Below are 72089 nucleotides of genomic sequence, written 5' to 3' on the forward strand. Positions count from 1 at the left end.
AACATTATCTCCTGAATAGCATTAGGCTTCTGTAACTGAAGTCCGAAGAATGAAGGGCTGGATCAATCACATTTGGCCAACACTGAATGCAATTGGGATGCATTTCCTTACCTTTAATGAGTTTAAACTAAATAAGTTACACATTTCTCCAAGGAAGAGTATTTCCAAGTATTTTGAAAGTAGAATTAAATAGCCAAAGAAAATGTTTCATATTTTTGAAGTACTGTAACATTATATGCTAAATAGCATTGGGTTTGCTGTAACTTAATTTCGAAAATTAAAGGGCTGGAATAATTACATTTACTAGCACTGAAAGCACTAGAGACTCATTTGCATACCATTATACAATGTAAACTAAATAAATATGCCATTCACTCCACAACTGTGATGTATACTTTAAAGGATTATCTTATATTGCTCATCATTGCCAGCCAAAAAGCATAAAAAATTCATTATGACCTAAAGGAGGGTTTGTTATTAAATATGTGTTTGTATTGCGGTGGTGATAGCCAGCCATCTCAGGTAATGCAGGTATACTAACTATCAAAGCCCCCTGTCTGTCCATGCCTCCCGGAAGTGCTTGTATTTCTATGCTTCCAACAAAACTGTGGAGAGTCATCGAAATACCCCAAATAACAGAGGAGAGGGTGATCTACTATTCAGTCTATTATTCTACTAATCATCGAGTGTGCATAGGGCTGTGGTACTGAGGATTAGGAGTGATTTCAGGTTGGGTAGTATGATAAACTGCCTCTGTGTCCCTATTCCATTCCTTCTCAGGGGCTCCTTGATGTTCACTTCATAGCGATAGCACAGAAGCAAGGTAATCAGTGTAGAAAATGCGTGTCGTCCTATGTAAAACAGTACAACTAAACAACACTTCAGTTACAGCACACAGAATGCAAAGTCAACATCAATGGTAACTCACCAACATACAAATGTAATAAAATAAAGATATGGGAAAAAGAGGCCGTCCAAGAATTTTGTGTGCTTGAACGTCTCTGATTTGTATTACAATCCAATGAGTCAAGTCAACAGAAGATAGATTTGGAGGTGAAGGTGGATCTGGTGGAGACGGCTGCACATTGTAAGAAACCAAGCTGTAAGGTGGCATGAAGAGGTCCAACCTCTTTCTTGAAGCGTTCAAAGAGACGGAGGATTCTTTGGTACAAAATCATGTTCTTTGCTTATGAAGGGAATTTCAAAGGCCTCAGCCATGTAAAGACAGCACTTGATATGCATCTTTAGAAGCTACACGTCATAGAGATGACAGGACAGTTTTGGAGGAAACCTCCAACCAGGTAGGACCCTTCATTGGCGGCTGTTCAAAATTAGGCATTTTGATTCTGTCACCATATACATGGGGATGTTGGTGTTGATTCAAATATTGCAGAAGGGGAAGATGGTTTTAATAGACGTTTGCTGGTGCTGAAGCCCAAGTGGGACTCTCCTTGATGGTTTAATATTTTTACATACACCAACTTACTAGTATTTATAACATCATGGGGAGTCCTCCAAGCTTCGGACATTAACCTTTTCCACCATGCTCATAATTAGAGACTATCTGGAAACAAACTCATCAAAACATAATGGATATTTATGATTATCGATGAGTCAATGGCGAGAGGTTAAGATGGTCTTAAAAAGGTTTTATTTATCTAATAAGATTAAATCTATACAGTCCCACCCCATTCACCCTGAATGAAGGACAGATTATATGTAAACTCCTCCCCAACATTGACTTAAAGTTTTCAGTCAAAGTTCCTTAGTTTCTTTCTAGTTCGACATTGATAATTATCATCGATGAGTCAATGGCAAGAGGTTAAGATGGTTTTAAAAAGGTTTTATTTAGCTAATAAGATTAAATCTCATGTATTTTATTCAGTTTAGTTTAGTTTACAGAAATAAGAAAAGATTCATCATTAGCGGTGGTCGGTACAGGTAAGCACAGTAGTGCAGGGCGGGGGAGATGTCCACAGATGACAAAATAGGATTTATTTATTTATTTAATTTCCCCTAGTCTGTCACCTGTTGACATCCCCCCAACCCTGCCCCACCGCCACACTGTGCTTACCTGCACCCACCACCGCTTTTAATCATCAGTATCAAGACGTGTTTCATAAAGAATCCCAAATAAACTAGCTATAGGAGCTATTCTAAATAAGAACCCATGAAGAATTCTATTAGAAAAGAGGGACAATAAAGGATGAACTTTTCATGAAGAGTTGCTCTGTAAAACTCAGCCGACTTGCCCTACAACTGCAGTAGCAACTGTTAGAATAGCAATCTGTGGTGTAGTGATCCAGCGCAAAAATGCCAGGGATAAATACTCCACACAATTCAATAGGGCCCATACACATTTACCCAATCTTTCATCAATTTTTCCCCCCGGCAAACAGCTGGGGTCAAGTTTTATATTTCACTTAGACGCCAATTAGTTATTTTCTGTGGTTTTGAAATAATATATGTATAACCTAACTAATCTTTGACGGATCAACACTCTTTCTACTGGTTGATGGACTTGAGTTAGTTGATAGTGATATTAACACATTTTCTAACTAATTCATAGATCTTAGTAAAATAACCACAGACAGAGGGTAAAATTCATAAGTTTTATCTAAAACTTCAGTCATAAAGGTGAACGCTCTTCAAATACAGATTCACAGTGCAAACACCTTCATTTTCACATGGGAGTGAAAAATCATTTAGCAGATACAACTGACACAAACTCATTCAACAAATCAATGCAAAAGGAGTGAATAGATGAAGATACAAAAGGGTTCAGAAGCAAAAGTAAATTTGTATTATTTGAAATACAGAAAACCACCCCCAGGCCAAAGGACTTGTGGGGGTCCCCTGAGTTAGAATCAGGAGACAAAGACTAAAGTACAGAATCAGGACAGAACAGATACTTAGTAGACTTCTCGACAAACCCTGACGTACCAAGGCGCATTCCTATCTTACACTCTCTGCCTCCTCGATGTTCTTCCGGAATCTTCTAATCCAATCAGGCTGTCATTTTGATTTGAATCTTCCCAGTCTGCTCTCTCCGCTCGAATCTTCTTCTCCCGACTTGACTTCCCCGACCCAGTTTTTCTCTCTCTCAGCTCGACAACCTCTCAGCTTGACATCCTCCACCTCTACATCTAATTTCCATTCCAAAGTCACTCTAATTATAGTCTTAATTTCTACATGTCCCACCCTCAATAGATGAGAATATTAATAAAATACGATTGGACAGGGCTAGGGGAGTTCTCATCAGGCTATGCTGACATGTTAATTTTTATTAAGGTACCATTGTTTCGCAAACCCTTCCCCTTTAGCTCATTCAAACTACCTTTCACATACATATATTGTTGCAACTTTTAAAATTAATTTCAATGCAGGCTCCGAGGCATATACGTCTTCACTTTCGCACATCTTCTGTCCTTGATATTTGGCAGGTGTTCATTTTTCCGGTCATTAGGTCATATTCCAAGTCTGCACAACTCATAGTCATTATGCTCCATTTTCTCTCCCTGTTATATGCGAAAACAGGCCCAAATGCACACTATTGATAAAAGAATCATAAACAGATGCTATTTTCTCAAATATATAATTCTCACTGTTCACCACCCACTTTTACTCTATCCCATGTTATTATTATTCTGGGCAAAAGCATTAACTTAAGCAGCTCTTCCTTTTAATTCAGGCAAGCAGATGCTGGACATGCAGTTCTGCAAGACCACAGGTTAGTCCCTCTTGCGCATGCGTAAAGTTTTTCCCTCCCAAAAGCGAATTAGTCACGTCATCTCTACGTAATTCTAGTTTGCACATGCGCAAAGCATTTTTACAAATGAAAATGGTTTTAGTCGCGTTGCACATTTATTACACATTAATTAAAAATGCGTAAAGCGTTCTTCCCACGTGTCGGAGTTTGATGTATATTAGTTCTGACTTATCTATAGTTTTAAGGGATAATGAAGTTAATGAAGCAAGTTTTGTTTTTCTTGAATCCTTGCTCCATCAGTAGCATCGATCACAAATTGGCAAATCACCTCCAGAATATCTAAAGGAAATCAACTCTCCACAAAGAAGAGTTTCTGGTGGTGAGAAATCTAGCAGCAGAACCACTGGACAGGCAATGGGGTTAGAGGTGGGTGATAGCAATATGTCTCTGCATCTGCCACTGAATAGCTAGGAACACTTATTAATATAAGCTTTCAATACATGTATCAGTTGCTTGCAGATTCCTTCTCTCGTTGTCCAATCAAAAGAGCCCATAAGGTGGCATTGTCCGTCATACGATGCATCTTCTTCCGATTCCCAGTCTGCACTCTCTACGTCTGGACTGATACTGTTTTCCTAACTCACTTGTTACATGAAAGAAGGTTCCCAAGAAAACCCTTTTACTCAAGCTAAAGACACGCTATCAATTTCAAGGCAGAAAGGAAAGTCTCAGTCAGCAAAGATAAGCTATATCCACTTAATTTTAAAGCAACATTTATAAGTCTATGCCACCATTTGTTCTTCAAAGTTTCAATAGTGTATTATTCTATGTGGAAATGATCTAACATGGGGTTAGAGGAAAATAAATAAAAAGAATATTAAAGTCTTCTTATTTCCAAGATGACATCAATGTTATCTGTTGCACAGAATTTTTTACTATGAGCAAAGGTCTAAAGAAAGCGTCTGGACAAGCCATTGCACACACTAAGGTATAGTTGCTTGGTGCAGAATCTTTTGGAAAACCTGCAATTTTTAATGAAGCATCTCTAACAAAATGTTCCACTTTTTCATTCTAAAACGTGCATTTCATTTACATTTTAGCATGTTCTAAATTGCTTTTCTCGTATGCTAAGTATGTCAAACTTTTAGGTATGTGATCTTTTCTCTCACTGTATATCTTCAGTAATGTTTTGTTTAAAAAACAACTCCAACTTATTTTTTCTGCCTTTCTGTGGTTGGTACTCACTCTTGTTCCAGGAACTTAGCAGCTCCTGAGCAGGGGCGGCCCCTCCACTAGGGTGGAGGAGCGTCGCCTCACTGCTTAAAATGGTAATAACTTTCATTTCTTACCATTTTATGTTTGGTTGGGGCGGGCGGGCGGGGCTGCTCTGCGAGCAGGACAGCGGAGGAGTGGTGTGCCTGCCCACCTCCCAGTGTGCAAAGACTGTTTAGTCGGCCCCCTGGGGCCACCCAAACCAGTCATGCACACTCTGCCCTTCTCCATGCAGGCTTCAATGCAGCCTGAATGGAGAATACGGCCTCCCCATAATGCCCTGGCTGGACAGCGTCCCAACCAATCACAACACTGCTTGCAGCATTGTGATTGGCTGGGGGGGAGCTTGGCTGCCTGCTTCTGCTTCCTGTTCCTGTTAGAGGCAGTAGAACAGGAGCAGATAAGATGCAGGACCCGGCCGACGGAAAGGCAAGTTTAATTTGTTTTAATAATTAAATGAAACCCCTTGCGACCTCCCGGCATCACCCCTTGCCCCAATGCCAACCCACCCCAGCCACAGTGCCTTAAACCAGGCCCCTGCAGTAAACAGCCTGCTCAGCATAAGCAGGTCAATATACATTTCTTAAAATCTAATAGATGTGCTTGGGGTTAAGGGTCTCAATATTGGACTGGTGGACGGGACTCAGGAAGTGCTATTGGTCCACCTTGGGCACTGAAACCCACGGCATGCCGCTGCTCTGTGGGCAGGGTCAGACGCTGACTGTCTCAGTTATCACCCAGAAGCAGCAACCGCCAACATATCGTCCATCTCACCGCCAGATACATAGAACGGAGTACCCTCCTTCAGTCCACCAACTCGCCTGATCTTCTATCTGTTTGTATTAGCACGGCGGACCAAATCAGACTCGGTGCACCCGCCTTCAGTCTACCTACTCGCCCGATCTCCACTCTGCTTGTAGTAGCACGCCGGACCTGATTAGGACCCCGGTCACGGTCTGACCGTCCAGGCTACTTGCATTTTCCCGTGTACCCAGTCCACATACAAACCGATGAGACATACTGACTTGGCACACCAGCCTACGTTCTTGTTAATCCACGGCAAGTTCCCTTTCCACGCACCTCACGAGCCTAGGCTGGGGCACCGCCCTTCTCCGCTCATCACTCCACCCCAGGCCGGACGGACTCCTCACCGGTACTGAGGGGCCACACTCTCGATCCTCGATCAACGCAGCAACCCTGAAGAGTCACTAGCCAATGCGGTGTGACGAAACACGTGTTGGCTGATTGTTTGATTCCACAAGACTTTATTTTCATGTTAAAATTGCTTAAGAAACACACTGGTGTCGACCTCAGAATATCTCACCAATAGAGACTACCACTACTTCTTTTTTCGTATCCTCACCACGTGTGCCCAGGACTGTGCAAATCTAACTATTGTGGGTTCCTGACTCACAAAACGACGGGGGTTAAATGGGTAGTTCCCCCCACCTGGCAGCACCATTTTACATTAACTGCACACTAACCCTTAAACGCATAGTTGTATGAGCGCCATTCTTTCTGCACACTCCTAAAAACCCAGCATCCCTGTTACCTATTGCAAAGACTGTTTAGTCGACCCCCTGGGCCCCCCTAAGCCAGTCATGCAAACTCTGTCGGAGGCAGTATAAGCCACAGTGCCTAAAACCAGACCCCTGCAGTCAACAGCCTGCTCAGCATAAGCAAGTCAATATACATTTCTGAAAATCCAATAGATGTGCTTGGACTGGTGGAAGGGACTCAGGAAGTGTTATTGGTCCACCTTGGGTGCTGGCAAACCACTGTATGCCGTTGCTCAGTGGGCAGGGTTGGACACTGACTGTCTCAGTTATGCAACAAAGTCCTCGGCAGAGATCGTTAAGTCAGTGGGATAGTTTTGGGAATTTTTCATGTTACCAGTGCTAGTGCAAGAAAATCTTCATGTATCAGGCAGCGCGTTTTCTCTATAGCTTATGTTAAGGTTAATTTGAGGTGCCAGTTGGCAAAACAATGTTGACAACTAATATAGCATTGGTGGGTATTTCTAAACCTATATCTAAAAAGTTTGCTTAGAGCCCCTTGTTCGCTTTTAATTAAGCATGACATAGTTCCTCTTTCTAGCGCACTCATCTGAAAGAACAGATTACACTGTGGTTCAGCCCTGACGATAATCCCTAAAGTCACATGGGATTGGAAACGTGTCAGCATTTGCCTTTTTTCCTATGAGGAATAACTAATACAAAAGACTCTGGCGAGGGTTGTCATTACAAATATATCCTGTCCCATCCTGCCCCCAAGATGGACGTAACCCCCCCCTTTTTTTATAACAATTTTAGAATATTGGCATTTTCTTGTCCTAACCATTTTGTGCCTGCAGCCTGTTCTCGGGTCACATGACTAAATGTAGCTGGCAGTAGGTCCTTGTGTATTGCTCGCAGACATGAAGACAAAGAGAGGCTATGTGTTGGCAGTATGAGCCACTCTAAGTTAACCAGGGGGAAGAGCTGTCACCTACCACACTTGCACATCACAAAGGCTCTGCCTTAACACTCTCACAAAGCATTTGACACTGGTCTTATGACCCCTGACGTTCTGGGGCCAGGATAGGGAGAAAGGAGATTCCTGACACCTCAGTGGGGAGGGGTAGAAACTTCAAGAAGCGTATTCAGATTCAAAGTGGGCAACATGTATAAATGTTGGACCTCAGACCCCCAACTCTTCAGTACATGTCTGGTCCTGTAGACTCTTCCAGGAAGGAACGCTGTGTTGCTGGAAGGACTGCTACTCTGCTGGACTGCTGATCTGAAGGTCTGCTGCACAGCTTTGCTGATCTGCTTCCCTCCTTGCCTGGGTGAGAAGGACTGGACCTGCATCTCTAAACCCAGGACCCCAGAGTGACTCCTAGGGTCTAGTTGGCTGGCATCCTGATCAGAAGCCTCAGAGACATAGCAGGTTTTTAAATAGCCTTGAACCCAGCACCTGGGCTCTGCCATCTGTGAGTTCTGCACTCCCAGGTTGTGCCACACAAGTCCTGAACCCCCCGGAAATGGGTCTGACGGGGCTCTGCCAGCCCATCCGTGGATTTAGTAGAACCAATGCGTTTGTAAAGGGATTCCTGGTTGGCTGAAATATGCACCAATGCTGGTCAGGAACCACCACTCTAGTCAGGTCAGTCAGTCAGCTATATACACACTAAAAGATAGCCTGTGCTCCCCCTCTAGTATCTTGGCACAGAGCAGTCAGGCTTATCTAAAGAGGCAGTGTGTAAAGTATTGGTGCAACACACACACACAGTAACACAATGAATACACCACAAATAGACTCCACACAGGTTTGTAAAAATAGATTAATATATTATAAACAAAACAGGACCAAAAAAACAAAATTCCAATGCAGAGAAGTTAAGATATTGAATTTTAAAAGAATAATTGCAGTAAAGCGCTTGGAAGCAAGTAGTACTAAAAGGTAGTTTTAGGTCATGCTGGACCGGGGCAAAGTCAAAGTTTAGGCCGACCTTGTGGAAGTGCAGGCCAGCTAGAGGATCCATGCAGGCTCCCGTGAAAAAAAGTATCTTTCGTGGTCGCAAGCAACCACATGATTCGATCTTCTCCATGCAGTAAAGGTGATGCGTCAGTTCTGAAACAGGTGCTGGATGGAGTTGAGAAGTGTTGGATTCTGCCACGCAGTCAAGGGGATGCGGAGATCTCACCAAACTACAGCAGCTGTAATATGCTGTCCAATGCATCCATCTCAGGTGGCAAAGCGCTGGTTCTGATGTGTTGCTTCAATTTTACTCCTGCAACCAGGTTGACATGCCGGTTCTCTTACACACAGACAGGAGATGCTCTGAAATCAGTGTTGCAAGTATCTGGGCCACTTTCAGTGAGGCAGGCACAGGAGCAGGGGTAGAGATGTGATATCCCTGAGTCTCAAACAACAGGAGGCAAGCCAACCAGCCCTTGGAGATCAGTTGGGGTGAAGGCAGAGTTCAATTCCCCTTCAGGAGAGTCAGAGAGCAGCAGACAGCAGGGCAACAAACAGAAAAGTAGGCCTTCCAGATCAGCAGTCCAGTTGAGTCCTGTTAGCAGTATAGTAGTTCTTCTGGCAGAGCTTCAGTTACAAGGCCAGTACTGTCTGTGTCTGATTTTAGTGGGTCAGAGACCCAGTACTTACACCCAAAAGTGCCTTTGATGTGGGGGGTGACTTAAAACAAACCTGTGAGAAGAGCACATGTATCCCTTTCAACCCAGTCCTGTCCACCAGGCTATCTATGGGGGTATCAGTCCTTTATGTGGGAACAGGACACAACCTATTCAAGTGAAGTGTTGGTGACTCCCTTCCATCATGCCCAGGCAAGGCCATCAAAATGCAGATGTGTATGTAGATGGATACTAAGACACACCTATCCTTCCTGTGTTGTGGCTTTCTGAGAGAATGCACCAAGTTTAGCTGTCACCCACCCCAGGCGTCTTGAAGATAGGCTGTCAGGCACACAGGGAAGTTAGTGCAGAGAAATGTCCATTTTCTAAAAGTAAAATACAAAATATGCCCACACCAAAAAATGTGTATTTTTCTGATAAATAAGGTCCAGCCCACTCCATGTCCCAGGGCCTAACTCCTTAGCTTTACAAAACACTTTCTAAAAGTGGCATTTCTAAAACAGTATTCTTAATTCCAACTTCACCAGTAAGGAGTGTGAGAAGTTGGCCTGGCATATGCTGTCCACTATTCTAGTCGGCACCTTGCACCAGTCCAAACAACCCATATTGATGGTAGGTTTAAAGACAACCTATATAGAAAGCTATCCTAGTGGTAGCTGTGAAGAGCAGCCTTCAGGCTAAGTATTGAAGGAATGTAAAGCAGCTTGTTTTACCAGTCTATAATCTCATGAATGACCAAATGAAAGGAGAACCACCGAGTGGAACAGACTGCCACAGAGGCTGTGTCTTGAAACGTCAGAGTCCATCTTCAGGAGAGAACTTAAAACCATTCTGTTCCCCAAAGAATAAGTCAGGCACAGAGGAAATCACATACTCCATCAGCACCGAAATAGGAGCCATTTCAGGAGTGAATAGCGCGGGGACACACTAGCCAGTGTAACCATGCGCTTTATAAGCTTTATATAAATAAATAAATAAACCACACCAGGTATATATATGAACTATATGTATTTATTCTAAACACATCCCTCTAGTCTCTTTATGAGGCTAGAGGCAAAAGTACATTCAGTAAACTTATTTAGCACGCAGTAAATTATCACAATATATGATTAGCCCTAGGGGCGTCACAAACAATATACTAAGAAAGTGGTATAAGAACCACTATTGATATAGATACCAGGCCTAGAGCCTTTCAAACCGCTGGGGCCACCAGGAACCACCCAAGGTAATGACACAGGGGACCCACGGGGGACGTGTGCAGTGTCTAAACACAGCAACAAATCACCATTAACTTCTATGGGGAAAGTCGCGGTTGGAAAATTACAGATTAAGGACACTTAGAAGAGGACTTGGAGCTAACCCCTTTAGAACTAGGCAGTTCTAGAGTCAATACCCACGGGAGCACCGGAGTACTCGAGTTACCTCACCCAGGGAAGCCGGGTGCATAGATGTCTTTTGGTGTCAGGTTTCGTCGTCAATTTCAATGGCGAGCTGCTGAAAAGTGCTGCAGGCGACCAAGTGGAAAGTGTCCGGGTGGATCCATGGGTGGATCGGAGATCTGAAGAACCTGAAAGCAGAGGGGACAGAGTCTGGGTCACTAGCCAGTGACCAGGAAAGCGATGAGAAGATGCCAACCAATGTCGGGTGATTTCAGGTGAAGAAGGTGAAGCTCGACTCTTCAGCCACGAGGACCAGGAGACGTCAAGAATAACCAGGAGCTAAATTCGAATGTCCCACAAGGGATGTTGAGTGCTACGGTATCAGTTTCTGGATTGGACTCAATAAGCCTTAACAACAGAAACCCACGCAGAAAGCAAAGTTTGGCTTCGGTGCAGACCAGCAAGGTGTGAGGGACTCACACTTTGGAGGGGAGTCAAAGCACATCAGGAGCAACCAAGTAAGCCCAAGAAACAGAAGAGTTACCTTCGTGGGTACCCACCAGTCAACAAATCAAGGATTGTGAAGGAGCCTCAAGCAGAAATGCTAGAAGCAGGCCCACGGAACACTCGTGGAGTGTAGGCCCACAATCTTCAGTGCAAATGGTGCTCGGGGCTTGGACTATAAGTAGCCCACTGTACAACTTCGAGAAAGCTCGGGAAGTCAATGCACTCGCAAATGTGCATGTGTCCAGGAGTTCCGGTCCCACATCACTCGTGAGGGCTGCGGATCTCAGCTTTGCTGGGATCTCGTGTCGGCATATCAGAAGTCTGGAAGTCCATGTCCTGTGTCACAAATCCATCAGGATCTGGCGGGAGCCTTGAAAATGCAGACTGGCAAGATGCTTCTTTGGTGCCTGTTTGAACAGGGGAGTCACTCCTTGACCCCAAGGGAAATTCTTCCGTCTTCTAATCAAAATAGAATGTTGAAGTTCCAGGATATATGTTGCAGAGTTTTGTCCAGGGTAATCTAAAGTCCTAAGGACTTGGTTCCTATATTTATACTAAGTTTAGGGGTTGGACTTACTCTAGGGTTCCGCCTATGGGAGGACCCAGGGTGGGGGTGGTTACACCCCTTTCCCTTTGTCCAGTTTCGTGGCAGTGCAGGGACTCACTGCTCCTGCAACCGGTTTGAACTGGGATATGCACAGGGACACCAAGGGTGCCCCCAACACTGTCTGAAAAGCATTCTATGAATGCACCCACCCAGCCCCAATACACTAAAGCCTGTCTGGGAGGTGGTTACACCTCCCTGTGACTGGAAACCTATTGTCCAGGCCTCACCTGCCGGACTTTCATCCAGCAGCAGGAGGTCAGACTTGTGTCTGTGGCTGCAACATCCATTTTGTGATGCTGGGGCTCTTTTAAACTATTACCAGTTAAGTCAGTGTGTACATGTCTTCTCCCTCTAGAAGGGTGGAATTCTACCCCCACTGCCAGAACTGGCAGGGGGTAGGATTCCAAATGTTTGACACCAAACACGACATGTTTCCATGCAGCCATTCCAAAGTTAGCATTAACCGCAAGGTTATAATGCACTTAAGAGTATATGGTCTGGCTGCATCACAGAACAGCTACAGAGAAGTGATTCTGAAAAATGCAGAGGGGTTCTGCTCATGTATCCTCTCACACAAAACCAAGCACTCTGCCTTCAGGATTGATAAGGCCTGCCATAGGAGTGACTTATAGGTTTATATGTGTCAGTGATATTAGGTAGATATAGGTAACCGATATCTGAGTAAGGGGTGCATGCACCACCTTACCCAGGCTGCAGTAGCAGACCTGTGGTGCCATTTTAGAAGGCTTCCCAGGGATGGGATAATACATGCTTCAGCCCGTGGTAGGCCCCTGGGGTACCTATGCCCTTAGTACCTCAGGTACCATATACTAGGGACTCACAAGGGTAACCCAGTAACCAATCTGGAGTGTACCTAATGTACATGCAATCAATTTAGAGAGGAAGCAGCTAGGCTGGGGTCTTGTTTAGTAGGGCCCCAGCCAGACTAAAGTTGAAAACCAGTGAAACACCAGCAAAAAGTGGGGGTAACCATAGTAAGCAGATCCTACTCTCCAACAAGGAGGATTTATCATTACCATTCCAAAGAAATGAAAAATGAAAAAGCCACTCCTCACTCATAAGAAATTACAGCTTAAAAGTGTATTAAGGAATTCCAAATGCTAGCCTATAAGAGGAGTTGGCCTCATAGTAATGAAAAAAGAAATGGGCATTTTGTCACTACTAGGACATGTAAAGCATACAGGTATATGTCCTACCTTTTACTTACATAGTACCCTACACTTATGGTTACTTAGGGCCTACCTTAGGAGTGACATATGTAATAAAAGGAGAGTTTATGGCTTGGCGAGTAGTTTTAAATGCCAAGTCGTAGTGGCAGAAAACTGCACATACAGGCACTGGCGTGGCAGGCCTGAGACAGGTTTGAAAAGCAACTTATGTGGTGGCACAATTAGTGCTGAAGGCCCACTAGTAGTATTTGAAATACAGGCCATGTATATATGGTATACCGCTTTACAATGGGCTTACCAGTACATCAAATATACCAATCAGGTATACACCAATGTCATCATGTTTAGGGGAGAGGCGCATGCACTTTAGCACTGGTTAGCAGTGGTAAAGTGCTCAGTGTCCTAAGGCCAACAAAAAGAATCAGCAAACAATGAAGGCAAAAGGCAAAAAGTCTGGGAAAAGACCACCTAAGGATGACAGATCTAACACAAAGCATCTCCTCGACAGTGTGGTGCATCTACTGTAGAACCAATGCTGTGCCTCCGCTGCTCCGCTCATCGCCTTTAGAATCGACGCATCGCCTCGGCTATGCAGACTTCACCGATATAAGGATCTCGCATTGTTTACAGCAGCTCATCAGAAATGTCACTGTGCGATGCATCTCCACACAAGGACATTGCCTCTCCCAACACAGCCTGTTGGCACCGCCGCTGCACGATGCATCTCAATGGAAGGACATTGCATCGTCCAACACAGTCTAACAGAACCACTGCTGCACTGCGCATTTCCATACAAGCACATCCCCTCGCACTTCGTAGCTCCCTAGAACTGCCACTGTACGACTTATCTCCTCTCCCCGACATCGTATCGCCACAGCTGTACGATGCATCTTCGACGCAGTCTCCAGATCTCTTCTCAATCAGGATCAAGGTCCTGTGTTCAGCGTGACTAAGTGGGTCCCTGTAGCCATCACAGTTGGCCTGAACTTGTGACTTTCATCCCGCCCGGTCTAGCACGACCAGATAACCACAGTTGTGCTTATTTTCACCAAAAAAAAATTACATTGCATATCTCTGGTTCTACAGATTGAATATTTTTCTTTTTTTGTTGTTTTGGTCTTGATTTATTTATTCAAATTACTCAATTTCTCCAAATTGGTGTGGGATTTTTTTGTGTGTTGTGTTTTCACTTTATCACTGTTTGAAGTGCTTGAACCAGTTTAAGAAAGAATATTTTAGAGGGATATCTGTCCTTTAAAAACATGCCTGTTGTCTGTTGTAGGAGCAACTGGCCTTGTTTAAGATTGGTTTCTCACTCACCAGCCCAAGGTTTCCAGCTGTAGGAACCATCCCACAAATTCAGGTCCAGAGAAGAATGTCCCTTAACAACTCGTCCATCGGGTTTCCAAGCTCCTCCAAGTCTCCCATTGGAAAAATCAATTGGTCAAATCTTGGCAAACCTGAATGATAGGGAAATTATTTTTTATTGCAAGCATGTGCTAAAAGAAGAAAAAAACATAACACCAGATAATTGTGGCAACTATTTCCTTGCAAATAAAACTTTAAATGAAAAAATTTCAATATAATTTTAATACAACAGTATGTGTGCTTCCAAGCTAGCAAGTACATGACACCTGTATAAAAGCTCTTAAATGTTTAATGCACATCACAGGAAAATATGTTATGTTATGTTATGTTCATAGAATTAATTAAGTGTAACAAATAACTGCAAAAGGAGTTTTCCGACACTACACCCTGAAACAAGAGGAGCCACACACAGAGGGTAGAGTCAAACAAACCAGGACAACCATATCTTGATCAATTTTTTAAACTGAGGAAATGTTGACATAATCTAATATGTGGAAGCAACTTATTCCAATGATGGGGTCCTAAGTACAAGAAAGAGCGGCCTCCAAATCTGGAGGTACAGAGGCTGTGAGGCATAGTCAATGATGAATATATCTCTATCTGAACAAGAAAAGCAGCTCCCCAGTCCCAGCCCCCACCCCTAGGCCAGCAATCCTAGGACTGGTGATTGGCTATTCATCTCCCTGGCAACTCTGAACTCTCCCCTCACATCTGCCCAGGCCCCTTAAGGCTTTGCTGTGTGTACCCCAAAACATTCTCCTCCATCTTGTGAGTTGCAGCCTACCTGTGCCTCAGATTGCAGTGAGCAGAGTCCAGGAAGTGGCAAGGAGGCAGACTAGTGCTGTCTCTTTCCTAAAAAAGTTAAAAAACGATTTTCCCTATTTGTGATTACTGTCTTTGCCTGTGGTTGTTACAGTTTAAAATTGAAGTTTTAACCTGCCTGTGATTCCATATTTTATCAACTGTTTTGTGTTCAAACTTGTGGTTTTTCCTGCCCATGAGTGCTTCCGTTTAACGTGTTGAATTATGGGATTTGCAGTCCTAAATCTCTGTAGTTGTTCCGTCTCATTCCCGGCGACTATCACTTTTCCCTCCAAATTTCACCTTGGCTCTGTGCTAAGACCTGTATGTTAAGCAGTGCACCCCCAGCCACAATTTTGTGTTGACAAGTCAGTGAATCCAGCCCCTCCTCCATTCCCCACACCCCCAGCAACAGGGAAATTCAACATCAGAGGGTGCTTTGAGGCAGCAGTGATCATCTGTGTGCTGTTTAAACTTTGTTTAATACGAACTGTGCACTTCGTTTTTTTGCCAGTAGATGGAGTAAAGTTTTATACAAACAATATTGTCTGGGGGCATGTTAAGCCCTTATCTGCAGAAGTCCAAAGTGTGGATTGAACCTGTCTGTCTCCTAGGAGATTCTGAACAAGAGAAGCAGCTCCCAACTCCCTAGCCAGCAAACCTTGTCTGAGGTCGCTGGAACCTAACCATATATAGTCTGCTACTGGTTGGTATATGTATACACTGATTGGTGGTTGTATCTGATGTTTCTATTGGTTTAGGGTTAGTGTCCTCATTGGTTGGGTATTTGAGTGTTCTGATTGGTTTCTGGGTCTGTGATTCAATCAATGTAGGGTTGGGACTAGGGCTAGGGTTAGGATTTCTATTGGAAGACGGGACTAGGGCTTCCTGTGTTGAGACTAGCGTGGGACTAGGGCTAGGGTTAGGCCTTTATTTAGGAGTAGCGATTAGTGCTTCTGGTGTTATTGGTTGCTGGACTAGGTGTGGGACTAAGAGCAGGGTTAGGCCTTCTTTTGAAAGTGGGGACTAGGGCTTCCTGGCCATTGGTTGCTTGGACTTGGGTTGGGACTACAGGTAGGGCTAGGGCGTCTATTGGACATAGAGATCAGGGTTTTTGAAAGTTATTGGGTGCTTGGACTAGGGCTGAGATGGGGTGTAAGGTCCTCGTCTCCTATTGGTTCTAGATTTTAGGGCTAGTGTTGTGATTAGATAGGGTTAGGGCTCCCATTGGCTGAAGGGGTCACCTGATTACTAGGGCTATAAAAGGCCAAGGCTTAGGGCGTCTCAGCCCGGGCGTCGAGGTTAAGGGCGGAGAAGACAAGGGTATTTACCTGTTTGAGCCTGTTCAAGACTGGTCAGGACTAGGGCCAGAAATGCTGCCCATGTTCACATTCTGCAATAGCTACTCCACACCATCCACAAACATAGTTACACATTCACACCAAATGTACACCACACACAAACCTATGCACGGACCAATATACCAGCATGTACTACAAACTCAATCAAACCACATCTATACACCCTTCTATCCCAACTACAACACACACCCACCATAACCTACAAACATTACACAACTTTATCCTATACCACTAACCAATCCACTCATCACTGACACAACCCCATTCAACACCATACATAACTACATCCCATCCAGACACATGCTTCCTGCTCTAATTACACCTAACAGAGCACCTTTAATCAATAACAAACATATGTTCATCATAATAAAAATAACGCACATCACACACTGTGCACAACACCACACTTTTTAACTCTTGCAACAAACCAGTCTAAGACAAACACTTTCACCTCTACTCCATTCCCTCCAACACACAACATTCACTCTACTCATAAACATAAACTCATAAACACATCACCACCCTCTCTACTTCACAACCTCCTCTCACAAACAATACTATACAACCAAATACATGGCATGAAACAAGTACACTGGCACCCCTTTTCACTACTCCTCAAAAACAAAACATATCACACACACAAGCACAACAAGATCTTCAAAGCGCAACACGTCAAAATACTTACCATCTCAAAATACAAAGATACACCCACCGTTCGAACCACACAAAGGAACAAACTCCAATGCCAAGCTCTCTCTCTTCCACTACCTAATACAGATACAGCACTGCATGACCCACATGCCGCACCACCACCCCTGACTGGTATGTTATGTTATGTTATTCAGCACTTGTGACATGCACGGATACTCAGGAGTGTCCCGGCACGAGAGCCAACTACAGGAGAAACTGTCATAGGAGGAGCTGAGCTTTTAGCAAGGTCTTTAACTAGTTTTTAAACAGCCTGAGATACTGAGTGTGTCCCAGTCCATATGGGAGGGCATTCCAAGCCTTGGCCGCCTTGAAGGAAAGAGAGATGTTCCCCGTTCGAGAAAAGCAGAAACGGGGGATAACTGCAAGACATTGTGCTGCTGATCTCAGATGTCTTTGGGGTTCATAGAAGTCAAACCGTCTCCTCCGATATGGTGGCCCAGATTTCTATACGGTGCCATGAGCAAGGGTAAGGGCCTTGAATAAAACGCGTTGCACCACAGGGAGTCAATGCAAATCCCGGAGGTGTTGCCTTGTACTTGATCTGCCCGGGATACCCAACAGCACTCTTGTTGCTGCATTTTGAATCGTTTGCAGCTCTTTTAGCTGGTATCTGGGAAGGCCAATAAATAACGCATTGACGTAATCCATCCATGACAAAGTGAGGGCACGAGTCACCATTTCCTTAGCTGATCTAGGCAGCAATGGTAGAAATGTTCTCAGGGATTTCAGCGTGCCGAAGCACACTCCGGACAGTTTTTTTATCTGCGGTGGTAATTTGAGGTCCTCACTAAACCAGACCCCAAGATTCTTCAATGGACTTCCAGTTGAATTCGGCCATGTGTGGTCTGCAGGCCTTAGTTCTTCTCTAAAACGAGGAGGGAAAGACCCATAAAGAAGGACCTCAGACTTGTCCTCATTGCATTTGAGCTGAGCCCTTACGAGCCAGCCAAAAACGGGTGTGAGACTGTTTTTGGCTAAATCCAGGGACAAGTCTTTTTCCTTCCACGTGAAGAGGAGCTGAGTATCATCTGCATAAGCTATGATCTTAGCTCCCAGCTCCTCCGCCAGCTAGATTAGAGGCAAGATGTAAACGTTGAAGAGAAGGGGGCTTAGGGTGGAGCCTTGCGGAACTCCCGTTGTCACCTTTCTTGGGGACGGGGAAAAGGGGGGCAGCCATACATGCTGTGTTCTATCCTCTAAAAAAGATTTATTCCAGTCCCAAGCAAAGCCCGAGAGTCTGATGTTAGAGAGGCTGGCCAGAAGTTGACTCATACACCATCCGGCATCAACACACGCAAACAACATAAGCAAAGTGCCACACCTCGCAACTTTGCTTTACCACGTTTACTGCACAACAATGTTACACCATGAAAATAACACAGCAAACCAACTCAATCTCAAACACCATTTCCACCACATACACCTGCAGCTAATGCCAGCACTAAAAACACACCTGCTACAAACACATACAATACTGTTCATCTACTACAAAACAAAGTCTCACTATCACCAAAGGCCATTCTCTAAACTGTCAACTAATAATGCTTGATCCCTCTCTAAAAACAAACAACACATCTACGACCTTCTCACAGAAGCAAAACCAGACATAATATTCATAATTGAATCATGGTTGGAAGATAATATGGCTCCAGTCCTGCATGAAGCCATTCCTGTAGGCTATCAAATGATCACCCAAAATCGTATAGGCAAAAACGGAGGTGATCTAGCTGTTGTGCTCAGGCAAACATTACATATCGCTAAAGTTGATGACATCTCCATAAAGAATTGTGAGGCTCTTCTAACAAGATGCAATACTACACCGTCTTCATCCTGTAACTTCTTGCTCCTTTACAGACCTCCCCCTAGCAAGGCGACATTCCCAGACGCACTTCTAGACACAGCTTCAAACCTGATAATAATACACTCCAACTTGTGCATTCTGGGTAACCTCAACATTTGGTTTGACAAACCCAATATGACCCATCCAAAAACAATAATCACTGGCCTAGATGCACTGAACCTGCATCAGATTGTCCACAAACCCACACACATCGCTGGACATATCCTAGATGTCATTTTTGCTAATAGTGAATTAGTTACCTTTCAAACTATAACTCCAGTCACATAGTCAGACCACCACTTGCTTGCTTTCCAACATAAAACAACACTAAGGGACTCACCTAAAACTAGCCTACATCCATCCATCTATTAGCTGTGGAACAAACTCAATTTGGAACACTGAGAAACACAACTAAAAGTACGAATCTGGAAACAATGGGCCCGATTCACAGAACTAACTTAAGACAAAATCCTAAACTTACTACCACTTACTCATTTTGATATTCACAGAAGGCACTTACTCATCAATGAATACCAAAATGAGTAAGTGCCTTCTGTGAATACCAAAATGGTAGTAAAATGGTAGTAAGATTAGGATTTTTGTCTTAAGTGAGTTCTGTGAATCTGGCCCGATAACTTTGGTTCAAAATCTATATGAGTGGCTACAGGAAGCTCTTGACATCCTGATACCACTCAAAACCACACAACAGCACAAAAGAAAAAAGCGCATTGGAGAAACTTAGAATTAAAAGACATAAAAAACAAATTAGAAAGCTGCAACGTAACTGGCTCAAAACAAACGCCAAACAAGACAAACCTCGTCTACAAAAAACTAACAGATAATTTACTCATATTACTTTCATATTTCACCATACTAATCCAGCACTAATCCTTTATGGGTTTCCGGAGTAGCGTGCTTCAAGATTCTGCTATCTTTCCAAATCCAAATCCAAATAACTGACTAACCTATCCACCTCTTAAAATTTACTTGCATGTTTCCCTATACTAATTCAACACTAATCCTCTATGGGTCAAGGAATAGCGTGCTTCTCGCCGAAAAAGGCATTGATGCCTCGTCAGGGGTAGTAAGCGCTATATAAATGCAATTACAATACAATACAATATAATGCATTCCATTACAACACAGTTGTTACAACGACCGCGTTCTTACAACGTGAACCATTACATCGCAAGTCGTTACAACGACTTGCCGTAGGGGGCACGCTGGACTTAAAAATAGTATAATTTACTATTCTTACTCCAGTTTGTGCAACAACAGGGAAGGTGTTGGATTGTAAATCCAACAGCACCGCGCCCCCTACAGCAAGTTGTTAAACCAACTTGCGATGTAATGGTTCGCATTGTAACAACACAGTTGTTGTAACGACTGCGTTGTAATGGAATGTGTTGTAGCGCATTCAATCTAAACAATGTCTCCTGTCAATGCTGTATCGGCCAATCTAAGGTTTCTAGTGGGCTGGTAGAACTTGAATTTTGAGCCCTAGTACAATGTTCTGTGGAGTCGACACAGAAGTTTACATATGCATCGCTTCCAAATAGGAAGCCAGTGCAGAGATTTCAAGATTGGATCTGTCTCGGTCCTTTGAGGTAGGTGACATACCAATCTAGCAGCTGCATTTTGCACTATCTGCAGCTGGGACAGCAGTGCCTCATTAATCGTCACCAGTATTGCATTCCCATACTTGATGCAGCTTCTTATGAGGGCCTGGATAATTATCTTCCTACAATGCAAAGACGCCAGGTAAAGATCTTCCTGAGCATTCAAAGTACTCTCACACACGCCTCGCTAACAGTCCAGATTGGATTAGTCATGCGCAGCTTCTCATCCAACAGAATGGCCACATTTTATTACGCCAGTTTCGGGTGCAGGATACTGCCCAACTCAGCAGGCCACCTGTACTCAGTCCAGGTCTCAGCGGCCTTACCATTAAGCTGAAGGCAAATCTACTTCATTCAATTTGCCCCAGCACTTAGGCAGTTGCCGAACATAGTTGTATCATGATTATGACCTATAGACATCACCAATTGGGTTTTGTCTGCATATGATAGAATCTCTAAGCCGTATTCTCTAAGAATCTTCTACAGTCCCAGGCCTCCCGCAAAACCACCCTGTCTCCTTAGAAAAGCGCCCTCAGTAAACGCACCTGTTCCAGCGACAACACAACTTTAACCCTAACCAGTGCACCATCGACCAACAAAACCCCTCAAGACCAGGACCAACCCCCCACCACCCCAGAGACAAAAGGGGAACAGAATTTATAGGGAGGGCGGGCGGGACCAGGAAACTGCCTAAGACCCTGGCTGCTGTGTCACTGCACCACAAACCGTGTGCAGTGACACAAAATGGCCGGTTAAATACCTAGCCAGCCCAAAAGAAGCCCGAAAAGCCCAAACAGCCCAACCAGCCCAAAAACGCCAGCTACGGCGAGCCCCGGGTGACAAGCTTCCTCCCCCCCCCTCCCCTGGTGGCCCAAACTTCCCCGGGGGGGCGAGCCTCCCGCTGGTCGGCCACCCCCCAAATCCCCATTGGGGCACACCAGTAGGTGAGGGGGGGGAAGCACTGACACAGACAACCAAAATGTGTGAAAAAGGCCGCTTTATTGGAATCAGGTGCACCTATAACAATGTCCCACCTGGCCTGTGCCGAACAAAACTACTGCTCACTAAATAACAACTGCCTGACAGCCCTGCACCCCCACCCCTAAATTTAACCCCAACATTGCAACTGTAATAACAACACATTCGCTCAGCAACCTACCCCTCTACTGAATGCCACAGTGACCTCCATGACCTCACCCCCGTCTACCATACAGTCCCAGGCCTCCCGCAAAACCACCCTGTCTCCTTAGGAAAGCGCCACTCGAAAGTCGCTTACGACTTTCGACCCCCCCCCTAGGACTCCTGCCTCCTGGGATACCTGAGCACCCCGAAAGCCCCATCCAACGCCTCCTTCAGCTGGACTATGTACAGCTCCATGCCATACCTGGACAGGTGAACCCCATCCTCCCACAAAAAATATATTGCGCCATAGCGCAACTCCGGGTGCTCCATCCTCCCCACCCCCTCCCTGGCACAGAATTCACGCATCCCCCGATTGATCTTCCTCCGTGCCCTGTCTATGGCTCCTGGGCGCTCCGCCCCCCTCCACACTCGCCTGGGAATAAACTCAGACCAGATAATATGGCAGCCCGCCCATTGCTTCTTAATTTCCCTCAGGTCCCTCTTCATCTGCTTGAGCAGCGCCAACCCCTTGCACTGCACCAAATCGTTCTCGCTCAGATGAATGACCACCACATCCGGGCACACCCCCCCTCTCACCACCGTGTTCAACAAGGGCAATAACTCATGCCAACGCCTACCCCCTTTTCCCCTCCAATGACAACGGTACAGCCCCGCATTCAATCCCAAATTGAGTGTCTGATGCCTGTCCCACTCCGCCTGTTCTGCCCTCTTAATGAATGAATGTCCCACAATACATACATTCAGAACAGCCACTTCCGGCCCCTCCACAGCACCTGCAAAGACACACATATCAAAATCGGGCATCACTGTTACAACAACCCCTCAGCCTCCCTTAACCGCACATACGTCCGGTAACAATCCGACTTCCACCGACCCAGCCTCTGTATCTCTCCCTTACCCCAACCCCTCCGTGCCGCCTCCGTTGCCGCTCCGATCTGTAAGGAATGCGTCCCGAAAGCCAGAGGGTCCTCACCCATGTACCGCAGGGCGCGCCGCAGAACCCACAAAGCCTGAGCTGCCGTCACTCCGTTACCTCCACCCCGGCCAAAAACCTCCCCCTCCTTCTTGCCACTGCCTGCCATCAACCTCCTACCCCACGCCGCCGGGCACACCCCCTCCCGGCTGCCGGGTCCCAGTGCCACCCAAGTCCCAACCCCCCGCTGGTCCATCTTTGAGCGCCGCAAATGCACCGCCACCTCCTGAGCTCGCACCTCCACATCCCCCCATAACACCCCCACCTCCCCTTCGCGCCCAGCAACTCCGACACTCGAAACGCCCCAAAGAAAAGCCAGGACATCAATGTAATTAACCGCACCGCCTCGCCTTCATCCCTGCACACCCCCGGGAGCGCGCAAATTACTCCTTCCAGCAATTCCACCGTGATGGGACGGCGCAGCCGCACCTTTGCACCCCTTTCTCTCGCCCACCCCTCCAGCAGCCGGGTCCCCAGTTCCACCACCGACGGGGGTACCCCCACCACAACTTCCCCATGAACGCCACTGCCGACAACTTGCCCGCAATCGACACCAGCGACAGACCTCTGTCCATGAGCGCCAGCATGAACCTTACCACCTGTTCCTCGCACCGCCACCGGTCCCCTTGCCTCACCGCACCTGACTGCAGGAATTCCTCCCACGCTAGCTCGCAAGCCTTCCACGTGGACACCGCTACCGACGCCTTCACCAACTGAAAGACCCGGCCTCGCCCACTGACCACAGGTCCTCCGGCATTGGCGCCCTGACTTCCTTAGCTGCCGTGGCTAGCCCATGGAACCTCTCCCACTGTGAACGAGACAAGGCATCGGCAATGTCATTGTCCACTCCCGGAACGTGGCACGCCTGAAACAGTATGTCTTTCTCCAAGCAGTGCAAAACAAACACCCTCATCAATTTCAGCACCTGCGGGTCCCGAGCCGACTGCCTGTTCACCACCTGCACGACGGCCATGTTGTCCACTCGAAACAGCACGCACTTGTGCGCCAACGCCCCTGCCCACACCGTGACCGCCACCACCAAAGGGAACAACTCCAAGAACGCAATGCTCCTCCCGCCCGCCTGCCAATGCTCCGGCCACTGCTCTGCACACCATTTACCCTCCCAATACAGACCGAATCCGCCGCCGCCCGCCGCATCCGAGTACATGGTGACATCCCACTCCCAGTCCTCCGCCGGCGCCATAGGTACACCATTGAACCGCTCCAAGAACGCCCGCCACATGCGCAGATCCTCCTTCATTCCCGCCGACAGGCGCACATGGTGATGAGGCAAAGACAAACCGGACAACGCCAAACCCAAACACCGGCAAAACGTTCGTCCCGCCCGCACCACGCGGCAGGCAAAATTCAAACGCCCCAACAACACCTGCACCTCCCGCACTGTCACTTTCCTCTTTGACAACATTCCATCCACCAAAACCAGCATTGTCCCACTCCGCCTGTTCTGCCCTCTTGATGAATGAATGTCCCACAATATATACATTCAGAACAGCCACTTCCGGCCCCTCCACAGCACCTGCAAAGACACACATATCAAAATCGGGCATCACTGTTACAACAACCCCTCAGCCTCCCTTAACCGCACATACGTCCGGTAACAATCCGACTTCCACCGACCCAGCCTCTGTATCTCTTCCTTACCCCAACCCCTCCGTGCCGCCTCCGTTGCCGCTCCGATCCGTAAGGAATGCGTCCCGAAAGCCAGAGGGTCCTCACCCATGTACCGCAGAGCGCGCCGCAGAACCCACAAAGCCTGAGCTGCCGTCACTCCGTCACCTCCACCCCGGCCAAAAACCTCCCCCTCCTTCTTGCCACTGCCTGCCATCAACCTCCTACCCCACGCCGCCGGGCACACCCCCTCCCGGCTGCCCGGTCCCAGTACCACCCAAGTCCCAACCCCCCGCTGGTCCATCTTCGAGCGCCGCAAACGCACCGCCACCTCCTGAGCTCGCACCTCCACATCCCCCCACAACACCCCCATCTCCCCTTCGCGCCCAGCAACTCCGACACTCGAAACGCCCCAAAGAAAAGCCAGGACATCAATGTAATTAACCGCACTGCCTCGCCTTCATCCCTGCACACCCCCGGGAGCGCGCAAATGACTCCTTCCAGCAATTCCACCGTGATGGGACGGCGCAGCCGCACCTTTGCACCCCTTTCTCTCGCCCACCCCTCCAGCAGCCGGGTCCCCAGTTCCACCACCGACGGGGGTACCCCCACCACAACTTCCCCATGAACGCCACTGCCGACAACTTGCCCGCAATCGACACCAGCGACAGACCTCTGTCCATGAGCGCCAGCATGAACCTTACCACCTGTTCCTCGCACCGCCACCGGTCCCCTTGCCTCACCGCACCTGACTGCAGGAATTCCTCCCACGCTAGCTCGTAAGCCTTCCACGTGGACACCGCTACCGACGCCTTCACCAACTGAAAGACCCGGCCTCGCCCACTGACCACAGGTCCTCCGGCATTGGCGCCCTGACTTCCTTAGCTGCCGTGGCTAGCCCATGGAACCTCTCCCACTGTGAACGAGACAAGGCATCGGCAATGTCATTGTCCACTCCCGGAACGTGGCACGCCTGAAACAGTATGTCTTTCTCCAAGCAGTGCAAAACAAACACCCTCATCAATTTCAGCACCTGCGGGTCCCGAGCCGACTGCCTGTTCACCACCTGCACGACGGCCATGTTGTCCACTCAAAACAGCACGCACTTGTGCGCCAACGCCCCTGCCCACACCGTGACCGCCACCACCAAAGGGAACAACTCCAAGAACGCAATGCTCCTCCCGCCCGCCTGCCAATGCTCCGGCCACTGCTCTGCACACCATTTACCCTCCCAATACAGACCGAATCTGCCGCCGCCCGCCGCATCCGAGTACATGGTGACATCCCACTCCCAGTCCTCCGCCGGCGCCATAGGTACACCATTGAACCGCTCCAAGAACGCCCGCCACATGCGCAGATCCTCCTTCATTCCCGCCGACAGGCGCACATGGTGATGAGGCAAAGACAAACCGGACAACGCCAAACCCAAACGCCGGCAAAACGTTCGTCCCGCCCGCACCACGCGGCAGGCAAAATTCAAATGCCCCAACAACACCTGCACCTCCCGCACTGTCACTTTCCTCTTTGACAACATTCCATCCACCAAAACCAGCATTGCTGACCTCTTGTCTTCCGGTAGGCGTGCTTCCATGGTGACCGAGTCGAGCTCGATACCGAGAAAGGACAACACTGTACTGGGACCGCACGTCTTCTCTGCCGCCAGGTGAACCCCAAATTCCCCCATCAACCCAGCCAAACCATCCAGCTGCCGCTGACAGTCCTCCGCACCAGGCCGCCCCACCAGGAAAAAGTCATCCAGATAGTGCGTCACTGACTCCGAGCCTGTGCGCCTGGAAAAAACCCACTGTAGGAATGAGCTGAAGCGCTCAAACAGCGCGCATGAAATGGAGCACCCCATCGGCAGCGCCTTATCCACAAAGATGAGACCTTGGAACTGGATCCCCAGCAACTGGTGATCCACCGGGTGCACCGTAAGGAGTCGGAAAGCCGACTTGACATCGCATTTCGCCATCAGGGCGCCCCGTCCCGCGGCCGCGACGAGCCTCCGCGCCACGTCCACCGACGAGTAAGTCACCGACGCCAAATCCGCCGAAATGTAGGCATTGACCGACTCCCCCTCCGGCCAAGACAAGTGCTGTATCAGTCAGAACTGCCCCTCCTCCTTCTTGGCACCACCCCGATGGGGGAAATGATTAAGCCCGGCAACGGCGGCGCCGTGAAAGGGCCCGCCACCCGACCTTGTCTGACCTCTTTGAAAAGTTTCTCTCGCACAATGCCCTTGTGCGCGTTCACCGACTTCAAATTGTCCGCCCAGCGAGCAATCCGGGGGCACTCGTACCCCAGCCTAAATCCCTCCCGGAATCCCCGACGCAGCACTGCAGCACCCTCCGCCCGCGGATACGCCGCCAACCAGGGCTCCATCCGCTCGATCCTAACTGGCGTCAGAGCCTTTGCCCAGAGCCCCAGCTCCCCCTCCTCTGCCCCCTCCCCTCCCCCACCTTGTCCCCCTCTGGCTGGGGCACCTCCCTGCACGGCTGCTGCCCCGGCGGGCCCCCAGCAACGCAGCACTGGATGCCTCCGTCCGCACGACGAGCACTCGTGCCGGAATCGGCATGCCGCCCTCCCGCAGGCTCCTCTATTGAAGTCCCAGCAGGCCCCGGCTGCGGCCTGGCTGCCAGAGTCTTCCTGTCCCACACCCCACGGGTGCGGCGGGCCGCAAAGGGGGGCGACACCAGCGGCAAACCTCCCACCGTCTGCTGGTAAAAGTCCGAATCCAGCTCCCCCCATTGCGCTTCCGGGTCCGTCGCCATGCGCGCCCGGAATTCCTCGTCGTAGTGGGACCACGCATACCCGTCGTAGGTCACCTGTGCCCTCCGTACCACATCCATGTATTTGAACAGCGAGACGCACCGGTCCGGGAACTTCTCGCAATACACGCTCGCGTATATAAGGAAAGCCGCTGACCAGTTGTCTAGTGTCAGGGGCACCTTTGGGCGCCTAGCTAACTCCTGCTCTTCCTCCTTTGACCCTTCTTTGGACGTCAACTCCCTGTGCAGAAGCTTCAATATGTCAACATACTCCCCTTTCCAGATCTTTTCCTTCGTTGCCGCCGAAAGGTGGGCCCCCAGCGGCTTTTTCAGCCCCATGTACGGTAACGTACGCACCGGAACCACACAACTCTCCTTCCCTCCCCCCGCCGTCTCTTTCTCACCCGCTGCCGCTGACCCGCCGCCCGCGCTCGACCCCTCCCCGCCCTGCGCCGCGCCGTCCGTGCCAACTCCCGCGTCCTGCACGTACCGTCCCCGCACCAGCCGCCACCCATCCTCCCCGTCACCCCCCGTCCCCACTGAAACCTGCACACAACGCCGCTTGCCACTCCCCGCGCCGTCAACTGTCTTACCTGGCGTCAAGGTCGTCGTCCTTGCTGGATCCCACCGCTTAACCAGTGGAGCTGAGGGGGCCGTCACCCTGGGCACTTCTTGCCTTGCTGGCACCTGTAATACACTGTCAACAACATTACAAGCCCCCCCGTCCTCCCGAATCTCTCCTTCCTCCTCCGACTCTCCATCAGCCGGCTCCACACCACCCCGGCCCCCCACCTGGGGTTCCAGCCGGCTTAAACCCGCTCTCTCACGACACACCCGCATCAAATCCATCAAGTCCACACTCGCCCTCCCATCCTCCGCACTCGCAGTCAAATCAGAAATATTCGCATCCATCCTCACTCCCCTACCCCCGGCGGCCGTAAAGACCCTTCGGGGAGGGGCCGGCGGAGACGCATCCCGCCTCCATTCGCCGTGGTCATGATGTAGGTCCCTCGCTGGAGCTCGGCCGGCCACACCAAACAGAGCCGGCCCATCCCCTCGGTGGGTGGGAGCCGCATGCTGTTCCCCCGAGCGCCTCGCAAACAGCTCCTGCCAAGGAAAAAAGGTGGAGTCCAGCATGCCAGGGTGAAAAGAACCCCCTTTTTCCCCCCACGCGCCGCCCCCACCCCATAGCCGCTCCCCTCCCCCAACCTGCCGAATGACCTCCGCGCCGCGACTGGATCCCTCCGCCCCCTAGATCCCAACCCCCCTCCCCGGCCCTTCCCTTCAGCCCATCCCACCCCCCGTAACCCCAACTCGGCCCGCACCTCCCCCACGCCCCCCCCCATGCCGCACCCCCGCTCCCCTCCCCCTCACCGTAACTCTCCTTTTGCCCGCCACTTCCCCCCGCCCCCCCACTTCCCCCTGCCACCCCTCCGCTACCCCCACCGACCCACCCCCCATCCCCGACTCACCCCTCCCGCCCACCGCACCGCCACCTCCGCGCACCCCCCAGCGCCTCAGGTCTGCCACGCCCCTCCGCCTGGCCCCTCCCCCCACCCCTCCCCCGCCGCCCCGGCGACGCCAACCCGCCATGGCCCCCCACGTCCCCCCCTCCTCCGCTGATGACGAACTCCAGTCCAGTTCCGTGTCCGCCCCCCTCCCCCCCCACCTCCTCCTTCACATCAGTCTCCTCAATCAATAGAGGGGAACCGTCCCCCTGCCCCCCCCATTCCCCCTAACTGCCCCCCTTGCTCAACACGCCCCGGCCCCCCTCCACCCCCTGCACCGCCTCCCCCCACCACCTCAGGCCCCACTCCACCCTCGGCCCCCCGCCCTCCTTCTCCACTGCCCCCACCCTCCCCTGGCAACACTGCTTGGGCCCCTCCATCATCCCTCCCCTCCCCCTACCCCCCCAGCTCAACAACTGCCTCGCGAGCCGCCCCCGGCACCCCCTCCCCCCCCACCTCCTCAACAAATTCCAGGGCCTGCTTCTTCCCTTTCCGCCCCGCCCGCTTGGTGCCTCCCTTCGCCTTACCACGCGGCGCTGCCTCCTTGCGCCGTCCTCCGCCCCCCCTCCAACCCCACTGAGCCGGCCGCGGCCGCGACCAAGGCGGCTCACACGCCGCCACAGCCGCAGCGGCGCCGTTGGCAGCGCGCCGCTGTGGCCTTACCTTGAGGTCGGGCCGCACGATGTCCATGCGGCCCGCCTCACTCAACAGCCGCAGAGCCTCGGCCACGCGCGGATCAGAGCACTCCACCATCACGCCGCAATACCCTGCCTCACACGAAGCGCACGACACGCTCACCGCACGCCCCAGCTACCGCCTCTGCACTCGACCCAAAGACCACGAAACTGCCTAAGACCCTGGCTGCTGTGTCACTGCACCACAAACCGTGTGCAGTGACACAAAATGGCCGGTTAAATACCTAGCCAGCCCAAAAGAAGCCCAAAAAGCCCAACCAGCCCAACCAGCCCAAAAACGCCAGCTACAGCGAGCCCTGGGTGTCAAGCTTCCTCCCCCCCTCCCCTGGTGCCCCAAACTTCCGGGGGGAAGGTGGGCGAGCCTCCCGCTGGTCGGCCACCCCCCCAAATCCCCATTCTGCAGCATGTGGCATAGGGCCCAACACACTACAACCCCCATCCTGAACAAACATAAAACGACTCCAATGCTGCGATTGGGAGAGGCGGGAGGAGTGTAATTGACAGGGTAAATCATCACGTGCGGTGCTAAGATTATTTCAGGGGTGGGATTTCTGCTGTTCACCGTTGGCATTGAGATGGGAGGCTTCATACAGAGTTAAGGTGCTCTCAAACCCTGACGTACCAAGAGGTGAGGCTCCCCAAATGTCTTACAACAGTCCTGGTCCCCAAATCTCCATAACTGGAGATCAATTGAAAGTGAAACCCAGACTCCGCGTATGTTTTCGCATATCCCACATTGAGAATAAATACAAACTCAGATATTTGTTTTTTTCACAAGTTATTGTTGAAAGTACAAAAACAGATTTAGAACGAAATGAGGGGGAGAAATTATCGTGTGTGTGATTCGAAGTTGTACATTTATTTGTCTTTGGCAAATTGTAATACAAGTTCTCCCTCTGCTGGTCAGAAGTGAGAAAGGAGAGCCCGTGCTGAAAATTACACATTCTGATGATGCCTTCATGTTCTTATCATATTAGATTCCTAAATAAAGCTTTCATCGAGCCCTTCACTTTATACCCGAGCAATCTAATAGCGAAAGAAAAACGAAAAGATTATGGGTGGGAAAATCATCAGTCACTGAACTGCTGGATATTCAGGCCCACTTTTACGGATCACTAGTGTCACAGCTCACAGGCATGATTCTTTATGCGGGTTAGGAGGTGCTCCACTTGTATAGAGCGTTTTCTGATGGTATTTTCTCCACCCGCATACAGTGCACAGGAAGTTGCACCTTTTTCGCATTCCAGGGTCTCTGAATACGCGATAGCATCCCTCCATTCCTGGCAGATCTGCTCTCCATCTCGTATCCAAATTCACGACCCCATCCTTCAAGAAGGCTTCCAATACAGCCTAAAACTCGCTGTCCTCGGTATCACTGACGCAAACCTCGCACAAGACCTTCCGCAACAGTGCTAAAGCTGCCTAGTTTCCCAGGTACCTGTGTAACTAGTTAGGCCAGTCCCGTTTTCTTGGAATTCTGGGATATGTAGTCTTACATAATCCAACATAATACCAGAACTACAAGTTCCAGAATTCTAAGGGGAAAAAAAAGGGGGACCAGGCTAACTAGTCACGCATGGACCTTGCAAACTGACCAGATGTGGGTCTCTTTCGCCAATTCCTAAACCAACTTGAACATGATCCCCTCGAGAACTGCTCAGCTCACAACACATAGGGCCTGATTATGAGTTTGGCTATCCACGGACCGTCAGACTCGTGGGGGCGTGGCAGAGTCCTGACCGCCCTATTCCGATTAGGGCGGTCGGACCCCCAGAGCTCCGCTACAGCCGCCAGGGAACCTCCGTTCCCTGGCAGTGTTGTGGCAGTCAGGAGGCCAAGCATATTTACGAGGTTCCTCTCCGCCAGCAGGGTCATGGAGGTTCCTACTCCATAAACACCGTGGTGGAGAGGAAACAAAGGGGGCGCTGTAGGTCCCCTGTACCTCCTCTGCATGTGGATGCATGCAGCGGCGGGTACAATATATGCCCCCTCACCCCAGTTCCTGCAAAACATAGACTCAACAGTCCATGCCGTGTAGGCACTGTTTTTGGCGTTACAATGAGGTGCCCATTTTCTGAGCACCGCCGTAGAAACGTTAAAAAAGCCTGCCAGACAGGAGGAAACTTCTAATCTGCTAGGTGGCCAGACCACGGCTTCGGCGGTGCGGCGGCGGGGCGGACCTGGCACCACACCGCCAAAGTCATAATCAGGCCCATAGAGGTGTTCTTACTTGTTCTGGACTGAACTACTACCCAACATTATGTGTGCTACTCTTCATTGTTATAAATGAAGCGCTCTTGCACCTCTCCATCCAGGTGCGCCATGTAAGAATATTAAGTAAATACATACTGCCAGTCAAGAAAAATAGATCTATTGAGATACTTCAGGGGTTTAGTGCATCCACAGCAGAGATTTGTTTGGAAATTTAGTCCACAAGTTGCTCGACTGATGCAATCCCTGACCTGTCAGCACTGGGGCCCAAACACTGCTTCACAAAAGACTGTTAGTACTGACCTGCAGCCCCCCTGCTATTCCAGTGCACACAACAACACATATGCCCCTATTACGAGTTTGTCAGAATAGGGTGATATATTTACCACATGTGGTAACTACCTTTACCTCAGGGTGTGGTATTCATGGCATGTGTCAATTTTATTGGTTTTAGCAATTTTAAAACAAGTCACATTGAAACTGATACAAGTCCCCCGATGGAGATGAAAGCGTACACAGTATATCAGTGGCAGCACAGAAGTCCTGTATACCCGTTGAAACCTAGCCCTCATGGGGACATTTTCATACGGAGCCCAAATCCCCCCACCCCTTCAATCCACTTATTCCATATTCTAGCATGCTTAGCCGGACATCCCTGTGCTTCATATAAGCTTCATATACCGGCTTATTTTGCTGAGCGTACCAGTCGACCCCTCTCCTCCACAGAGATAGGGTAGGGAGCCTGGAGGACTACTATTGAGCTGCAATATCTCGTTTGGCCACCAATAGGGCCTCCCCCAGTAGTGCCCGATCTGCCCGGTTTTATCCCTCCCCCCTCCCTCCATAACCCCCAGCAGTACCGTTAGCAGGGAAGGCTCAAGCTCTAAACTCAGGATCCGCGAGAGTTCCGCGACCACTCCTCTGCAGTATCGCTGTATGTGAAAACATGTCCAATTTATATGGAACAAATAAGTGGGTTCCTGGGTTCAGCGAAAGCATGAGGAGTTGGGAGTCCTTATTGCTCGATATTGCCTGTTGGGGGAAACATATGCACAGTGTAGATAATAGGTCTGCACCAGCCACAGCCGCAATGAGATGGCCAGCCCCTTTGGAGCCATCAGAGCGTCTCTTCAGCCTTCCTCCTCTAGCAGACCGAGCCAACCCTCCCAGTGAGCTTTGAGCGTCGTTAAAGTGTGTGGGGCATAATAATGAGTGTCCAATATATTTGGGATACTCCCCTTCATCCAATGCTCTCATCATAACTTTGGCTTCCATTGAAATATAGTCTGTAATTGTTGTGTCTTGGGGAATGTGCACCCGTAGCATATGGCGCAACTGCAGGAAATTATGGAATTGGGTTACTGACAGGGAGGTGGTGTGTTGGAGTTCCTAAAAGGAAACCATATGGGAACCCTTCCAAACATCTCCGAGAAGTGAACCTTTCCAGGGAGGCGGTCTCCCTCAGCCACATGTGGAGAAGTGTTGCTCAATGGTTAGAGCGGCAGACCCTGATGCAGACGTCTAGCCCGGGACCAGGGTTCAATTCCCCTCCTCGGCAGGTCTTGGGCTCAAAAATTCCACGGACCTGATAATTCTCGCCTCGGTGCCTATTCCAATCATGGAGTCCCACTCTGCAACTCTGGGCAATAGCTTGCTTAATCTCCACAACGGCCCCCACAACGCTAAGGATGCCTGGCCTCCACCTTGGGAGTGCCCAGGAGTGAACGCCTCACAGGGAAAGCCAGGATGGGTTCCACAGCGATATTCGTAAAAGTGCCTTGAGACCCTTGCGGGTGAGTAGTGCACTATACAAGTATCAATTTACATTTTTTACATGTGATGCCATAATGGGGTGTGCTGCGTAAGTGTGGATCACCATCCCGCCCTCCACCCCCCAAACAATAGCTGGGTTACCTCCGGGAGCGTGGTTGGAATCGTGCTCCCATATAGCATTGCAAAGATTCAAGAAAAGTCCTGTCTACTCAATTCCAGCTTGTAAGCCAGATCCGACCAACTGCCACACAACCATTCATTAATGACCAGTAGATGAGATGCCAGAGAATATAAGTAGAGGTTGGATGCCGCTCATAAAGGGTCCTTTGACAGCCCTCGAACGCTAGCCACGGTCGCAAGTTGCGCCAGAAAAATCATCATTTTGTACAATGCTATTCTCCCGGTGATGTTCAGAGGGATAACTTGCCATCTTTTGAGATCGGCCTTACTTTTGCGAACCAGCGAGCAACATTGAGGGACCAGGCCAGTTCAGGATGCAGTGCCACCCACAAGCCCAGGTATCGAAAGCTGAGGTGACAGATACGAATGTGCTTGAGAGGGTGCCAGAGGGTCCAGTACTGATTTGGCATGGTTGACCTTCAGACCTGATGGCTCTGCAAAGAGCTGTAGAATCCTAAGACACCGGGGACCACTGTAGACTGGGTTTGCCAAGTATAAAAGAACATTGTCTGCATATAGGACAATGTAGTCCTCATGCCCACAAGACCATTCCCATCCCCGAATCTGCACATCGCATCATTTGAGTCTTGCTAAGGATTCAATTGCAAGCACAAAAAGGAGGGGGACAGCGGACATCCCTGACGGGTTCCCCCACTATATGGGGAATTCAGCAGACATCGTACTATTGACTTGACTCTGGCAGTAGGATAGAGTACAGGGCACTAACTCGGCTGCGGGACTGCTCTCAAGTACCTTGGCCAGATAGCTACAGCCCACGGTATTGAATGCTTTTTCAAAGTCTGTTTAAAGCAGGGCCAGAGGATGTGGCAAGAGGTGGCGGTGTGCAAGCACCACATGGAGGCGTCGCAAGCAGAGTCTTGTGCTGTGCACAGGCATAAAGCCGCACTGACTGGAGTGGACGAGGGACCAGAGACACGCTGGAGGTGTGAGGCGAGGATCACAGTGAAGATTTTCACCTCCCCGTTGATAAGGGAGAGGAGTTGATAGCCTGCACAGGAAACCTAGGGGGATGCAACTTGGGTATAACAACATTTCTAGCCTGGTCCAATTACCTAGGTAAAGATCCAGCCTTCAACGCCTGTTGATAAAGATCCAGGAGGTGGGGGCAAGCATGTCCTTATATTTAGAATAGAATTCAGTAAGGTGCCCATCCGGCTGGGTGTTTTGCCCGCCAACATCGACGCAATAGCCTCACCAATATCTTCAAAGGTAATAGCTCACTATGTTCATCCGTTGAGAGATGGGCAGTGGTATTTCATCTAGGAGAGGTGTCTCCATTTCACCCGCTGCCATGGAGAGGCAGGGTAGAGTGCCAAATATTAATCCACAAACGCTTGAGCAATGTCCAGGGAGATGCGATGCGCCTGGCCTGCATCATCGATAATTTCCGGGATGACCCTACTTGCTAAGGGCCGGGATGCCAGCCAGTGCAATATTTTCCCATTTTTGCCTCCCCACCCATCGACCCGCGCCATCGTGGCCCACCAAATTTGCTTTGATGCTTTTAAGGAGAGGAGGCAAATCTCCTCCTGGACTAGTGCCAGCTGCCTACCAATACCTCCAGCAGAATCACCTGTAAGTTGCCCTTCCAGCCAGAGCACTTCAACCTCCAATTGTGTGGCACAATAATGCCTCTTACATTCTGCCTCCTGAAGAATATTTCTGGTTTGACCTCGCACAGTGGCCTTACACACCACCCAGAGGATACATGGCAATTTCACAGATCTAGAATTAAGCTAGAAAAGTGTCCGTTTTCCTTTCCCACTGCCTGAGTATATGTCTGATCTTGTAGATACCAAGCATTGAGCCGCCACATTGGTCAGTGGTGTGTGTTTGGGTCCCCGATTTGAAGCAGAATGGGAGCAGGGTCGGAAAGCCCATGGAGGAGTAACTAAACATGGGAAACGAGAAGAGTGTCTGAAGTTGGCATGAAAAGCATGTCAATGTGCCCATTCATGTGATGTGCAGCCACAATGTGTGTGTATTGCCCCTGTCTAGGGTTACAGACCCTCCAGATATCACACAGACCCAGAGTGGCTACCCAATTCTGCAAAGACTGAGCTTGAGAGCGGCGAGAGTCTGAAATGGGACCCGTGGAATCCATTGAGGGATCCAGGACTGCATTGAAATCCCCACCTATAATGGTAAGGCCAGGTAGGAGCCCAGCAGAAAAGAGTCTAGTGACACCGGGGGCGTAAATACACAAGAGATTTAAGGAACATCTTTCTAAAGAGACTGCAAGGGCAATATTGTGGCCCAGTGGATCAGAATGGGCCCTGGTCACAACCATGAGAGAGCAGCATCTCAGAAGGATTGCCGGGATCCTCTGGCGAAAGCACTAAAAAGGACAAAAGATGGTAAGGAGAGATCAACATCTATTAGTCTTATGGTAATAGGGGACTACAAATTCCCCGATACCAGGAACCAAATCCTAAAAATTACTTATTATATACAAAATGATCACATACCATAGAGAGCATGATTAAAAAATGTTATTATAGTAATCCTGGAAGCTAAATCATCCTATTCTATAGCACTATTAACAACTACACAATGTACACATATATACACGTATATACAACAATTATGTACAAATAACAAGGAAAACAAACAATATTCCTACAAATACATACTAAGTCATTCTTTTTCACCCAAAAGGTCAAAACAAGCAAAGAAGTGCCCCCCTATTCATTCATGTAGTACACTTTGAGGTAGTCCTATTCAACACAATCGTTTCTTTTAGATTCTGAACCCAAATATTTAGATTTTGTAAAATACAAGTAAATTTATTCAAATGATATCATGAGACTCCTCTCTTTATAATATGTTGACGCAGACGCGTTTCGGCCTCCAGAAAACTCTTGGCCTCCTCAGGACGAGGGTGAATGAAGAACTTAAATCACACGATTCCGGGTGCCTCAACTCGCACCAGAAAAACTCTTGTGATACGCACTTGAACTAAACTCATCTGTCATGTGGGACGCACCACTGCGAAGGTCAGTGTTCTCCTCTTTCGTATTCAGGGGAAATTCTTATTAAAGGCGTGAGCTAACCAGACGCGCCTCCGTTTCTGTTGCAACCTTTGTACTTTTCAGTGTTATGTCCTTTACCCAGGTAGAGGAGGGTCATTTGGGTAAACCCCCATTATCTTTATAAAATCCTCTGGATAAAGCAGCATGATGGGCCCTGTTGTACCCCTGTCGTGCAAGAAACTGACATTTGGCCCCCAGGAGGTGAGTCTCTTTGAGCATTAAAATAGAGGGGAGAAAGTGGGAGCAAGGCATAGCACTGTCAGAATGCTTATTTTTTTCCAGAAGACCATTGACGTTTCACAACATTACATTGTACGGAGTCATGGTAGGGCATTAGGTAGGACAACTTCGCCAACTTCTTCGACGACAAAATCACCAAGATTGAGCTCTCACTGGATGTCAACCATAGTCCCCCTGCAAGAGCCCGTCACTAGGGACCAAAGACATCACACTCAAGCACCCTACCAAATCCTGGAAATCCTTCAACCCCATCCTGGAAGCGGAGATAGTCAAACTGATCTCCACCTCCGAACCCTCATCTCACGTCCTAGATCCTATACCTACCCAATTGACTAAAAAGCTGAAACTCTTGCTTGCCCCACTCTGGTGCAAGATCATAAACAGCTCCTTGAGAACCGGAGTCATACCAGACTGCCTCAAAGTCGGCCAAGTCACGCCTCTACTGAAAAAACCAGACCTGGACACCAATGATATGAACAACTTCAGACCTGTCTCCAATCTCCCTCTCCTATCCAAAATCCTCGAAAGGTATGTTCTACTACAACTGACTCAACACATTGAGGTAATTGAAATTTTTATGGTCAAGTATGTCCCCTAACGTGTACCCCCACGGCTCCATGTACGAGTTTAAAGTGCATGTAATTTCCCTCCATGACCTAACATGAAGACGCAAATACATTTGCGTCCAACGTTAACATGTCCTCTTTCAGATCCACTTTGAATGGATCGATAATTCAGTTCCTAACCATACCATGCCAACGTCTTTACATGGTACACTTTCACGTTTTTTCCTGGCTCTGCCGAGCTAGGCCCTGATTTCTGTCTCCGAGCCCTTTCTGCCTTCTGCCTCTGAAAGCTGCAGCATGGACACGTATCCCTGACATTTGCCTTACTTCCTGCCAAGCGAAGCGGTGCCTGGCTCAACCTGGCCTGCCTGCCAAAACCGTATTTTGCCTTCAAGTTATCTGTTCAGCCTCCTCGAAAATACATTCCTGTCTAGTGATTTAGGTAAACACCTCCCCGGCTGCGGAGCAAATAGCAAGCCTTCCTGCCCCCATGCAAGTAATTTACAGTTCCCGATGCCATAGTAGGCCCATGGCCCTGCACGTAGACACGTAGACACATATGCACGCACTAGCATCCAGTATAGAATAGCCTCTGCCCGAGAGACCTTTTACTTCAGATAATACATCCTCCAAACATAAGATACCAGATATGTTATAGGTCCAGGTCGTTCTGACATCCCAGACTTCTGTCTCCTCTACTAGTGTTAAAGTTCTCCCCAGTTACCACATCTATGTCACGTCATGCTAGCTGCGCGCGCATCCACACTTTCTGCTGATTCTGCAACTTTCTCTATGCACCCACCCACATGTGACGATTCTTGTGACGTCCCTCTGACATGTGTAGTGCACGCCTTCGTGTACGCCTATTTTCACGCCTCCTATTACGCACATGTGTTCTTATCTCACTCTTTTTCACCTGTTACGCCTACTGTATTGGATTCAATTATGTTACTTTACTATATATAATGTGTAATGTTAATAAAACATTGACTATCCCTTCCCGAACCCTAGTGGTGACGGAACATGATCTCCAACCTCGAGGTTTTCTAATAAACCCCGTAAAACTCAGATACCACGGACTCTGCCTCTCATTTTTATGAGCTGTCTTGTAATGATAATTATACGGAAAAACTAACCAGGTAATTTTATTTACCACATAATTTGGCGCCCGAATAGGGACCCCTCCCCCACCCCACGCGCCGGAGATGCGTCGCGGGCTTTGCCCCCTGCCACAGCCGTGACGGACACCTATGCGCATCTGCAGGTTTTCCTGTATCTCCCTCAGGCCTACGGAGGTGACTGAGACTGCGGTCGACATCCAGACGAGGCGGTGAGGAGTGCGGAGGATCCCGACCAGAGTCCAGCCGAGAGTAGCAGTGTCCGAGGTATCCAGAGGCCCACCTGTTCCGATGTGACGAGGCGCATGCGTAGTAGCAGTACCAGTAGAAGTCCAGTCCAGTCCGAGGCCTTCAAGTTCAAGTTCAAGTATTGCTCCCGGTGAGTACCGTTGCTAGGGACGCATCTAGACGGGTGCATTAGTTTGTGTCTGGTCAAGACAGGTCTGGGTACACAGTCCTGGTCCGTACGTGTTCACTTAGGTGAGCGCGGTATGACGTGTCTCTTTATGGGACCGGTCTGTACTGTTTAACAGTGCATCTAGTAATTCAGCAATTCAGTGATTAAGTATTCAAGCCTTCTAGCATTATTTTCACGTGATTCTAAGTATTGTGTTATATGTACTAGACAGTATCTATTTGAAATGTTTTAATGTGTTTCATGTCGTGGTATGAATGACTGTTTGCTTTTCATTATTGTGTTTATTGTGTCCGAGTCAAAGTAAAGATGCCGTTATTCTCGAAATTACGACAGATAGGAACTAGGAAAGGGATACTCGAAGAAGCAGTGCCTGTCCCGCCTAGGGACACTCCAGGATATTTTATGTACCACAAGCACGGCCTAGACGCTGTGTTGTATTTAGATTTATGGGTGGATTACACCAAGCATTTAGAAGAGCAGTTTAGATGGCCTGTCTCAGGGACATGGGATGCCGAGTGCATCATGAGAGTAGAAGAAGCGTTATGGAAAAAGAAAGCCAGACAATCTCAGAAAGACGCCATAGAATTGTGGCGTAAAGAATCGCATAGAAGAACAGAAAAAGAATTCAGAAAAGCAGAGAGAAATAGAGAAGAATCCGAAAAAGCCAAAGAAAAAGAGTTGCTAGAAGAAGGAGAACAGGTCAGATCAGAACAATTAGACCGTAAAAGAAATGCACTTATTACAGGCATGTATCCAGTTGTTGCCGAGGGCCTGCCTAAGGCCAACCCGGAAGTATCCAGTAACTTGCCACCACCCTTGATTCCGACTAAAGTACGTCACCATAAGACCGCAGCAGATATTTTCCTTTCTTCCTATTTAGATGATGTAGCTCCCGCATATACCAACGTACGACCTGCTGACAATAATCCGCCACCGCCTATTCCTGCGGATCAATTACCACAAGCCACGATCCCTCCACGTCCGCATTTTCCCGCACCTGGTATCACTTCCCCTACTGTTCCCCCCCCTAATCATTTTTCGACAGATGGAGCCCAAGGTTCAGTCCCGTTACATACGCCTACCTTACAGTCAGGTTATGCCCATGCTTCCGCCTCAGAAGGTGCCACAGGAGGTCCCTTTCACACCCCGCCGCAAGTACAGAGACTGACAATGAGAGAATTAGCTACACTGCGTACCCCGAAAGCGACCCCAGCCGAAACGCTTAAACAATATCTTACAGATTGTAGATATGATGCAGTACCTGGCAAGACAGGACTCATGATGTTAGCCTCGTTACGTTTAAGACGTGTTGCAGATTTTCTGGTTACACTACCAGGAATGCCCGAACATTTAAATAGGATATATCATTTTATTCAAACAGGAGAAGGCCCTGAATGTGTTCGTGAAGCCATGGCATATCAGAAAGTTGATACACAAGCTTTAAAATTACGGTTCTTGATTAATTGTTTGATAAGAGAACGAGATCGACCAGGTTTTGATCAAGAAGAGATGAATGGATTGACTAAATGGAGTCAGAATATTGCAGATTGCAAGCATGACAGAGAGAAATGTATAGAGGCCATGTCTAGGAAAATTCGTAAAACAATAGAAGCTATACATGCCCGACAAAATGCCGAAAGGACAGCCGAGTCAGACGATAAGGAATCCTCAGAGGAGGAAGAACCAGAGAATACTACAGTAACTCAAGATATAGTAGCGTATGTAGGTAGAGCGAAGCCTCCTAAACAGTACCCTTCAGGTAACCCTTTTGACAGACCCGTTCGTCTAGAAAGCAAGAAACGATACCTTTCCCCGATACCAGATCAATGTTCTCTTGAACATATATTCCAAGTTACTGACAAAATCCTGAAAGAAAGAGTAGGTTATCATGAACTCACTACCTTACGTGATCAGGAACTAGCCCGGTCAGCAGTTCAATGGGCCGGGGATGACAATATATATAAAGATGAACTAGTAGCGCAAACGTTTTTAAGTCTTACTCCAGAAGAACAGCAATTAGCTGGTATATACATGACTCAACATCTCATTACCCAGTATGAAAACCAACAGTCTGATCCAGGTCCACTGTATAATTTATTACAAGACTTACTCCTGAGAAGGTGGAGAGGCCTAGGTACCGATTTAATTGATATCATTCTAGAACAACGTCACAAATATAGTACGTTCCTGACTCCACGTCTTGTTTCAGTTCCACCCCCAGTCAGACAGCCATATCACTTAGACAGACAGAATCCTTTACGAGAAGTACATCCAATTCGTAAGCCAGATGATACGCTTGAACGTGTATTTGTATAAACTCCTTTGACTAAAATGGAATTATTGGAGATGAAGAAAATAGTACCTTGTCACGATAAAGACCCTGCAGGATTCCACCGTGAATTGAAAGACATGTTACTTATGGGCAATTACACATATTCGGACATTCTTAAAATGTTAAAAGTATTATTGCCAGCAGGGATTTACGAAAAACTGAAAGAGAAGGATTGGAAGGTGGGAGATAAAAAGATTAATTGGACCGAGTTAGAAGATGAAGATAAAGGACGTACTCCAGGTTTAGGTCTTGGGGATAAAACCAAAGCATTACCAGGATTGTTAGTACAGGTTTTGCCTAGATTATTGACAGTTAAAAAGGAAGATTGGGATGCAATTTCAGCCTGCAAACAGAAACCAGACGAAGACACTAGTGATTTTTATTCTAGATTCGAGAAATGTTTTATTATTAACAGTGGCCTAAAAACAAGTAGCGAGTCATTCCCACATCTTTTCGTGACCAAATTAGTTGAGAATTCCTTACCCCAGGTTAAGAACAGAGTATTGAAAGTCGAAAGTACATGGCAAGCAAATACGCCTTCCCAAATGTTACAGATGTTACAGTATCACCAGAATAGAATCAGAGAGGAACACGATCATGAACAGAGACGCATGAAAGACACTAAAATGAAAGTATTAGTTGCCCAGTCTGTTCCAGCAGATGGTCAGAAGAGGGGTAACATGCAGAACACACAGACTAGTCACCCTACAGGCCCCGTTAAAGGAAATTGCAATTATTGCAAACAGCCAGGTCACTTTATTAGTGATTGTGCCGTTCTGAAACATAATATTGCTACAGGCAAAACGAAAGAAAGACCACGTCAGCCTAGGCCAGAACATGTTCAACAAAATATTCAACAGAATCCGCAACCTGCTCCACAACATGTTCAGCAACAGACCGTAGCGGTACCACAGCCCCAACCCATTGCCGCAACACAACACGTTACACAGCAGATGTACCAGTATGCACAGTCAGAGTATCCAGATTACCAACAGTATTCATGAAACAGCCTAGAGAGGGAAGTGGGTTTGCCTCTCATCGAGATTCCTGTAGATCAAGACGGTCCTTATGTACATAGTCAGGTATTAGGAAAAGACAGAAAATTTTTGATTGACACAGGGGCAAGCAGAACTACAATTAGTCATGACGAGGTTCCAGGGGCACCCCTCTCAGGCTCACAGAATGTTTCCCTTGGATTTTCAGGAAAGCCTATTGTTAATGAAGTATCGAAACCAGTTCCCCTTGCAGTTGGTCCATTGTCTCGTACTACAGATTTATTGCTTACGAAGTCATGTCCAGAAAATTTGTTAGGTATTAAAACGCTGAAAGCTCTAGGAGCTGTAATATGTTGTTCTCCGGAAGGAGTGAGATTGTTTCTACGTGACTTTAAGGGTCACTATGTGTTGAGAGATTTTGATCCCCGATTACAAAATGTACCACAGCATTTATGGGCACAAGGTCCGACTGATGTAGGTTGTATGCATATCACACCATATCGTGTCACACTCAAGCCAGGAGTTGTTCTGCCCAGAATCCGACAATACAAATTGACACCCAAGGCTGTAACAGCCTTATTGAAAATCATTGACGAGCTTATTGCTCACGGAGTAGTTGTAGAAACTGACTCCAATATCTGTAATTCTCCGATCATTCCGATTCTCAAACGTACTGATCCAAAAGAACCTCCTGTATATCGTCTAGTGATTGACCTTAGAGAGCTTAACAAATGTATCATCCCTCAGTTCCCAGTGGTCCCAGATATTTCATCCCTATTGACTGCTATTGATTCCGAAGCGGCGTTCTTCACTGTAATTGATCTTAAGAATGCCTTCTTTAGTGTTCCCATAGATCCGGAAAGCCAGTACCTTTTCGGATTCAGTTTAAATGGCCGAAGCTTTAAATTTACACGTGCACCTCAAGGGTTCACGGAAAGTCCGAGTATCTATAGCCAAGCACTGAAAAGACAACTTGACAGTATCTACATGCCTGCTAACACTGCCTTACTTCAGTATGTCGATGATCTATTGATCACCGCTCGAAGTGAACAAGAATGTGAACAAGCATCTCTGACAGTTCTTTTTTTCTTGGCCGACAAGGGACACAAAGTGTCTCCTTCGAAGCTGCAATTCTGTGTTCAGCAAGTTGTGTACCTTGGTCACTTGCTGTCCAAGAGGGGGAGACAGCTTACACCTGACCGCATCCAGTTAATTGTACATATGCCACAACCCAAGACACAAAAGGAGGTACGGGCCTTCATAGGCCTCACCTCTTACTGTAGACAATGGATCCCTCAGTACGCATATCTAGCCAAGCCACTTATACAGTTGACAACCCAGGAGGCAGTGACATCGACTGTCCTCCCTTGGACTCAGGAACATACACAAGCTTTTGACGACCTAAAGAAAGCCTTATGTCAAGCACCTGTTTTAGCGACACCATGTTACAGCAAGCCTTTTACACTTTTTGTCACAGAGCGCGAAGGTACTGCATTGTCAGTACTCACCCGAGATCAAGCAGGTTCACACAAGCCATGTGCTTATTTTTCTAGTACATTAGACCCAGTAGCCCAGGCTCTGCCTGCGTGCTTGAAATCTGTAGCAGCAACAGCTTTAGCAATCAGACAAAGTGATTCCATAGTATTAGGACACCAATTGACAGTACAGGTTCCACATTCCGTGGAAGTTCTTTTAAACCGAACACAGACTCAGCACTTGACTATAGCACGACTGACAGGTTATGAATTGACGTTATTCCAGCCACACATAGAAATCAGACGTTGCAACACACTGAATCCTGCCACACTTTTACCGGTAAGCACAATAGACCCTTTGGCACATGACTGTGTGGAAGTCATTAACACTATGACGAAGCCCAGACAAGACTTGACAGATATGGCATTACCAGATCCGGACCTGACACTTTATGTGGATGGTTCATGTATGAGAACAAGTACAGGAGAGTTGGTGGCCGCGTATGCAGTAACCACTGAAACTGAAGTCATAGAAACACATCGTATTGACACCCTGTCTGCCCAAGCAGCAGAGCTCATCGCTCTGACCCAAGCCTGTATCCGAGCCAAGAACAAGAAAGTCAACATATACACAGATTCCCGTTATGCATTCAGAGTTGTACACGAATTCGGAGTCCTGTGGCAAGAGAGAGGTTTTTTAACTTCCCACGGTGCCAAGATACAGCACGGCCCCCTCATTCAAGCTCTGTTAGAAGCAATACATTTGCCTACAGCCATAGCCATCATGAAGTGTAAGGCACATACGAAAGTCACAGATACCATTTCCCAGGGTAATGACCTGGCAGATCGAACAGCCAAACATACAGCACAGACTCATACTCATATGATTGATATGACAAAGACAATAGTTCCAACACATTGCATGACAGTTAGGGATCCCTCACTAGATGTAATTGACATACAGACACATGCTACCCCCGACGAAATCAAGAAATGGACAGAACTAGGAGGGATCCAGACAGAACAGGGATGGATGACGAAGGGGAAATCCACTTGGTTTCTCCCCGACTCTATGGTTCAAGTTATCATTAACACCGCACATAGTCCTGCGCATTTAGGAGAAAAAGCTATGTTAGACAGTATTCAAAACCTTTGGTTCAATAAGCATCTACGAGCAGCAGCAGAACAGAAAGTGCGTACTTGCATGATCTGTTGTCAGTTCAACCCAGGTAAAGGCATTCCCGTTGAGCAAGGTGGATTTCATCCTCCTGATCACCCTTTTGAAGTCCTCCAGATGGATTATATCCAGATGGAACGTTGTCGAGGATTCAAATATGTCCTCGTAGTTGTATGTGCACTTTCCCGATGGACAGAAGCATATAAAGTCCCAGATTACACTGCCGTGGCCACGGCCAAGCAGTTGGTTCGCGAATTTTTCCCGAGGTTTGGTTTACCTCGTGTCGTGTATTCAGATAACGGACAGCCATTCTCGTCCGAGCTCATGAAGCAAGTTTCCCTTTTGTTAGGCTATCAGTGGAAGTTCCACTGTGTTCGGCATCCCGAAGCAGCTGGACTAGTCGAGAGACACAATCAGACTCTGAAAACACGTCTTGCCAAGGTCTGTGCAGAAAAAGGAGTAGACTGGATAGTAGCTCTTCCAGTTGCCCTCTTCTATATGCGAATGGTAGCCCATTCTAGAACAGGGCTATCCCCTTATGAGGTGGTTTTTGGCCGGCCACCGAATATGTGGGGGACGCCTCAGCCTCGTAAAATAACCGATGTTGACAGTAATATGCTGACAGATTACCTTGCTTCCTTGATGTCTGCACTACAATCATGTCGTTCACAGGTTGCGGCAGCCTTCCCAGACAACACCGAGGTGAAACCACATGAACTGGTTCCAGGAGATGTCGTCGTGGTCCGGAATTTCGATCGGTCAAGCCCCCTGGAGCCCTGTTGGAAGGAGCCGAAGATCGTTTTGTTAACAACCAGGACTGCAGTGAAACTAGAGGGGAGGAAAGGCTGGGTTCATTCCAGCCACGTTAAGCGATTCCATGGACTTCCGCCAAAGACTGATTCCCAGAACTCTCACATTCCCGAGACTGATACTAAACTCCCCCTGGTAGAGAAAACTCCGTCTCAGGAGTACAAATTAAAGTTGAAGTCTAGTAATTCAGACAGTTTAATTGTTTAAGTCCCACCTGTGTGAAGCGGTTAGACGGGTTCCTGACATGTACAAGCTAGACCCCCATAATGAGAGAGAGAGACAGGAGATCAAGAAACAGAAATATTGCAAGAATCTGCGAAGCAGATGTATCGTTACTCTACTTATCATGTTCTTTCTGAGTCTTACGATTATATGCCTAAGCTATATGTTACATGTATATTTTCCTATACAAGCACATTCTTCTTTCAATGACTCTGCAGACCACACCTTTAGTGATCTGCCCCCGCACGAACTTTCTTTCCGACTTGCACTGCGTAACAATTCTTTCATCTGTATGTTACATCATTCTCACCAGACCAGCAATGCTACTAATTGCTGGATATGTGGCCGACTCCCTCCCTACCAGAAAATGACGGGAGCCTTGCCTCTTTTTCCTTATCCATTTACACATAATGGTTCATGTGGTGCATGGTTTACGTTAATGTCCTCGTTAGACAGTAAGTCCGATGTTTCCCAAGGTAATTGGATATGGGGAGACCTGAACACAGTTATGCATAAGACATGTTTCCCTGACAAGGAGGGTCTTCCCCAAATGACAGGTACCGATCTAGAAAACGAAGTATATGGATTAGGTAATTTTACACTTAACCTCATGATTTTGAATGTCCAGTCAGAAACTAGTTCGAACTCACCTTCAATTACAGTTCTGCCAGTGAAAGGTGACCTATGCGTTAGAAAGAATGGTTCAGTACATTTAGGACACAGCGATTGTAACACAGTTATTGAATTCAGTGATAAAGGCAAGTCTACATTCAAAGCTTCCCGACATTCCTATTTCATTTGTGGCCATACAGCTTACATACGTTTACCTCCAGACTGGGATGGTACTTGTTACATTGCATTCCTATTGCCACCTATTTTTCTAGCCCCACCTGATTCCCATAGAAATTCCCATCTCATTCATGTTAGACCCAAGAGAGATCTCCCAATTGTCGATTACACTGAAACAACATGGGAACAATACACAGATTTCAATAAAGGATTCTTTCCCTATTTAGGAACTGTCTCAAACAGTAAACTGATACGTAGATTGACCAGAACCCTTGAAGCTGTAGTGAATGAAACTACTTTTGCCCTAGGTAACTTAACAGAGGAACAGTCTGCTATGAGACTTGTCGTTCTTCAAAATCGTCTCGTCCTTGACGTCATCCTGGCAGATAGGGGCGGGGCTTGTAGAGTCATCGGATCCAGTTGTTGTGTTTTCATTCCAAATAATGCACCGTCAGTATACAGAGCCATCACTCGGCTCCACAAGATTGCTAGTCAGATACACCAGAATCCAGGCACTTGGACCTGGTCCGGTTGGCTCTGGAGCGTGTTGTCCGCCTGGGGATGGAAAATCCTATCCTTCCTTGGAATAGCCCTACTCATAGTATTCAGTTGTTGCCTATGTCTCCAATGTGGGCCAGCGATTTGCGGCTTGTGCGCCACATCATGTATTCCCCATCCAAGTCCACGTTCTCGTGCTCGAATGAAAAAAGATGAGCAAATGATGTTATATGAACAGATAGATGGACTCATGAAAATAGATATATCCTGAAGGGTCCGTAGGGGACAAGGAGGGAATGAGGTAATTGAAATTTTTATGGTCAAGTATGTCCCCTAACGTGTACCCCCACGGCTCCATGTACAAGTTTAAAGTGCATGTAATTTCCCTCCATGACCTAACATGAAGACGCAAATACATTTGCGTCCAACGTTAACATGTCCTCTTTCAGATCCACTATGAATGGATCGATAATTCAGTTCCTAACCATACCATGCCAACGTCTTTACATGGTACACTTTCACGTTTTTCCTGGCTCTGCCGAGCTAGGCCCTGATTTCTGTCTCCGAGCCCTTTCTGCCTTCTGCCTCTGAAAGCTGCAGCATGGACACGTATCCCTGACCTCTGCCTTACTTCCTGCCAAGCGAAGCGGTGCCTGGCTCAACCTGGCCTGCCTGCCAAAACCGTATTTTGCCTTCAAGTTATCTGTTCAGCCTCCTCGAAAATACATTCCTGTCTAGTGATTTAGGTAAACACCTCCCCGGCTGCGGAGCAAATAGCAAGCCTTCCTGCCCCCATGCAAGTAATTTACAGTTCCCGTTGCCATAGTAGGCCCATGGCCCTGCACGTAGACACGTAGACACATATGCACGCACTAGCATCCAGTATAGAATAGCCTCTGCCCGAGAGACCTTTTACTTCAGATAATACATCCTCCAAACATAAGATACCAGATATGTTATAGGTCCAGGTCGTTCTGACATCCCAGACTTCTGTCTCCTCTACTAGTGTTAAAGTTCTCCCCAGTTACCACATCTATGTCACGTCATGCTAGCTGCGCGCGCATCCACACTTTCTGCTGATTCTGCAACTTTCTCTATGCACCCACCCACATGTGACGATTCTTGTGACGTCCCTCTGACATGTACAGTGCACGCCTTCGTGTACGCCTATTTTCACGCCTCCTATTACGCACATTTGTTCTTATCTCACTCTTTTTCACCTGTTACGCCTACTGTATTGGATTCAATTATGTTACTTTACTATATATAATGTGTAATGTTAATAAAACGTTGACTATCCCTTCCCGAACCCTAGTGGTGACGGAACATGATCTCCAACCTCGATAAACCCCGTAAAACTCAGATACCACGGACTCTGCCTCTCATTTTTATGAGCTGTCTTGTAATGATAATTATACGGAAAAACTAACCAGGTAATTTTATTTACCACAACATGGACAGCAACAACCTTCTAGAACCCCACCATCGGGCTTCAGAAAAGGCTACAGCACCGAGACTGCGATCCTTAACGTCATAGACAATATTCACAAGTCACTCGATACAAACCAATGTTGTCTATACATTCTCCTGGACCTATCAGCAGCCTTTGACATGGTTGATCACAATCTACTTGTTAAGGTTCTTCAAGAAAGTGTAGGTGTGGATGAGGTGGTCTTATACTGGTTCTCCTCCTTCCTACACAACCACTCCCAAAGAATAAAAATCAAAAACTTCACATCCGATCTACACCCCATCAGCGGGGGTGTCCCTCAAGGCTCAGTGCTCTCCCCGCAACTTTTCAACATCTACATGGGACCCCTCACTGCCATACTCAAAAAAGCCAACATCCCCTACCATTTATATGCAGACAACACACAAATCTATCTGGAAACCTCCTCCATTGATGACATTCTGAGACTCAACTCAACGACACTCTAAGAGATGTCCAGCATTGGCTATCAGGAAACCACCTACAACTCAACCAAGACAAAACAGAAATCCTCCTAATTTCCAACAAAGAAGAGAACCCTCTAATCGTAGAATGGCTAAAAGCTATCGATGGTCTCAATGGAAATCTCACCCTGGCTTACTCTGTAAAAGCATTGGAAATCACCCTTGAAACAAAATTTGGACATGGCCAAACACGTTAAGTACTCTGCAAAGAGCGCCTTCCTCAACTGGAAGCTACTCAACAAAATAAAACCCTTCATCCCACCCAAGGACCTCAAACAAGCCACACAATCACTGGTGCTGTCTAGGCTCGACTTGGAATGCAGTCCTCACTGGTACAGCAAAATCAAACCTACTCTCAATGCAGCAGCCAGAATGGTCACCGGAGTCAAGAAATATGAACACAGCTCACCCGCACTCAGAGAACTAAAATGGCTCCCAATCGAAATGTGTGCAGCTTCAGAACTGTCTGCCTCACACATAAAGCCCTGCACACAGGAAAACCCGAATACCTGGCCTCCAAACCCAAGAAGGTCGGTCAGACAAGGAACCTCAGGAGCTCCAACACCCTACTAGTCATCCGTATGAAAAGACGCAAACAAAAAAACACTGCCCGGTCCTTCGCAGGAAACGCGCCCAAAATCTGGAACTCCATTTCAGCCCATATCAGGACTATCCCTTCCTTTGTAAAATTCAAATAACCCCTAAAAGACCTCGTCCTCAACCATTCCCTCTCGAACCGATAGCCGCCGCCGAAGCATATTAGCCTGCACATGGCAGCATAACGACACTGTGACATTAAGACCTACCTCCTCCACCTCCCTGCCCCTTGCCTCGTTCCCTCCTCCCTGAAAGAGGTTCAGCGCAAGACAACGCGCACACAACTAGGTTATATCAGGACTTCCTTGCCTTAATGATGCACAGAATGCTGGGACTTACGAACCAATATTTATACAACTGCTGTATTGCGTGACTCTAGCATTACGACTGTTGTAAAGCGCTCCGATACCCTCGGGTCTGGCCAGCGCTATATAAAACTCCTTAATAAATAAATAATTAAATGTCAATGTGAACTGAAGCAGGGAACCCACTGGTCCAGTGCACCAAGGAGGGAAATGCTTTGCGCGAGAGGAGTCTAAAATATACAGTCTTGGCTGCCATTTACACATTACCTGGCAAGGAAACAACCTAAGGAAGAACAAAGGCATAAACAGAAAGCATAACAGTAACATTCATCCATAGTGTATTCAACCCATTGTCCCCCCCAACTCTCCCCAACCTATACTACCCCCCAAGAAGCATCTGTCGCCCTATAACAGTACCCAAACTGGGATGAAATGAAGGAAGAAAAAGAAGCAGGAAACATCAATCAGGAGTGGTATGGTGTACCCTTCTTGTTAGTAGGATCACTACAGCAGGACACCCGCAAGGATGTTAACATGTGTACATTGACAATAGTGTTCAAGAACCCCTGCTTTCCGGTGTTACAGATCCGCCCATGGACAGTGTCATATAGTCAGTGAGGGAGATCGGCTCAAGCGTTGTGTGGGCGGCATTCTTCCCAATGGGACCCTTCCGTCCGGCACAGAGGATTCTGGTCCACCGGGTTGTCGGGTTGCCAAAGACTCCAATTGCGGGGAGAGTGTCCTGGTCCCAGCATTATGCCAACGGGAGCGAGTGCAGGTCCGTTTCGACGTCAGACTGTGTGCTGCCCAGTGGCTGAGGAGTGCTTGAGAAGTGAGGACGATAGGCGATGAGCCCGGTTCAGTTGCTTTTCTTCTACAAGCTAGTCACAGGCAGCTTCAGGGGTATCAAAGAAATGGGAGCTATCATCATGGATAATCTTGAGTTGGCATAGAGCAAAAACATATAGGACATCTGGTGGTCTCTGAGTTTTTTGCGTGACTGCTTCATATGACCTTCGTTGAGCCTGGATTTTCCAGGTATAGTCAGGGAAGATTAATATTGTTTAATTTTGATAGTAGAGATCCTTACAGGCCCTGGCTTCCCTCCGGATACAATCTCTGTCCTTAAAGTTGAGGGAGTATCACTATCATGGTCCATCTGCGGGCACCCGCAGGAGGGTTAGGGGCAAGTAGTCTATGTGCCCGCTCCATGACAAACCAGGGTGAGAGGTTCTCCTTTGGCACCCAGGATTGAATCCATTCATCCAGAAACATGGCCAGATCAGAGCCCTCAATGTTCTCAGGGAATTCCACAAAGCACATATTATTGCGTCTGGACCGATTTTCGGCGTCTTCAGCGCGATCATGGAGTTTACCTGTGCGGGTTTGGAGGGAGGTCACTTTGGCCTAGAGATCAGGGACCTCATCTTCCACTGTGGAGAGGCAACCCTCCACTTCTGCAACCAGTGGCATTCCGCAGGTCTTGGCGAAGGAGCGCCACATCAACCTAGACCTCCCCAATCTTGGTTTCAACAACAGCCTGCGAGGCATGTATGGCCAGGAGGATCATCTAAAGACCACTTTCGATTGTGACACCTTTGTCTGACGTCTCACCTTCAGCTTGGGTTGTCGGCATTGTGTACTGATCGATGCACTGTTGGGAGGGGGTTGGCTTTGTAGGTCTGTCTTTCCCTGTTTCCTCTGGGAGTAAAGCTAAAATCAGGGCCAGCATTCAGTCCCCATGGTGGAATAGCTAAGCAGCATGGATGGCCCCGCAATAGCACCTTCCCGCCCATATCGGGCCAAACCAAGGAAGAATGGAGAAGAAGGAACAAATGCCTCAGGATCAGAAGAGGCAGGAGCCTAGTGGATTACAGCGCACTAAACTCATGGGAGGGCAAAAAGAGTGAGCTCCAGCTAGCCGTGCCCGAAGCCTTAGATCCAAGATGCAGCGTTGCAGTGGTGGCACAACCAGTCCTGATTCAGAAAGGAGGCACTAAGGAGTGGTCAGCTCCCTAAAGAAAACACAGGTCTCTGGGCCACGGATCACATGCACAGTTAGGTTGCCCAGACTAGAGCACCACCAGTCAGAGGCAGGGGAAGTCAGAACATCCTCATCCCTGTCCCCAGGACCAGTCTCATGATAGTCACAGTAAAATAAACATTTGGTATATAATTGAACAGAAAATGCCAATAGCAAAGGTTTATTTTCTGTACCTGATACAAGAAGTAACTTAACAGCAAGCAGCTATGAGAAGTGTCAAAGTCCAGTCTTAAGCATAAAGCACACACCCCCTTGGGTACTACTGCACTCTTACCCTGAAAGAGTGGGCCATGTGGAACTCCTTCAGAAATTGGAGTTTCCTTTAAGGGAGCAGCTTTGTACCCCTTTGGTAGAGTAATGAATATCACACTTCAACTCCTTTAAGGTCTCTACTAAGAGGTTTATTTCTTGAATTTAAATATAAACAATTTCTATGTGAATAGTGTGCACATGTGTTTCATATAATTATCTCTGTCTCTCTTTTTTTCTCTCTCTCTCTCTCTCCCTCCCTCTCTCCCTCTCTCTCTTTCCCTCAAGAAAACAAAACGACCTTATGTTCTCTTTGCTAATTTACATACAATCAGGTTGCCTCTCAAACTGCAAACTTTTGTGAGAATTGTAATGTTTGCATTCACACCAATGAATCATTCTTTTAAGCACATTCCACTTCTTTAGATCAATACAAACTTCACAGTAGTCTTGAAAAACGTTGAGGATCCATTCTGTTCTACAAGAAGCTTTATAATACATTAGGGAAAACAGGGATGTAGAATTTATAATCCATCAAGGTTTTCTCTGAACAGTACTTTTAAATCTCTCAAGTTGTTTCAAGAATGCAACTTCATTTCTTGGAATACTTCCATTGATTCAGCCTTGAACCTTTTCTCTGGCTTTTAAAGGAAAACAATAGTCATGGTTTAAAAAACAATGCTTGATCGCAAGGTCCTGGCTTCACCAACATCTCGGTCAAATACATTTGTAACATATACGTTTGTGACATCACATATATCCATCCCAGTATACCTGCATAAGAAAATACATTCAAACAACACTTGGCTGTACCATCTGCGCCCCATCAGCAAGTTAGCATGCATTGAAGCTTCTTTTGCGTGGTTTCTGGTCTCCCATGAACCCCTCAAGGGCATAGTGAAGCACCCGCTACCCCAGCTTGAGCAGGGGGGTATTAATAGACATATTACATTGTTATTTTATTTTTTAGCTCTTTTTAACTTTGAACTGTGACTCCCGGGGCGCAAGGCAGAAGCAGAAACTGATAACAAGAAGGAGATAGCATGTGACAGTTTTGGCCGGGTGCCAAAGGGTGATGGCCTGCCCAAGGGGTGATAAAGAAACCAAACCTGGGTATAGAGAGAAAGGGGAATGATATGTCACAATGGAAATGTAAGTGAGAGGCAAATGAAGTTAGCAAGCCGACAAAAGGAGAAAAGAGACAATAAAGAAGGAAAGAAAGATGGAAAAAAAATACAGTATGGAAAGAAGGTTGGATGTAACAAAAAAATGGATAGGAGAAAAGAAAAGGAAAGGAATGAGAAAGAAAAGAAATTTCTCTTTGAGAAACAATTCCTGTGGGCCTTCCTTGAAATGGTTGGCAACATATGCTTCGTTTCCTCACTCATAGGAAGCCATACAGGGGATTTAATTTTATTTTTCTGGCTACTCCTTTGGACCTATTTGTATACATTACAGGGATTTTAAGTCCCTCGCTATGTGTTCCACCCTGCACGGCCAAGAAAATGTCCAGACCATGGTATAAAGTTAATGACCTTCTTTTGGGTGATGCCCTAAAATCTGTCTCTGTTGATCAGACCGGAGTGTTAGAGCAAGATGCTGAGCTCTTCAACGTTTGGGCTATAGACACTATTGCTCCTAAGAAAGTACATTCTGCTAAGAGACACAAGCCTTCAGACCCTTGGTTCTCTGACTCTTTAAATCTTTCTAAATCCAGTTGTAAGAGGCTGGAGAGAACCTGGATAGCTAATTATGGTGTAGAGGCTAAGGCAAAGTATCAAGAGGCTCTTAAGAACTACCATAAAGCTATATACATGGCTCCTAAAGCTTTTATTGCTTTGTAAATCTCGGAAGCAGTTAACTCCCCCAAAGAACTGTTTAAGGTGGTTAACGCCTTTCTTTCCCCATTGGCGACAAAAAATATATGTACTCCTTCAATGGAACTCAATTCAGAACTTTCTGATTTTTTTCATAATAAAATTCATGCTATCTACAACTCTTTTCCTCATCCTACCACAACCTCCTTAGGTCGTCGCTCCTTCATCTGCTCCACTTTTGTCGTGTTTTCCTCACATTTCCCTTGAAGCATCAGCCACTGATTTTGCCAATTGTAAATCTGGATCCCCACTTGATCTATGTCCTCTAACTATTCCTGAAATGGTTATATTAGTGATTAACACTTGGGTGAACAACTTGCTCAATGAGTCTCTTGCCCAGGCAAAGGTCCCCTCTGAATGGAAGCATGCCTTGCTACTCCCCTTACGTAAAAAGCCTCTGAGGTTTTGAGCAACTTTAGGACAATTTCTCTCTTGAGTACGATGGTAAAGCTGGTAGAAAAAAATGTCAACAGACAGCTCACTTTTTTCTTGGAGGAAAACCTTTTGCTACATGATTCACAATCATGTTTCGGCATGGGTGTAACACTGAAACTGCCCTTCTCAAGGTTTCTGAGCGTATTAAAATCAATCTTGACCGTAATTCCCCAGTTATATGAATGGTGCTGGATCTCACTGTGGCTTTCGATACGGTCTCTTACGCCATCTTGCTTGAGAGACTGAAAGGCATGGGTATTACTGATCATGCCTTGTCTTGGTTTAGGTCCTTAGTTTACAACCACACCCAGTCATTTTTTCTCCTTTTACATCTACAACTAAGCCTTTGAATTGTGGTGTCCCACAGGTTTCAGCTCTTATCCCTACCCTTTTTAATATGTACATGTAATTAGAGTTGTCGCATACGCTGACAACACTCAGCTGTTCCTGGTGTTTCATGGAAATGCTCCTTCAACATTGGTTTCTTTAAAAACATGCCTCAGATCAATACAAGATTGGATGAATACCAACTTTCTGAAATTGACCTCAGACAAGACAGAAGTTCTATTCTTTAGTTCTAAAACCATACTCGACTCCACCCTTTGGTGGCCATCTGAGATGGGTAATCCTCCTTGTCCATCTCCTGTGGTCAGAAACTTAGGGGTTAAATTTGATACTGAACTTAACTTTGACACTTAAATAAAATCCTTGTCTAGTTCCTGTTTCCTGACTCTTACATCTCGGAGAAGTATGATTCCTTTTCTTTCGGTGGATCAGCAGGAGACCAGCAGCATGCCTTGATCACATCGAAACGGGAAAATTCCAATAGTCTATATCTTGGACTCCCTTCTTTTCTTGATATCGTCTGCAGATTATTCAAAATCCTGCTGCCCAAATGATCCTGAAACTTCCTCCTTGCTGTTCTATCTCTAATCACCTGTGGCAGTATCACTGGCTGTTGAATGGCAAAATGATTCAGTTTAAGGACCTCCCTTTTGCTTTCAAGATTTTTAACTCCAAGTGGTCCTCTATATTTTAGGCGTTGGTTCAGACTTTCACCCCAGGTGCGATCCCTTCGCTCCAATAATTATAAGCTGTGTCAAACCCCTCGTATTGTTAAATATTGAAGAGATGGTTGTTTCTTTGTCTATCTGACAGACAGATTCTGGAATGCCTTACCTGTGGCTGTGAGAAGTTGCTCATCTGAAATGGTCTTCACAACAAAGATTACAACACTTCTCTTCGACTCTGTGATAACCACCTCCTGAGCTGGTTTCTGCCCTTAAACTCAGTGGACTCTCTCACCGTTAGCGCCAGGCCACATTTTTAGGTAGCTGCACGCTCTATAAAATGTATTATATTATATTACAGAATGTCAAATCAAGGCCTACACAACTCAGGCCCCACCTATCTGCTTAGTCGCATTTCCTCACACCTCCACGCCGCAAGACTCCTACATGCACACATTCTGCACATACACAGAACCAGATCAGGGAGACGGGTGTTCTCTTACATGGATCCTAAAGCTTGGACAGCCTCCTACATCGGATCGTCCTCCTCTCTTCTTGAATTCTGCTCAAAGCTGAAGACCTGGCTTTCAATTAACCAACATACCATAGGCAGGGCTAGGCATATAGATGCTCAGAGGCATGATACCCTTGTGAGGATACCGTAGCGGGTATAGTACACTTTATAAGTATCATAACATATCAAAACATAAAATAACATAACAATGTAATTAGGAAAATGTCTCTGTAAAACTGGTGCTAGATAACTATAGTGAAAGGTAATATTCCTCACAAAGTAGCCATATGTGATGTGACAAATTCAAGCGAAGCAAGGAATCCGGCAAGTACACATCCTGTTTTCTACCCCATTACACAATGGGATTATGTGCACTAGTCACACAAGTGGGTGAAGTAAGCACATAGTAATTCATCATGGAGTATATTTCTACATTTTAATTTTGAAGTTTAAGAAACAATGTTATGTGTTTCCTATGCTCTGTACACAAACATAGCATTACTGATCTTCTGCTAAAGACCAGACCAGCTCAAACAGATCATTCACCACCAACATTACATTAATCAATTTGCACTTGTGATTTCTATATCTCAAAAATCCATGTCCATATTATTGCTAGTAGTGGTGGTTTGTTAACTTTGGAGGTGGTTAGGCGTAAATACCACCAGCCAGTTAAAGTGAGCTAGCAAACCGAGCAAGCTTGACCACTGTTTGTGGCTTGTCTGCCCTTGAATTATTGGGTGAAAAAGTGCAAACTCTACATGTTAGATTTGGGGGTCTCTAGTTGGCACAGGTAGGTACTTATGACAAATAGGGACCCTTGCCTCTAGTCAGGATAAGGGTAGAGACATCGGCCGCTCCCCATGAGGTGGAGCGAGCATTGTGGAAAGCAGTCACAGTCCTATTCAAGGTTCAGGTGCAACTCCTCCCTCCCATCTAGATGCAGATCTCTCTATTCACCACTGGGTTGACTCATCCTGTTTCTTGGAATCCCCCAGCCCTGTCACTCACAAAACCAGACAAAGGAATACACAACCTAGCATAGGCAGGCTTGAAAGGTTAGACTAGCAAATACCTACTTTCTAAAAGTGGTATTTGCAAACACAGAATGTTAACTAAAATATGCATTTTATCATTCTGAGTCCAGGCATACTAAACTCGAATGTCTGCCTTGTTCTCTGAGTCAGTTAGGATTATAAAATGTAATAATTCTACAGCCCATTCTGGCCTATGGAGAACAGGTAGCCTTGCAATAGTGAAAAACGAAAATGGCTGTAATTCACTATTAGGACATACCACACACATCAGGACTTGTCCTACTTTATACTTATAATACACCCTGCCCTTGGGCCTACCATAGGGGTGACTGATATGAAGAAAGGTAAGGTTTAGGGACTGGCACGTGCATGCACTTGCTCAGTCAGCATGACAGTACCAGACTGCACGCAGGCTCTGAAGTGGCAGACCTAGGACACATTTTATAAGGCTGCTTCTGTGGGTGGCACAGCCAGTGCTGCAGGCCCACCAGCATCATTTGGATTTGACGCTCAGTGAACTAGACTAGGGTCTGGCAAGTAAATCAAATAGCAAAACATGGAACTACTGATTAATACATCGATTTACAATAGGAAGCACTTGCACTGTGGCACTAGACAGCAGTGGCACAGTGCCCAAAGCATCTAACACCAGCAAAAATACATGAGGCAACAACAAAAATGGAAGGGAGACCCTCGCCTATGGTGCCAGATCTAACACGTGCCCCTCCAGCTGAAATGTGGGGAGAACTACCCTAACTCCTGGGACTTATCATCACTAAGGCGGAAAAATCTGGACATACCATCAGCGTTGGTGTGTTCTGTACCAGGGCGGTGTTTCACTGTAAAGTCCATACCCTGTAGGGAAATAGACAACCTCAACAGCTTTGGATTCTCACCCCTCATCTGCATTAACCATCTGAGGGGCCTGTGGTCTGTCTGAACCCGGAGGTGTGTCCCAAACAGGTATAGTCTCAGCTTCTTCACTGCCCAGACCACAGCAAATGCCTCACGCTCATTAGAACTCCACCTCTGTTCCCGTGGAAGTAATCTCCTTCTGATGAAGGCTACAGGTTGATCTAGGCCCCACTCATTCATCTGTGACAGAACAGCCCCCACACCATGCTCTGAAGTGTCTGTTTGAACAATAAACTCTCTTGATAAGTTGGGTGCCAGGAGCACGGGCGCTGTGCACATGGCAGCTTTCAGGGCCTCAAAAGCTGTCTCACAGGTGTCAGTCAAAATCATTTTCTTGGGCTGCTTCCTGGAAGTCAGCTCTGTCAAGGGTGCAACAATGTTGCCATACCCCTTGACAAACCTCCTGTAATACCCGGTTGGTCCTAAAAAGGCCCTCACATCTGTCTGGGTTTTGGGTGGCTCCCAAGCCAGGATGGTTTCAATCTTTGGTTGTAGGGGCGCCACCTGGCCGCTCCCAACTTGCCGTCCCAAGTACACAACAGAACCCTGCCCGATCTGGCACTTATTCACCTTGATCGTGAGGCCTGACTTCCGCAGTGCCATCAACACTTCCCAGAGGTGGCGCAGATGTTCTTCCCAACTGGCACTGAACACTGCGATGTCATCCAGGTAGGCAGCACTGAACTCATCCAGTCCAACCAACACCTGGTTGACCAACCTCTGAAAGGTGGCAAGGGCATTCTTCATCCCAAAGGGCATAACATGGAACTGGAAATGCCCATCTGGTGTGGAGAATGCTGACTTCTCCTGTAGTGTAGTTCCTATATTCCCAATAGGCTCTATACTACATGGCACCCCACATTGGGCGCCATGTAGTGCAGTTCCTATATTCCCAATAGGCTCTGCGCATTGGAATGACATAAACAGCAGTGTAGACGTAGGACTGAGGTCATCTAGGTCTCTACTGACTATGTGAGACTTAATTAGTTTTTGCCAGCTAGCTCAGAGGTCACTAGAAACGTTCTCGAATGTTCAGGAAAGGGTTAACCGTCCTGATTTAGACAAGAAGGGATTAGTTTCTGACAACCGCATAAACATGACAACTTTGCTCCCTCAGAATAAAGAGTGTATCTCTAGAGTCGTGTGAAAACAATAGGCAGCTATTTCACTCAGTCAATCGTGCATGCTTAGTTTCACCAGAATGCAGAGAAATAGAGAGACGGGCGTTTTCAATAAAAGGTGTCATTTTATTGAGCAGTCTTCTTTCTCATGCAGGAGAAATGAATTGCCACAATTGCAATACTTATCATAAAGTAAAATGCGTACAGTAAAAGTAGTATTATGAAATAATACTATAAAATCATTGATATGGTTTCTTAGCCATATGATACTTTAAAATGGATAAAATATATACATACATAAAAACATTGACTAACGAACTCAACTGGTGCTTCTAAGATATGCCTACCCCAATGTACCTTACCTAAGCCTAATACGTGGGAAGGAGTAAGTAAGTTGCAGTCTTAAGTTAAGTTGGGTTTTTTTGCCCAGTATCTGAATCAAGAATTCTCTGTAAGGTTTTAATCAGCTCCGTACCTTGGTTATAGAATGAAGGAGGTCTTGTATCTCGCTTCTCAGGACTTGATCTCCCAGCAACCCGCGAGGTTTACTCGGGAACACCTGAGGTGGATTTCTCGACGTGAGAAAAGGCAGCTTCTCCAGCGCGTCAAAGGGGAGGGGCGGGTTCCTTCGGCTTTCGCATCAGCTGGGCTTCGGATAAGTAGATAACCGCTCTGCTCCACACCACCGTGTGTTTGCTTAAGGCAACGTTGGTATATTTATACCTGAAAGGTGCCGGGTTTGACGTAAGGTTGGACATAAGACAGCACTAAGAACTAACAGTTCTTTCTGGACTCCAGGAGTTCTTGTGCAAATTAAAACAAGAGCAGGGGGGAATACCGGGCTGCTGGAGGCTTGGTTTGTTTAAAGAACGCGTTGTGCTTTCTAGGAGTCTATGGGAGTAGCCTTGCCGTGCTTTGGACTACTAAATATGGATATGATTCTTATGCCTTTATAAGGATATTATTTATTATAACCACATAAGGGCATGAATCAGGAATATCGAATTTGGGTCCTAGATAGAAATACAACACTCCTTCACCCCATCAGTCAAGGCGATCTGCCAGTACCCAGACATTAAGTCAAACATGCTGAGGTACTGGGCAGCCCCTAGCCTATCAATGAGCTCATCAGCTCTAGGGATGGGGTGCGCGTCAGTCTTTGTGACTGAATTGAGCCCTCTGTAGTCCACACAGAACCGGAGTTCGGGTGTGGCACCCGGCACTGCAGCCTTTGGGACCAAGACCACTGTGCTGGCCCAAGGACTACTAGAGGACTCAATCACCCCTAGAACAAGCATCTTTGAGACCTTCTCTTTGATGCAAGCCCTCACCCTGTCAGTTACCCTGTAAGACTTATGCTTCACAGGTAAACTGTCTCCTGTGTCCACATCATGGACGCGCCAATCAGTGACACCAGGACACAGGGAGAACAGATCAGAAAACTGTCCCAGCAACTGGTGGCAGCCATTCTGTTGCTCATGGGTCAGGGTGGAAGAGAGGTTAGCACCTTACACTGACCCATCTTGCTCCGTTGCAGACAGGAGGTCAGGAAGAGGCTTAGTCTCCTCCTCCATTCCAGCATCTGTTGCCAAGAGCATGCCCATTTCAGAACTCTCTAAGTGGGGCTTAAGGCGGTTGACATGCAGGACCCTCAAGGGGTTCCTGAGAGACAGCAAGTCTACCAAGTAGGTAACTGGACTCTTGCGCTTCACAACCTCAAATGGTCCGGTCCACTTATCTTGGAGCGCACAAGGGTCCACTGGGGCCATGAACCACACTTTCTGGCCAGGTTGGGGCTCTACCAGAGTAGCATTCTGGTCATACCATCGCTTCATCTCCTCCTGGCTGGCTTCCAGATTTGCCTCAGCAAGTTGCCTGAAACACCTAGTCTGGTTCCTGAAGGCCAGCATGTAGCTATATACTTTATGGGGAGGTTTCCTGGGAGATTTCTCCCAGTTTTCTTTGACCAGACTCAGAGGTCCTCTGACTGGGTGTTCATAGAGAAGCTCAAAGGGACTTAACCCTAGAGATTTCTGTGGCACCTCACGGTATGCAAAGATTAGGCATGGTAAGAGCAGGTCCCACTTATGCCTCATGGGTTCCTCAAGACCCATTATCATGCCTTTCAGGGTCTGGTTGAACCTTTCAACCAACCCGTTTCCTTGGCACCCCCAAGGAAACGGGTTGGTTGAAAGGTTCAACCGGACCCTGAAAGGCATGATAATGGGTCTTAAGGAGTCGTGAACTTGTAAGTTACACCACACTCCTGCCACAGGGACTTCATATACTTGGAAATGAAGTTGGTTCCCCTGTCAGACACTACCTCACGAGGGAATCCTACTTGTGAGAAAATTCCCTTCAGTGCCCGTCCCACCACAGGGGCCGTCACTGTCCTCAAAGGTATGGCTTCCGGGTGGCATGGTCCACCAAGACCAGGATGAACCTGTTGCCCATGGCTGTCTTGGGGTCCAGTGGCCCCACAATATCAATCCCCACCGCTTAAAGGGGGTACTGACCACAGGGAATGGCTGGAGTCTTGTGCTGCCTCCCACTCTTTCCACTTGCCTGGCAAGTCTGACAGGTCCTGCAATGAGTGTCTGAACTCTTGCGCATTTGGGGCCAATGAAAGTGGGTGACAACCCTCTCAAAGGTCTTGTTCTGCCCCAAATGTCCTGCTAATGGCACATCATGAGCCAGCCCCAGTAGGAAGGCTCTGAACTTCTGGGGTACCACCAGCACACAGGCTGACCCAGGTTCAGCAACCTTAGGCTCACTATACAGGAGACCATTTTCCCAGTAAATTAAATGTGATCCTGACTGATTACCTGTCTTCTGGCTTGCAGCCTGTTGCTGCAAGCCCTCAAGAGAAGGGCATTCTCTCTGCTCCCTGCAGAATTCTTTCCTGGAAGGGCCTTGTAGTGTAGTTCCTATTTTCCCAATTACCTCTGCGCATTGGAATAACATAAACGATAGTTTAGATGAAGGACTGAGGTCGACTAGGTCTCTATTGAATATGTTAGACTTAATTTTAGGTTTGCCAGCTAGCTCAGAGGTCACTAGAAACTTTCTCGAATGAACAGGGAGGAGTGAACTTCCCTGATTAGACAAGAAGGGATTCAGCTTCTGACAACCGCATAAACATGACAACTTTGCTCCCCCAGAGTAAGGAGTATATCTCAAGAGTTGTGTGAAAACAATAGATAGCTATTTTACTCAGTCAATCGTGCATACTTAGTTTCACCAGAGTGCAGAGAAATAGAGAGACAGGCGTTTTCAATAAAAGGTGTTATTCATTGAGCAGTCTTCTTTCTCATGCAAGAGAAATGAATTGCCACAATTGCAATACTTGTTATAAAGTAAAGTGCGTACAGTAAAATGAGTATTATGAAATAATACTGTAAAAGCATTGATATGGTTTCTGAGCCATATCATACTTAAAAGGTATAAAATATATACAGTTACATACAATGATAAAAGTTTGACTAAATGTACTCAACTGGTGCTTCTAAGATACGCCTACCCCGATGTACCGAACCTAAGCCTAGTAAGTGGGAAGGAGTAAATGAGCTGCAGTTGAAGTTAAGTTCGTTTTTGCCAAGAATCTGACTCAAGAATTCTCTAAGGATCTAATTAGCTCCGTACCTTGGTTTTAGAATGAAGGAGGTCTTGTATCTCGCTCTCAGGACTCGATCTCCCAGTAACCCGAAAGGGTGACTGGAAACACTGGAGCTGGATTTTTTCGGCAGGAGAAAAAGACAGCGTCTTTCTCAGTGCGTCAAATGGGAGGGACGGCTTCCTCCGGCAGTCGCATCATCTGGGCTTCGGATAAGTAGATAGCCGCTCTGCTCCACACCACCGTGTGTTGCTTAAGGCAAACGCTGGTGTTTGACGTAAGGTTGGACATAAGACGTCAATAAAAGATGTCACTAAGAACTGGCCGTTCTTTCAGTGCTCGCAGGAGTTCTAGGGCAAATCAAAACAAAAGCATGGGGAATTCCCAGGTTGCTGGAGGTTTGGTTTGTTGAAAGAACTTATTGTACTTTCTAGGAGTCTAAGGAAGTAGCCTTGCCGTATTTGGTTTGCCTTGGCTATTACTAAATATGGATATGATTCTTATGCCTTTATAAGGGTATGATTTGTTATAACCACATAAGGGCATAAATCGGGAATATTTAATTAGGGTCCTAGATAAGATCACAACAACCTCCTTCTTGCTGCCAATGGGTCAGCTCAGGCAGGTACCCCAGTTCAACTACTTGGTCGCCAGTAGGCTCCAGGGCATCCCCCTCAGGGTCTACCTCCTCCTGGGCCGTGGGAACTTCGGGTCCGGTTTCCAGCACCCCCCACTTCTCTCTAAGGCAGGTTCCTGGGCCTCCCTCTCAGGCTCCAGGTCCTCTTAAGCACCCCTACTAGCTGTCATTGACCAGGTAGTCACGCACGCACAGTCAGGCAGACTCACCTTCTTCGAATGAGTTATTTTCTCCACCTTCTCCCAAGGTGAGCTCTTTAAATCGTTCCCCAACAAACAATCAACAGGCATGGTGGGCCTCACAGCTACATGAAGAGTACCAGAGACCCCCCCCCCCCCACTCAAAGGGAGCCTGAGCCATTGGACAATGGCTCTCTGTGTTGTCGGCGGCAACAACTCGACAAAATGCATGAGGGATTATCTGCTCTTGAGACACCAGGTGACACCTGACAACTGTCACACTGGCTCCTGTATATCTAAGAGCCTCCACCTTTTGGCCATTGATGGTCCCATGTGACCCTTGTGAACCCGGGTGCTCACCCAGCGGTCAGCCTCCTCAGCAAGCTTCCTAGGGGTAGTCAGCTTGCTATCTATCAGATGCTGGTGCAGCCCTGGAAAACAATTATCAGACAACTGCTCCCATGCAATCAAACCAAAGAGACCTTGAAAATCATTAACCTTGCTGCTCTTCACCCAACCATCCAATGCTCTGCAAAAGAAAGTGACATATTCAACCCAGGTACTGTTTTCTAACTTTTTGCATTTCCTGAACCTCTGTATATAGAGTTCAGGGGTCAACCATATCTAGACATCAATGCATCTTTCATGTGGCTATATGAATTGTGGACTACAGAAAGCAAGTCTAACAGTGTGTCCCGCCCCTCAGTTAGGAACCTTCCCCACAACCCTGCTCCCCAATCTCTCTCAGGGACCCGGTGGGAAGACATGGCTACTTCATAGGCTCTGAACTACTGACCAATATCATCATTTTTGTAAAACTCTTTCACCACATCTTTGGGAATATACACTCTAGCTTCCACAGGCACTGACGATAAGCTGCCACCAGAGGCAGTAACCTCTAAACTTTTGGTTTTAAACTCCAACTCCCTCAAAACTTTTTCATGCTCAAACTGAATTTTCTTTTCCTCTATATCTAATCTCCTATTTTCTATTTCCAGTTGCCTAGTCACCTTGAAATTGGTCATCTCCATTTCATGCCTCCTAGATCTCTCTCTGTCCTCCAACTGCTCTGGAGACAGACTCTTATTAGAAGCACAGCTACATGCGAAGGAAGGTACTCTCCTTCCTCCTGATCCCAATGGCTCTTCCTGTTGTACCTCTGCATTGTCACCCCCTTCCTCAATTTCAGGGTTTTTCCTTGCTCACCCACCCTTTCAGCGCCTTATAGAATTCTTCCTTCTTTGTGCACCCAACAGTGGAAACCTTGAATTTCTTGCACAAATGCTCCAGTTCTCTTGCTTTGTAGCTTTCTAGCCTTTCTTCTTCCCATTCACAATCAATGGAGGCTACGGATTCTGCTCTCTCTACTATAACTGAATCAGGCATCTTTCAAAAATATTTTTAAAAATCCAAAAAGGAATCTACCAACAAGTATGTGGTTGTGGTACGGTCTGCACTCACTAAGTAGTGTTTCCCAATCACTGTACATAAGTCACTAATGCAAGTGCAGAATCCTCACCACTGACCACCAATGTTAGATTTGGGGGTCTCTAGTTGGCACAGGTAGGTACTTGTGACAAATAGGGACTCTAGTCTGAATAAGGGGATTACACTCCTAAAATAATCCCTGCTTACCCCCTTGGTAGCTTGGCACGAGCAGAAAGGCTTATCTCAGAGGCAGCGTGTAAAGCATTTGTGACCACATACAGCAACCAAGTGACAACACTACAGATGGACACAACACAAGGTTTTATATAAAAAATAAGTATACTTTATTTAGATTTACCACAGGACCATAAATGACAAAAATACACAATACTGTTTTTTTAAGATGGTAGGTTTAGCTTAGTTCAGTTCAATTCTTAAGATGCGACACTTTGCATCAATGTACCTTACTATGCGTTGCACTTCCACGACAAGCAATGTCGCAGTGAGGGAAATGCAGCAAAGTTCAGGTGCAAAGAAATAAAGATGTGAAGATGTTTCAGATGCAGCAAGCTTCTCCGGGGATGCGAGAAGTTCTGGGTTCGATGCGTGAACTGCAGCAGTGACACACTTGTTCAGAAGTGTGACGGCAACAGCTCCAACTGCGACACTCTTCTCCCACGATGCGTGAAGCTTCCACGCAATGCGACAACTACAGCGGCGACATCCTTGTTCAGCAATGCAACGGCAGCAGCTCCGACGGCGGAGCGTTCTCAGGGATGCGAGGTGCTTTTCTTCAATGCTGTGCAATGCGACAGTTCCAGCGGTGACACCCTTGCTCGGAAGTGTGACTGCAGGCACAGCGACGGCGACATGCTCCAACCTCGTTGCGAGACTCTTCTCTCGATGCGGTGCAGTGCGACAACTCCAGCGCCGACACCCTTCTTCAGAAGTGCGACGGAAGGCAGCAGCGACGGTGACACGCGTCCTCTTTGTTGCGGCACGCTTCTCTCGATGCGGTGCAGTGCAACAACTCCAGCGGCGACACCCTTGTTCAGAAGTGCGACGGCGGCAGCAGCAGCGACACGCTTCGATCTAGTTGCGTCGCGCTTCCAGCTCCTTGCGACAAGCAGTTCCTCAGAAGGCCCAAAACAGAAGCCGACACTTCCACAAGAACTCTGGGGAGCTGGGGTTGAAGTCTGTTGTCCATGAGACTTCAGCAGGAGGCAAGCTCTTTTCCAAGCCCTTGGAGATCCTTCACAAGTTGAAAGCAAAGTACACAAAGCCCCCATCTCCTTCCTTTGGCAGTAAGGCAACCACTGCAGGCCAATCCCCCAAGCAGCACTTCAGCTTGGGAATAGTCTCTCCTCAGTTTCTTCAGGTTCCTCTCCTCAATAAAGGTTTATTCTTGTAGTCCAGAAGTGATCTAATTTCATGGGATCAGGGTCCCAATATTTATACCCCAAAATCCTTTGTTCTCTGAGTGGAGAGGGGCCTTTGCCCAGTCAAAACCAGTTCTGAAGCACTCTGTTTACCAGACTTCAACTTTCCTTTCACTGTGCAGGGCAGAAACATCAGACGCCCCACAGGAGGTGGAGCCAGCATTGTGGAAGGCAAGTACAGTCCTTGAGCACTTTGTTGACAGGACTCCTTCTCTTCTTTCAGTGTGCAAGGCATGAACATCAGCCGCTCCTCCCGAGGTGGAGCCACCATTGTGGAAGGCAGGCACAGTCCTATTCAAGTTACAGGTGCAAGTCCTCCCTCCCATCTAGATGCAGATCTCTCTATTCACCATTGGGCTGACTCATCCTGTTTCTTGGAATCCCCTAGCCCTGTCACTCACAAAACCAGACAAAGGAATACACAACCTAGCAGAGGCAGGCTTGAAAGGTTAGACCAGCAAATACCTACTTTCTAAAAGTAGTATTTGCAAACACAGAATGTTCAAACCAACTTCACTAAAAGATGCATTTTATCATTCTGAGTCCAGTCATACTAAACTCGAATTTCTACCATGTTCTCTGAGTCAGTTAGGAATATAAAATGTAATAATTCTAACAGCCCATTCTGGCCTATGGAGAACAGGTAGCCTTGCAATAGTGAACAACGAAAATGGCTGTAATTCACTATTAGGACATGCCACACACATCAGGGCTTGTCCTACTTTATACTTACAATGCACCCTGCCCTTGGGCCTACCATAGGGGTGACTGATATGAAGAAAAGGGAAGGTTTAGGGACTGGCAAGTGGGTGCACTTGCCCAGTCAGCGTGATAGTACCAGACTGCACGCAGGCTCTGCAATGGCAGACCTTAGACACATTTTACAAGGCTGCTTCCAGTGCTTCAGGCACACCAGCAGCATTTGGATTTACACGCCCTGGGCACAATCAGTGCACTAGACTGCGGTCTGACAAGTAAACCAAAAAGCCAAACATGGAACCACTGATTATTACATCAATTTACAATAGGGAGCACTTGCACTGTGGCACTGGACAGCAGTGACACAGTGCCCACAGCATCTAACACCAGCAAAAATACATGAGGCAACAGCAAAAATGGAAGGGATACCCACCCCAATGGTGCCAGGTCTAACACTACCAAAAAAAAAAAAAAACAGCATTCACCTCCTTTCCAAGCAACTATCATAGAACGCCATATGCTCTTCAATTAATGAGCAGAGTTACTGGTCCCAGATTAATACATATGGGACATTCGGCTGACGGTCTCTGTCGGCGAGGCTGTGGCGCTCTGGCCACCTTTGTGCACATCATTTGGGAGTGTAGTGCGATAGCCTCCTACTGGAGGCGGGTACACACTGTTATGAGTGAGGTAACTGGGGTGGAGGTTCAAGCGGAGGCCCGGCGATGCCTCCTGAATATCTGGGGCCCAACTGACTATAACACTGCACAATCCCAATGGGTTACCCTGGGGAATATGGTTGCTAAACAGGACATTGCGCAGATGTGGGGAGCGTCATCGGCTCCAAAGGTGGTACAATGGAAGGCCAACATGGATTGGTGTATGTTCCGAGAAAAGACTGTGTATGTATCCAGGGGTAAACCCAAAAAATGGCAGAAGCTGTGGGGGGCCTGGAATGAGTATAGGGGTGACATCTGCATACCACCGGATACCGCCCCACTGGAAGAACATCTGACCCCATAACCTTTGACTCCAACTAGCCTTCAGGTTTTATTACTATCCTTTGTTTCCCCCCCCCGTGGTTCTACACTTTAACACTGTAATATGAAACGAACTGCGACTACTTAGCCTAGCCGACTCCCAGATTAGGCCCCACCGCACACTGGTTTCATTGCCTTCTTTCTTGCGCTAGTTCTGGCGCCTCTTTTCTGAACTTGTTTTTCCTTTCTTTTTTTCATAAAACAAAAATGAAAATTACAACCTTGATACGTGCTGGTACCTTGTTTCTTGCACTTTGACCCTTTGCTTATTGACTTGCTGCCTAGCCTCCGGGATGTAAGGCTAAATAGCTGTGTGCACTGATTTGAAAATAAAGGTTTTAAAAAATTTAAAAAAAAATAATAATTAATGAGCAGAATGGAACAGAGTGCAATAAGTGAACGTTAACCTCAATGCACAATGAATATTAATGTTTGCAGTAACATACTTTTACATATGCTTAACAGAATCAAAAAGTTTGTAAAATAACTCACATAGCAGAATGCAACATTTAACCCATTTGAAATGGACATAAAATCAGGGTAAACTATGCTTACACTAGAAACACATCGGAAATTAGTTGTGCATTCTGCAGCACACATAATAATAAGACAAAGCCTCTCAGGATGGTTTTTGTGCAGAACGGTGCCCCTTCCTGCACAAAAACAATCCTGCCTACATCACAGGCTCCCTTACACCATAGTGCAAGGGTGCCTGTTTTGGCACTAGGATGTCAGAACAGCGTCAGAGCAGGGGGAAAGGATAGGAATGCGCTGTATTGGATAAATACAGAGCATCCCTGCCCTTTCCCTCTGATGCAGGGCAGCGCAGCAAGGTGACTTACTGCACTGCCCTGCTCCACAAATTTCATAAATATGGCCACTTATGTTTACTTTGTAAACAAAGTGAAAACAGGAGGAAGGCCACTCGTTCTAAGATGGGCAACACATTGGGGGCTGGCCAGCTAGGCAGCGAGATGGCCGCTCTGTGAGCGAGCTCCGCCGGCTGTGAGTCTAATCCTACATTAATATTGCTACGTACTGACTTCGGGATTCCAAAATCATTGCCCTGAGGTGCACTCGTACTGCAGAAATTAGTGACCTCTTTTCGGCGGCTGGGATTGATGCTGCGGAGTCCCGCCGCTGGATGCAAGATTGACCGTAACCAGATGGGACGGGAAGCCGCGCTTGTGGAAACCTGAGCCGGCTGCATTCCTCACTCTAGGGCGGGGACGTGCGGCCGAACGTGGCTGGAGCGACGACCGGAGGTGATCACCGTGGGACATGGGAAGGCCGCGCTGGGCGGATAGGCGGTGCTGATGCGACACACGACCGAGCTGTGGCAATAGCTCCTGATAGCTCCGGTGTGGACCTAAACCATGAGGCGGCGGAAGCTGCGCAAAGGAATGCATTGATGGCCGCCGGTAGCTGGGGACAGAGGGGCCAACGCGATCTCACGGCCATAGCCCTGGAAGGTAGAGCGAGAGAGACAGAACGGTCATAGCCCCTTCCCCTTATTTATTTGTGGAAAGGGGGAGACCCGTGCTAATAAATATCTAGGCCGGGCCTTACCCTGGGAATTCAGACACTTGCTGCGGTCCGGGGGGGCGATGATACGATGCAGGGGGCGACGAGAGGTGCAGTGGTGAAGACCGGGAGATGAGATATCGAGGCGCAGAGCTAAGCTGAAGGCCTTGGCGCGAAGTGCGTATCTGACCTGGGAAGGCGCCATTTTGTGAGCTGAGCCGCGGTCTAGGTCCTGCTGCGCCATGCATTGCGCTTCCATCGCGTTTAGAGTCTACCTTGAGGATCTGTGAGCTGATGCCTGAGTTGGTGCTGCATTGATCCCAACGTATCCACAAAAGGCTGCATAATACCTGTGTCTCCCTCCCCTCGGGTTGACTCCCGGGAGTGCCCTGCACCTGACGGAAGGTAAAGTGCTATTGAGCACCTCAGTGGGTGACTGAGCGAACATTTCCAGCTCCACCAGGTGAGATAGGCTGATGAACTCTGATTGTGCCTACCTGGAACACTCTCGCATTTTGTTATCCCGCCTCATATTACATGCGCACTGCTTAAGCCGCCACCACTTTGCCAAGGGGGGCTCACCTGCTGTGTCCTTGCCTAAGTAAGATAGAACCTCTGTGTCGTCATGGGGAAGACAGATGCTCGCCAGCTCAAGATTACTTTTGAGAATAAACGTGGGACGAAACAGTCTAGTACCGAACAGGGCGACTTGGGTGAGGCAGGTGGAGAGCCAACGGATGAAGCTGCAGGAGATGATCTTCGGACATTAATGTTAGAAATGCGATCCAGTCTGCAGAGTATAGATGCCAAACTGGAAACCCTCACGTCACAATTGGAGACAGTGAAATCCCAGGTCTCCACTCACGAAACCCGGCTGGACCGCTTAAAAAATCGCCACACAGAACAACATGAATTCCAACAGAAAACAAGAGCGCCCATCTCAAATATGGATAAACTGTTGGTCGTTATACAAGCAAAGAACGATGACCTAGAGGTGCGTTCTCGTGGAGCAAAGTTTGAATTACGGGCATTCCAGAGACGACGGCCATCTCCAAGATGGAGGTGCATGTATCGTATCTCCTACACGAGCTATTTGACCCTCATCTCTCCCCTGAATTCGTGGTGGAACGGGCTCACAGGGCGCTGGGCCAAAAACCACCGGTGGGGTGTACGCCCAGACCAATATTGGCCAAACTGCTAAACTACCAAGACAGAGATACAGTGCTAAAGTTGACACGGAAGAAAGGGAAAATCACGCATAAAGGTAACCACATTTCATTCTATCCTGACTTTACGCCGACAGTGCAAGCTGCAAGACGTGAATTTCTGCCAGCAAAGAAGCTATTAATGGAAGCTGAAATTCCCTATTCACTGCTATACCCTGCTAAACTTAAAGTATCACATGATGGCATGTCACATTTCTTTGCTGATACTAAATCGGCACTTAAATTTGCTAAGCATGTTTGTGGATCCAAGTCCAAAAAGTCTACTGTAGGGCAGAACAGAACTGAAGGCCATCTAAGTGACAATGATTGACGTATTCACCCCTCTTCAGAGTCACTCACATATTTTACTTTAAATAACTTGGAATGTCACAAACTGTTCCTCCTGCCTCATTGTTCCTAACTGCAGCACTATTTGACTTGCTTAGCTAGCAGGAAAAACTTTATATTATGCCATGATTGCCACATGCATGGACTCTTACTGCCTCGCCATGCCATATCACATATGTATTCATTTGTCGGTTGCACCACCTACTGCTATTCTTATCTGATGGAAATGTGGTTGCTGTATGATCTGTTACCTTAATTGCTGAAAGTTACATGCTGCCCTATATGCCACCTCTTCAAACTGGCCACGTAATGTTTGGATTACTGCCTGATTAGTCATTATGGATGGATGGTTGGTGATATGTGATATTAGTGTACCATTTACATTCCTGTCATTATAACATGGTCCCTGTGGTCGGTCCATTACACTGATCTCAGCCACCCTGTGAGAACAGGGGTGTATGCTAGAGCTTCCATGCCTCCAAGGGGAGTTCCCATATGTTTTGGTTAAGCCACTCTAGAGTGGTATTCGAGGGGGTATGTCTCCACCGGATTGGGGGGTTGGAGCGGGTGGGGGGTATGCGGGTTGGGTATGTTTGGCTTTGTCGGACCGGTCTCCACTATTGCAATAGTGCCTTGATATATGTACTCAGGTCTCCAATTTGGGTGAATAGATCTCCCCACAGTTCCATTGTGCCCCACACTGGGCCTCCCCATGGCTGCGATTAGGATTCTCCCCTGGAATGTGAGAGGGCTAAACGATTGTAGGAAGGCACGCTTAGTACATGCATATTTAACGAGGCACAATATTGACATTTGCTTCCTTCAGGAAACACACTTAAATACAACA

At 47.4% G+C, this 72089-nt stretch overlaps 1 protein-coding gene across 1 annotated transcript; it reads right to left on the bottom strand.

The window, feature by feature from the left end:
* Positions 1 to 21793: 21793 nt before the first annotated feature.
* On the bottom strand, positions 21794 to 28150 carry LOC147707039 (uncharacterized). Its single transcript, XM_086925162.1, has 2 exons — positions 27607 to 28150; positions 21794 to 22416 (listed from the first exon to the last, which is right to left on the bottom strand). The coding sequence occupies exons 1-2, from the start codon at positions 28148 to 28150 to the stop codon at positions 21794 to 21796; spliced, it is 1167 nt and encodes a 388-aa protein (XP_086781288.1).
* Positions 28151 to 72089: the final 43939 nt, after the last annotated feature.

Source organism: Lissotriton vulgaris, chromosome 6 (assembly GCF_964263255.1).
Source record: "Lissotriton vulgaris chromosome 6, aLisVul1.2, whole genome shotgun sequence".
Taxonomy (NCBI): Eukaryota; Metazoa; Chordata; class Amphibia; order Caudata; family Salamandridae; genus Lissotriton; species Lissotriton vulgaris.

Bases quoted from the DNA above. Each gene is read 5' to 3' on its own strand.
- LOC147707039 (XM_086925162.1), bottom strand. From the start codon at position 28,150: ATGCTGGACTCCACCTTTTTTCCTTGGCAGGAGCTGTTTGCGAGGCGC. The intron at 22,417-27,606 runs GTAAGACAGTTG...GTGTCTTTGCAG, and splicing joins GACGACGACCTTGACGCCAG to GTGCTGTGGAGGGGCCGGAA.